The sequence below is a fragment of the Rattus rattus genome, unplaced genomic scaffold, assembly GCF_011064425.1.
Source record: "Rattus rattus isolate New Zealand unplaced genomic scaffold, Rrattus_CSIRO_v1 PGA_scaffold_45, whole genome shotgun sequence".
NCBI classification, from domain to species: Eukaryota; Metazoa; Chordata; class Mammalia; order Rodentia; family Muridae; genus Rattus; species Rattus rattus.
The window spans coordinates 118,256-190,344 of NW_022651162.1; the positions used below are offsets into that span (position 1 = coordinate 118,256).

A 72,089-nucleotide genomic window follows, 5' to 3' on the forward strand; every position below is an offset into this window, starting at 1 on the left:
CCTCTTGTGCAAGTTCAGAAAATCCCTGAACAGGTTGTCTAGAAACCATTTGCTTGCTTGAGGCTTCAGTAGATTCTTCTTGTTTTTGCTCTCCACCAGAATCCTTGTGTTGATCTTCTCCTGATGGTAATTCTGTCTCTAATTTTTGTTGTTCTTCCTTTGTTGATTCTTCTTCTGCATTTAAATCATCATCTGTACTGTCAGAATCGTCATCACCCTCATTTTCTTCCTCTTTTGTTTCAGTATCTGTATCGGGACCATTAATTTCTTCTTCCTGCTCTGCTCCTTCTTCGTTTTCCGAAAGCTCACTATCATCTTCTTCTAAACCTTCAATATCAGAATTAGGATCGGAATTTCCGACTACTACTGATTCTGTTTGTTTTGAACTTTTGCTTCCTGCTTCTTTAGGTTTTTCTTTTGGCTCCTCTACAGGTTTTGATTCAGGTTGTACTTCTTGTTCCTTTATTTGTACTGAAAGCTCCTCCAACTCAATCTCATCTTCCAAATTAATTTTCTTGTCCATCAACAATAACTTACAAGTAGCAGCTATAGGAGCAGCTAAACTACATGTAGCTAAAAGACTAGAAGCTGTTCTGACAAAAGAGGCCACTCAAACTTAAATTTGAGGCCAATATAAATGAAGTCTATTGCTTTAATTCCAAGACATCCAAAATACTCCTAATTGTGAATAAATCTAAAACATTATTTAACACACTCTTAGTTCTTTAACTTCTCAAGTATTAAAAAAATTTATTCCGCTATGTTTCAGATTTTCTCTCATTGCTTTCTCCTACAAATTAAAGAAATAATGCGAAAACTTTTAAGTGAAATTTGTTTTCTTTGTGTGGTCTAAGACTGTACTTGTGAAAGGGACTTTAATGGCTTTATTTCTTTTTCATAAATTGAATCTTATTCTGAAAGAAGATTAAGAGATTGAAGAACCTCCTCTACAATACTAGAAAGCTCTTTTACAGGTTGTCTAGCAGACATTTGTTTATTTGAGGATTCAGTAGAGTTTGGTTGTTCTTGTTCTTCAACAGCAGAATCATCTTTCTTCTCTTCTTTTCCAGTTTGTGATTCTGAATCTTGTTCATCTTTCTCGTTCTGCTTTGTTTCTTCTCCGCTTGAATTTTCACTATCTTCATCATCAACAGAATCATCTGTGTCTTCAGCACCTGTATCTTCTTCATCCTCGTCTTCATCTCCCTCATTCTGATTTGAATCCGAATCATTTCCTAAAATTACATCTCCAGAATTAACACTTGATTCTCCTTTCCCTTTTGATTTTGAATCTCCAGTTACTGATTCTCCTGGCTTTTCCTCTTTTTGATCTTTAGGTTGTGGTTCAGGTTTTACTTCTTGATCTGTTATTTGAATTGAAATCTCCTCTACACTAATTTCGGTTTCTAGTTGAGGTTTCTTATCAAGAAACAATAACTTATAGGTGGCGGCTAAAGGAGCGGCTAAACTACATGTAGCTAAAAGACTAGAAGCTGTTCTGACAAAAGAGGCCACTCAAACTTAAATTTGAAGCCAATATAGATCAAATCTATTTCTTTAATTCCAAGTCATTCAAAATACGTCCAATTGTTGCTAAATCTAAAACATTATTTAACACTCTTGAATCTTTAGGGTCTTTAGTATTCTGAGATTTATTCTCCTCTGTTCCTAATGTGTCTTCCGATTCCTCTGCATCTTCATCATCCTGTACATTTTCAGAATCTTCAGTTATAGAAGTTTCTTCTACTTGTTCTTCGGAGGAATCAATTGTTGGTGTAGTTACTTGATCTGTTTCTTTCTCTTCTAAAGATTCAGAAGATTCTGACATTGATTCTTCAATGGGATCGGAAGAAATGTTATTTTGACTTTCATTTTTTAAATCTTCACTAGAAAGATTTATTTGTTCTTCTGATTCTTGAGATTGATTTAAATCCGTATCAGATCCGCCTCCGGTTCCCGATTCATAATTTCCAGCATCTTTTTCTGAAGAGCTTTGACCCGATGCTCCACCACTTGATCCTTGTACTTTTTTTGATTGTAAAGGTTGAGTTGGAGTTATTTCTGCTTCATAAACAGAAACTTGAATCTCCTCTACATTAACTTCGGTTTTTATTTGAGGTTTTTATTTGAGGTTTTTATTTGAGGTTTTTATTTGAGGTTTTTATTTGAGGTTTTTTACCTAAAGATAACAAAAAACTATAAGTTGCTGTAAACGGGATAGCCAAGCTAGAAAAAGTTAATAAGTTGGTGAACAACTTCATGTCAAGCAAATGTTTCTAGATGCTTGACAGTATATCCTCCAAGCTATCCTTAACAGTTTGATTCGGAATTCGAGAAGTAATTTTTTCTGCAGATTGTTCTGTGGGTTCCAGTTGTGCTTTTTTATTTTCCTCACCACCAGAAGAACTAGGTTGTTGTTCTGTTATTTGAGTACCTTCCCCATCCTCTTCTTCATCGTCATCAGTATCTTCCTCTGTTGTATTTGAACTTGATGGAGGAGAATCTTCTGAAGTGGGTTCTGTTGGAGTTGTAGATTCAGGCTCTTTTGGGGTTGGTGGTAATGTTGGTACACTACCATTCTCTTTTGTATCATCCTGACCTTTACTTTTATCTTCTTCCATTTGCTCTTCACTGGAATCACTAACACCACTGTTCTCTGCACCAGAATTTCCAGATCCCCCACTCCCTAAAGAATTCAAACCAGTAGATCTAGTACTTGATTCTGTAGAGGATGGAAGATTTTTAGATTGAACTTGGGGTTGAGAAGATAATTCTTGTCTTGGCTGTTCTGGAGTTATTGTTATTTCTGAAACATTTACTGAAAGATCTTCAATTTCAATTTCGGTTTCTGAATTAGGTTTCTTATTAAAAACTAATAACTTAAATGTAGCTGCTACTGGAGCAGTCAAGCTCAACATAGCCAATAAACCAGAAATAGATTTAGCAAAAGAAGTCATTTATTTTTTCAAATTTAATTCTTGCATAACAGAACTAACCATTTCCAAATTCACAGCACTACTTAACACTCTAGATTCTTTTTCAGCTTTAGCATCCGAAGATACCTCTGTTTGCTGGCCTAATTCAGTAGATTCTTCTATTACTTCTTTGGTGTCTGTATCTGTTTGTTCCTCGCTTTTACCATTTTCTTCTGGTTGATTATCGGAATTGGAATCTTGACTATCTTCAGAAGTTTGTGATTTTTCTGGAAGAGCTTCTGATTCTTGAGATGTAGAATCGCTTAGATCTTCTTGATTTTTAGGCTCAGAAGATTCATCGCTTACAAAATCATTTCCACTTGAATCTTCTGATCCTGAACCAGATCCACTTCCTAAACCTCCTGCTCCGCCTAAACTTTCCTCTCCAGAATTACCTCCAGATCTTCCTGTTTGCTTTGTAATTGCGCTACCCCCACTTGAAGGAGATTGAGATATTTGTTTTTGTTCTGGTTTGGGCGTAGGAGTTATTTCATTTTCTTGAACTGTTACTGGAAGTTCTGTAACATCAATCTCCCATTCGGTTTCTCTTTTAGGTTTTTCAATAAATAATAGAAATTTGAATGTAGCTACTATCGGAGCAGTCAAACTTGAGATCACTAACAGACTTGAAAAATATTTAGAAAAAGCAGCCACTGGAGTATGAATTTACTTCCGATATAAGATTATTCGGAAACTTGTGTAGGTATTTCTTTCAAAACATCATCAAGTAGACTTGAATTTAAAGAATCCGGTAGTATTCGAGATTGATGATCTTCTGTTTTTCCTGAGGAAGATTCTTTTTCTTCTTGAGATTGATTTCCTTGTTCATTAGTGCTTTCTAATTCAGATGTATCATTAGTTTCTGTACTCATTAAATCTCCATTTTCCTCTCCTTCCTCGACTACTTCACTATCTTCAGAAGAAGGATCCTCTGAATCTACACTGTCCTCGCTGTCTTGAGGGGCAGGTTCTTTAAGAATAGTAGAAGCTAGTTCCTGATGATCGGTAGAGCTTGGAGAATTATATGAGTCACTACTATCTTGACTTCCTAAAGATCCTGGTATTTCTTCCTGACCTTGTTGATTATCTCCTAAACTTTTTCCCTTACTAGAATCTCCTGTGGCTCCCCCAGGCTGAGATGAAGGTTGTTGAGATTTCTCCTCTTCCTGTTGTTTAGAAGGAGTTATGGATTGTTCTTCTATTTGTATTTCAACGTCAGAAACTTCCATACTAATTTCTGGTTCTAATTTCTTAGAATCCAAAACTAACTTAGTAGTAGCCACTATAGGAGCTAATAAACTGGTAGTGGCTAGTATGCTTGTTACAGTTTTTGATAAAGACATATCTAATTTTCCCTTTTACTAAAGAAATTTAAATTCAAAAACAATTAATTTCAAATCTCGCTATTCCAAACTATTTAAGAAATCTAATGTACCGTTTTTTACTAAAGACAATAAATCACTTGTAGGTTCTCTAGGAATAGTTTTTGATGAGTGTTTTTCTCCTAATTCAGAAGAATCTTGCTCTCCTGTTTGAGTTTCTTCTGATTCAGATACTTCAGTAGTTGGTTCTACTTCCTCTTTCTTCTCATCTGTCTTTTCTTCGCTTGCTCCTTCTTCTATATCTTCTGATGGATTAGAAATTTGATCTGTAGTGTCTGAGGGATCATTAGATTTTGGTTCCTCAGGAGCAGGTTCAGGCTCTTTTGGAGGAGTTTTAGATTTTTGAACTTCTTCTACACTATTGTCTTGAGTTAATGTGCCTCCATCCATTCCAGGATTTCCGGTAGAAGAATGATTTCCAACGCTTCCTCCGCCACTTGTGCTAGTTTCTTTATGTTGATTTTTTCCTGAATTACTTTCTGTAGAAACAGGCTTTGAAGGGGGTGTTGGGGTTATTTCTCTTTCTTGAACTGTTACTGGAAGTTCTGCAACATCAATCTCCCACTCGGTTTCTCTTTTAGGTTTCTCAATAAATAATAAGAATTTGAATGTAGCTACTATCGGAGCAGTCAAACTTGAAATAGCTAACAGACTTGAAAAATATTTAGAAAAAGCAGCCACTAGAGTATGAATTTATTCTCAATATAAAGCTATTCTGAAACTATAGTAGCAATAGAAAGCTCATTCAAAACATCTCCAAGTAAATCTGAATTTAGAGAATCGTGTAGTATTCGTGTTTGATGATCTTCTGCTTTAGATTGATTTTCTTGTTCACTAGTGTTTTCTGGTCCAGATGTATCACTAGTTTCATTATCCGATAAATCTTCACTTTTACCGGCTTCTTCATGCTGATCTTCTTCCTCTCTCACTTCACTATCTTCAGAAGAAGAATCCTCAATCTCTTGAGGTTTTTCAGATGTAACTGGAGTGGATTCTTTTGGATCAGGAGATACTGGTTCCTTAGTAATAATAGAGTTATTTGAAACAGAATCTACTTGATTTGTTGTAAGCCCTTTTTCTTCTAAAACATTACTGCTTAAACCTTCTGTTCTTGTTCCCCCAGAAACAATACCAGCTCCTTCTGAAGAAGATGCAGAATTAGATAATTTTTGAGATCTTGATTGTTTCTCTGGTTTTGGTTTTGATGGAATTATGAATTGTTCTTCTATTTGTATTTCAATGTCAGAAATCTCCAGACTAATTTAGTGGTAGCAACTACAGGTACTAACAAACTAGATGTAATAAGTATGTTTGTGAAAAACTTTGAAAAAGACATATGGAATTAATTTATCTACTTGATAGATTCAAGAATCTCGCTTAAATTATTAATAACTTCCTGTTTAGGAATTAGTGAAGCAAAATTTGGTTCCCCTTGTGTTGAGGTTTGCTGCTCTTCTGTAGAAGAAATATCTGTATTTGTTTGCTCTCTCGTTTCTTGTTCTTCTTCTACTTTTTGATCACTCTCTTCTGTCCCATTATCTTCTGTATCTTCCAAAGCTTCGGATGGATTTTTAGGTTCTTGGGTTTGAGAATCATCAGAGGAAGGATCTTCTTGTTTAAGACTTTCTCCATCACTTCCCGAAATATCCTCTTGCTTTTGTGTATCTACATTGCCTTTGCCTGCTTCATCCTCTCCTGAAGAACTGTGACTATTCACAATAGATCCTCCTGTTCCCTGAGTTTGAGAACTTTTTCCTGTACTCTCTGATTTTTGTCCTCCGCTATTTGGTGCTGCAGGAGCTTTAGGAACAATTGGTTTTGATGGAGTGATTTCTATTTCTGATATTTGAACTTCAATGTCAGAAATCTCTACATTAATTTCGGTTTCTGGTTTGGGTTTCTCAACAAATAATAAAAATTTAAATGTGGCTACTATAGGGGCAGTCAAACTAAAAACAGCCAATATATTTGTGAAAACCTTTGCAAAAGGCATTTAATTTATGATTTGAGAAATTTATAACTGCAAACAATAATTAATTTTCTTTTTGCCCGCTTGATTGTTCTTTTAAAAAATCTAAAGCATTTCCCTGAGCTAAAGACAATAAATCCCCTGTAAGTTGTCTAGAAACAGTATTTTCCTTTTGTTGTTTTCCATTCTCTTCACCATCTAAATTTTCTTGTACACCTGCATCCTCTTTTCCTTCTTCTTGCATAGTATCCTTGGTATCTTGTTGTTCTTCTATGTTGGGACTAGACTCTGGTGGAGTTGACGGAGGAGTAGAAGGATTCTCTATAGATTGAGATTGTGGAGGATTTTGTAAGCTATTTTTGGCTTCTAATTCAATATCGGCACTATCTTCTGGCTTTTCTAAATCTTGATCTGTACTACTAGAACCAACATCTTCTTCAGATTTATCACTAGGATTGCTTTGCCCTATGGAATCTAATCCAGAAGAGTCATTACCTAACACTTTAGATCCAATATTTTTTTCAGCTCCTGCCACATTGTTGGTAATTGAAGAAGATTGTGAACCATCTTTTCTTTCCTTGGAAGGTACATCAGGAATTATTGTTTTCTCCCGAATTGTTACTGATATGTCCTCAATTCCTATCTCCAGTTCTGGTTCAGGTTTTTTAGCAAGAATTAATAGCTTAAATGTGGCTGCTATAGGAGCAACAATACTAGCTGCAGCTAATAGACTAGAAAATGATTTGAAAAAAGATGCCACTCAAATGTGTATAGATTAATTGGATGGATTCAGAATTTCTTTAAGAATTTCTTTAAGAATTTCTGAAGCAGAACTAGTTACAAAATCATTAAGGATTAATGACTCTAATTTCTTACCTTCTTTAACTTCTTTGGAAGATTCTTCAGATTCTGTTTCCTCCGTTTCAGACATTTCTATTTGTTTCTGTAATTCATCTGATGAGGAAACATCTTCATTTAAGGATTTAGGCTTACTATCCTCTTCATCCTCATCTTCACTATCTTGCTGTTCTTGTCCTTCCTCTTCTTTAGTATCTTTAGAATCACTAGGATCTTCTGTGGAGGGGGTAGGAGTTGTTGTTTGTTCAGGCTCTTTTGCCGAAGAATCCAAAACTTCTCCATTTGTATCTTGATCGGTGCTTCCTGAAGGATCCGATTCTTCTATATTTCCGATCCCGGTATCTAATCTTTCAACTACGCCCCCACTACCCTGTTGTCCTTTAGAACTAGATCCTGTAGTTCCCGAACTACTTCTGATTTGGTTTGTAACAGGTTTAGATATTTCTTTTTGTTGTAAGGTTGGTCTTATTTCCTCTTCATGCACTAATACTTGAAGATCCTCAAACACTAATTCGGTTTCTTTCTTTGGTTTTTGTTGATCAAGCAACAATAATTTAGCCGTAGCCGCCACTGGAACAATAAGGCTAAGCATAGCTAACAAACTAGAAAAAGATTTAATGAAAACAGCCATTTAAGTATAGATTTATCCCCAATATAGACTACTAAACCCAATTATTACTGCTTTTTATTCACAACACTGTCAACAATTTCACTTAAAGAACTAGTAATAGAGTCTTTTAATATTCAAGAAACTGTAGCAGAAGTGCCTTCTTTATTTAATTCAGAAGAAGGTTCGCCTTGCTCTTCTGCTGTCTCCCCTTCGGGAGAGGGAGAAGTTTGTTCAGTTGTTTCTTCTTGAGTTTGTGTATCGTCCTGCTGAGATTTATCTTCTTCGCCTCCACTATCTTTACTACTGTCATCAGAACTATCTGATTCATCACTTGAATCACTATCCTCTACAGAATCAACTGCTGGTTCAGGAGGAGCAGGTGGTTTTGGATCTGTGGATGAAGAACTTGTTTCTATTTGTAATCCTTCACTGCTTATAGTTTCTTGCCCTTCAGATTTAGTGCCTGTTCCAGAGTTTGATCCAGAATTACCTCCTCCTTTTCCTTTTCCCTGGCTTGATTGAGAACTTTCTTTCTTCTCTTCTGGTTTTGGAGCTTGTGTTGGGGTTATTTCTTGCTCTTGTATTTGAATATCAATTCCAGAAATCTCAAGACTAATTTCTGGAATTGATTTCTGAGAATCTAGCATTAAATTAGCAGTAACTACTATTGGTGCAGTTAAGCTAGAAACAGCTAGTATGTTTGTGAAAGTTTTTGGAAAAGACATTTAACTTCAAATAAAAAACACAAATAGAAAAGGGAATACTACCTAATCTACTTCTTTATTAAAAATAATTGTTTTTTTGCTCTGGTGGTCGCCACATAAGGTATGTGTTTTTCATCTCCTGCTGCTTCATGCAGTAGAGTTTCCCACTCAAGCACAACTACATTATCCCATTCCAATCCTTTAGTTTTATGAATTGTACTTAGAGTTACATAATTGTTTTTATGATTTGTTATTTCCTCTTTTTCAAATTCCGCAAATCCATCCAGATCAAGAATTACTTCATAAGCAGGTTTTTGTGTTGTTTTTATTGTGTTTGCTAATCACTTTGTAAATAAAGCTACTTTTTTCTCGGAACTCCCTTTAAGTGATTTAGAGGAAAATAAGTAAAGAGTTATTCGCTTAATTATTTTCTCCACATCATTCTCTGGAAATTTCTTTAGTTCTATTAATTCCCTAGACAGAAATCTAAGTGCAGCTGCATCATTTTTTGAAAGATGAAATATGTTTATTGCTTCCTCTACATCGCTAATCAAAAGATCAAGCAAAGAAGTCCCCACAGGAACTAAAGCTCAATTTCCCAGGTTATTTTTTCCATCCTCAGAAAGACTTAAATCTGCCCGTTTAATAAGCTGATGCAGTGGAAATGCATTGTCAAAATAGACAATTTTTAGAAAATTTATTATGTGCTCTATTTTTTCATCCTCAAATAAATAGAACTTTGAAACTTTAAAGGGAATATTCAAATTTATTAGTTCCTCTATAGCTGGTTTGGCTTGAGAGGTTTTTCTAAACAAGATTGCTCAGGAACCATAATTTCCTGATTGTTCTATAGCTTTTATGGCTTCGGTTAAATTTTTGCATTCTCTAACTATTCCCTCTTCCTGAGAATAAGAAACAGAGGATTTTGTTTTTATTACTTTAAGAGTGTTTGAATTATCCACTATAGATTTAAAAGATCTATAGTTCACAATCAAATCCACTTCTTCTAATTTTGAATTCTTGAACAATTCTCTTATTTCATCAAATATGTTTTCCTTAGCTCCGGCAAATATATAGATACATTGGTTTGGATCTCCCACAGCAAAAAAACCATATCCATCTGGTTTAAGTAATTGTTTTATAAGTTGTCACTGTACTTCACTTAAATCCTGGCATTCATCCACAAGAACACATTTGTACTTATTTCTCCAGTGTTCTCGTATTTCTGGATACCTTTTTAGAAGTAGATTGCTAAGAATAAGAATGTCATCAAAATCAAGTTTGTTTTTTCCCTTAAGTAATTTGTCATATTCTTCAAATAAAGGTCCATATTTATCTGCAACCATGGGATCAAGTATTTCTTCATTTAAGAAACGACCTGTTTTTCACTTGGATAAATCTCCAAACACTTGTCTAGCATTCTTTTCACTAACCCCCGAAACTCCAATATTCCTAGCCGCATCATTAATAACTCGTATTTGCTCTTTTTCATAAAGAATGTCAAAAGAATAATCCCTTTGATCTCCTTCAATCTTGTCTATATCCCTCCTCAGTATTTCCGCAAATAAAGAGTGAATAGTTCCTATTGCTGTAGGAGTTTTGAAACTGTCATTAAGGGCATCATGCACCCTCTTCTTCATTTCTTCTGCGGCTAAATTTGTATAAGTAATGGCTAATATGTTCTCAGCCTTTATTCCTTGCTTTTCTATAAGAAATAGGATTCGTTCTGTAAGAACTCGAGTTTTCCCTGTACCTGCTGAAGCTTTTACAATTACTGGATTATGTACGGGCGCTTCTATAGCTATTAATTGTTCTTGGTTTTCTTTACTCATTCTCGCAATTTTCTAATATGTACATTCCATTCCCCAAACAAATATTTTTATTCGAATCATAAAAAACTACACTCTGACCGGGAGAAGTTACATACATTTTTTCATGCCCAAGAATACATTTTTCTTGATCCACAAATAATACTTTTGCCCGCACGAAAGAAATTGTATGTCTAGGTTTTATATATATGTATTCTCCTTTCTTAAAAGGCTCATGAATAAAGTGTAAATTTACACAAATAGTTTTTGTCTTGTATAGGAACTTCTCAATATTAGATTTTCCACAAACATAAACAATATTCTTAGTCGCATTCTTTCCACAAACATATTGCTTCTCAGACATTCCAGAAATACCTAAACCCGAACTTTGATGAAGTACATAAAAATTTACTCCTTTGTGCTTCCCTACAATTTTTCCTGTTTCCTTGGATACAAAATTACCTACACGAATTTGAACATACTGACTCATAAATTCTTGATAATCTCGTTTTCCTATAAAGCAAATACCCGTAGAATCTCTCTTATCCCAATTTGGAAGATTATGCATTTTTGCTAGTTCCCTGATTTCTTGTTTATTTTTTATTTCTGCAAGCGGAAATAAAGCATTTTCAAGTTGCTCTTGAGTTAAAGAACTAAGAAAATATGTTTGATCCTTTTCTTTATTCTCACAAACTCCAAGCATACATTTATCTCCTTCTCAAATTATTCTGGCCCAATGTCCTGTGGCTAACTTCATATCCTCTCCAAAATCTAGCTTTATTCTCTTCAATAAAACTCCAAACTTAATTTTTGAATTACATGAAATATCTGGATTTGTGTTTAAGTTTTGTTTAATGTTTGAAATATAGTTTTCAAACACTTCCTCTCAATATTCAGGCACAAAAGAATAGACTCTAAGTGGAATCTCAAGCAAATCACAAATCCTACGAACCATTCTTAAATCTTCTTTGTTAACACATCCCTTTTCTTCTCGTATTTCGGGAAATTCCTCATTTATTTCTGGATCTCAATTTTGCATGTGCACTGCTTGAACTAAATAGCCTTTTTGTTTAAGTAAAGCGGCCACAACTGCAGAATCTACTCCACCCGATAAAGCTACTACTACTTTTTCCATATATTCTTTATTCTTATTTAAATGGAAGGAATAATCAAAATCATACAAACACTAAGAACTACGCTTAAACAATTAGAAGAAGACTATTATTCAGGAAATGCAAGTGAAAGTGATGATTTATACGACTATCACTTAAGAAGCCTTGTAGCTTTAGAAGAACAATATCCAGAATTAAAAACTGAAGACTCTCCCACACAAAGAGTGGGGTTTTATGGGGAAGACAATCTAAATGTACCTCATGAATACCCTATGCTCTCACTAGAGAATGCATTTAATCAAGAAGATCTAAATGATTTCTGAGAAAGATGTGAAAAATCACACTCAGATATTGAATATATTTTGGAACCTAAGATAGACGGAGCCTCTATAAGTCTTATTTATGAAGATGGTTATTTAAATAAAGCCTTAAGTAGAGGAAATGGGGAACACGGGGAAGATTTAACTAGAAAAATATTACACATACCCGAAATCCCAATAAGACTTAAATCTCAAGCAAAAGGGAAGATAACTATAAGAGGAGAGATATACATAAAGAAATCTGATTTTGAACAAGTAAAACAAACTGAAGAAAAGGCTTTTGCAAACCACAGAAATTTTGTGTCCGGTTGTTTAAGGCTTAAGAAGCCTGAGCAACTAAATAAAAAGAGATTAAGACTTAGAGCATACCAGCTCCTTAATCCAGAATCACTTGGAATAACAAGTCAAAAAGAAGTACTTGAAAAACTTAAATCTTGAGGTTTTGAAATACAAGAAGAATTATTTGTGTCCAGAAATAAACAAGAGCTGGAAAACTACATACAAGCTTTTAAAGAAATTAAAACCAATTCAGATATTCCCTATGATGGATTAGTAATAAAGGTAAATAAACTTAATTTGCTTGAAGATATAGGTCATACAAGTAAATTTCCTAAATGAGCCACAGCATATAAATATCCTTCACTTGTTCGAGAAAGCAAACTGCTTGAAATTATTCCTACTGTGGGAAGAACAGGAAAAATTACATATTCTGCTCGAATAGAGTCTGTAGAAATAGATGGAAGTGTAGTTCAGTTTGCGACATTACATAATGCAAACTACATACAAAATTTAGATTTAAGAATAGGAGATTATGTGAGTGTGTACAAATCTGGGGAAATAGTGCCTAGGATTGTGGGCTTCTCTCGGGTTAAACGTGAACCAAATCTAGAAAAATGAAAAGCTTGTGTGAATTGTCCTTCTTGTGGAATAAAGCTTGTGACTTATGACAATCTGGACACACAGTTTTGTACAAATGATGATTGTTTAGAAAAGAAGTATGCACGATTGAATCACTGAGTATCCAGAAATGCAGCAGACATAGAGGGATTATCTTTAAACATAATTAAAAAACTATCAAGCATAGGAATTCTTAACAGCATAAGTGATTTATACAAACTTAAAAATCACAAAGAGAAGATAATAAATTCAGACTTACAAATTAAGGAAAAACTATTCACAAAACTTAGTGAATCTATAGAAAAATCTAAAACTCGTGAATTCAAACATTTGCTTTTTGGTCTTGGAATTAATTTTGTTGGGGAAGAGGCATCCTTTCTAATAACTCAAAAATATCCCACACTAGAAAAACTCAAACAAGCAAGTGTAACAGATTTACAAGGGATAAAAGGTATAGGAAATAAGAGTGCAGAAGCAGTTTGGGAATGATTCCAAAATTTAAATAATTTAGATTTACTTGAAGAGCTTAAATCATTTGGTTTATTTTGCTACACAGCTCCCGAACCTAGAAAAATTGTAGATTGTTTCCTAACTGGAAAAAGAATAGTAATTACAGGAAAATTAAGCAAGTCTCGAGAACAATTTAGTTCAATCCTAAGCAATAAATATGGAGCTATTGTGAATAAAGATATAATAAAAAATACTGACTATTTACTTGCAGGAGAAGAAGCAGGCTCAAAACTACAAAAAGCACACGAGAAGGGAATAAAAATCTTGCAAGAATCAAATCTACTGGAAAAACTAGGCTCAGATTTTTGAGATTAAACTCATAAAATACTAATTTTTGAAATAAAGAATTTGTTCAACATAAGAAATTTACTTAAAGGAGAGGGGCTAAATAAGCAAATAAGAATTAAGGCTTGAGTGAAAACACACCAATGCCATAAGAATATTTCCTTCATAAATATAAATGATGGAAGTACATTTCAGAATTTACAAGTTATTTATAAACAACCACTAGAACAGATAAATATAGGTTCTGCTATAGAAGTTTATGGTTTGTTACAAGAATCAAAAGGAACTCAAACAGTAGAACTATTTGCAGAGGAAATAAAGATTCTAAGTAAAGCCACAACTTTCCCTATTCAAAAACAAGAACATTCTCTTGAATACTTAAGGGAAATAACACACATAAGACATAGAACAAGTATTTTTTCTGCAGTTAATCACATAAGAAGTTCTGCATATTTTGCAATTCATGATTTCTTCAAAAATCAGAAATTCTACTGAATACCTTCTCCAATTCTTACAAGTAACAGTTGTGAGGGAGGCTCAGAAGCTTTTGTTATTGAAAATTCAGAAAAATTTTTCAGGAAAAAAGCCCTACTTACTGTAAGTGGTCAATTCCATGCGGAAGCACTAGCTCTAGGATTAGGAAATGTATATACATTTGGCCCAACATTTAGAGCTGAAAAATCCCATTCTTCAAATCATTTAGCTGAATTTTGAATGATAGAACCGGAAATGTCCTTCTGGCATATGGAGGACAATCTAGTTCTTATGGAAAAATTCCTTAAACATATAGTTTCTCAAATACTTGAAAATTGCAGAGAAGAGCTTGAATTCTTACAATCAAAGCTTGAAAATAATTCAAACCTTATAGAAAAACTTAAGTCTGTAATTCAAGTGAAATTTGAAAGACTTGATTACAAACAAGCTATAGAAATACTTAAACAAGGGGGTTATGAGATTGGGTTTGGAGCAGATTTAAATTCTGAGCAGGAAAAATACTTAATTAGTCAGTTCAAGAAGCCTGTGTTTGTTATTAATTTCCCTGCAGAAATAAAAGCCTTCTATATGAAAGATATAGGGGATAAGGTTGTAAGCTCTGCGGATTTACTTGTAGAGGGAATTGGAGAACTTATAGGGGGATCGGAACGAGAAAGTTCAAAAGAAAAACTACTTAAAAAACTTGAAGAACAACAAATACCTAATGATGAACTGGAATGATATGTGGATTTAAGAGATCAAGGCTATTATTCCTCTGCAGGTTTTGGTCTAGGATTTGAACGTTTAATTTTGTTCCTTACAGGCTTGAAAAATATTAAAGATGTTATCGCATATCCTAGAAGTTACGAAAATTTAAATTATTAGTTTTTCGAGAAATCGAAAATACTTATAATGGCCGCAAAAGTTATTAATACTTTATGAATTTTTCTAAGGTCAAAGCTGCTCTTATGGGTCTAGGTGTAATTTCTACGGGAGTTACAGCATTCTTCTGCATGGATCTGCATGATCCAGAAAGAAACTATAAAAACATTAAATCTTTTATGAAAAAAGGTAATAGATTGAAATCAGATAGCAAATACAAATTTAGTGATGTTCTAAAAAATTCTGAAGGATTAGCTGAAGGGATTAAAGGGACATCATCATAATGAATTCTTTACTAAAAGCTGTTACTTGGGGATTGGGAATAACTTCTGTTTGTAGTTGCGCAGTAGTTGCGCAGTAGTTGCGAGTTTTAAATTTTTTAAACAGGAGAATCCAAAACCTAGATCCGAAAAACAATATGAAAACATAAAAAAATTTTTAGAAAAAAATGGTAAGAGTAGATTAGGAAATCGTTCATTTGAAGAAGTTAAAAAAGAAGTAGAAGGATTAATAACTGGCTGACCACAAACTTCTAGTGGTAGTTAGTTTTTATGAATTCTTTACTTAAAACTTTTATTTGAAGTTTAGGCACAGGAACTGCTTGTACTTGTACAGTGCTTGCTAGTATTGAATTTTCTAAGAAAAATATAGAACAAAAAGATCCACATGAGACAACTAAAAAATTACTAAATAAAAAACCTTCTACAAAACATACTGTTGAAGAAAGAATTAAGTATGTTGAAGGTTTAGGATCAGGAATTAAATCTTCATAATGACTTCTAAAGTTAAATTTGGTTTGATATTTGGTGTAACTGGTCCTGTCGTTGCAACTACATTTCTTATTACAAATAGAAGTAATAATTCTTCTCAAATAGAGCCTACAATTTCTGCAGAACAGAGAAAAAAGGAAGCTGTAGGGAAAATACTGAACACTCAGGATAAATCAAAGATTGAACAAGTAATTAGAAATTCAGAAGGATTGGGTGACGGGATTAACTGAAAACCACTTTCTTAATAAATATGGTTCTAACAACTAAAGTCAAAACTATATTGTTATTGGGGGGATCTATTCCTGTGGCTGCAACAGTTTTAATTGCAAGCAAAAATATTTATTCTCAAGAGAAATCAAATCAAAAAGTAATTGATTCTGAACAAAATATAAAAGCTTTTGTGAAAAAAAAGAATAGTAGCAATAGATACAGCTACGAAGATATAAAGAGGAATTCTAGCGGGCTAAGCAATTTCCAATAAATTTGAACTAAACAGAACAGCTTAAACACTCTTCCACTTCCAAATTTTTAGTTCTTGTATAGTAAAGAGATTTAAGTCCTTTTTTTCAAGCATAAAGATATAGTCTTACAAGATCTCTAGTGGAATTGTTGTTTGTGGCATAAAGAACTGTGGAAATGCCTTGGTCCACATGTTTTTGAATACAAGCTACCAAATCAATAATTTTTGTTTGATCCAATGTATAAGCAGATTTATAGTAAGTCCAATTATCCTTTGTGAGAAATGGCATTGGGAAATAAGTTAAAGAATTTCCATAAAGTCTTGTTTCAAGTAAATCAATCACAGGACACACTGAAGAAGTAGAGTTTTGCAAATAACTAATTGTTTGAGTAGGAGCTACTGCAAGTCTATAAGCATTATATAATCCATGTTTTTGTACATATTGGGATAACTCAAGTCAGTCTTGCTTTGTAGGGAGTTTCATTCCCTCAAACAAAGATTTAATTTGATCTGATTGGGGCAAAAAATCTTGTTCTAAATATTGATTTCAGTATGAGCCTCCTTGAGCATATTCTGATTTATCAAAACCCTTAAACATAATTCCTGTTTCTTTAGCAATTTTTGCAGAAGCAAGCAAAGAATAGTAGTTTATGGCTGCAAAAAGAACATCTGAAAATTCTATAGCTAAGGGATTGTCGTAAGCAATCTTATTCTTAGCCAAGAATCCTGCTAAATTCATAACTCCAAGACCCACAGAATGAAGTTCTTCATTAGCTTTTCTTACCCCAGGAGCATTAGCTATGCTGCTTATATCTGAAACTCTACTCAAAGATCTCATAGCCACTTCTATAGTCTCCTCTAGATCTTTATTTCCTTGAAATAGGGAATTTATATTTAGAGAACCCAAATTACAAGAAACGTCATATTTAATAATGTCTGGTTTATCGTAATTATCTATAAAAGAAGTTTCCTGAATTTGGAAAATCTCTGTGCATAAATTACTCATTTTGATTTTTCCTATTTTCTTAAGCGGATTTACTTTATTTGCGGAATCTATATATATGATGTAGGGATAACCAGATTCAAATTGTGTTCTTGCAATATTGTTAAGCATTTCTCTAGAAGAAATGGTTTTCTTCTTAATTTCTGAATCTTCAGCAAGTTTGTCATACCACTCAGTCATATTCATGTCTGACATATGAATTCCATATTTTTTGTAAACTGTGTGTGGTTCAAACAAGAAATATTGACAGTCTTTAGCACAAAGTTCTATAAATTTGTCTGGAACTATAAGTCCTATAGATAGTGTTTGAATTCTGGATTTCTCGTCTGAATTAATCTTCTTACAATCAAGAAATTCCACAACATCTCAATGAAATATATTTAAGTAAGCTGCTCCAGCCCCTCTTCTTTGGCCAAGTTGATCTGCATAATCAAACACATTCTCAAGAATTTTCAAAATTGGAATTGTTCCTGAAGCTGCGGCAGTAATATTTTTAATCTGAGCTCCTCTTGCTCTCAATTTACTTAAATTTATTGCCACCCCCCCTCCAATTTTGGAAAGTTGCATTGCTGTGGAAATTATGTAATTAATTGAGTTAAGAGAATCATCCACTTCAAGCAAAAAACAAGAAACCAATTCTCCTGCTCGTTTCTTTCCTGAATTACTAAATGTAGGGGTAGCTGGTTGATATCTTTGCTCTATAAGTGCTTTTGCCAAAGATTTTGTGAATTCAAAATCACCCTTTCCAAGAAATAAAGCACAAGCAATAATTCTGTCCTCATATCTCTCTAAGAACTTACTTTTATCATCCGTTTTGAGAGCATAACTGTCATAAAACTTCTTGATTGCCATATAGCTTTGAAACTTAAATCCATAATTCTTTACAAGATTTATGATTTCTACTACTTGTTCTTCTGAATAACCATCTATAAGGCTTTCCAAATAAAAGTTATTACTAATAAGTCACTTTATGTACTCAATTCCTTTAAGTTCTGTTCCAAAATTTTCATCCACATATCTTTCATACTCAAGAATAGCTTCCTTATCCTTTTCTAAATCAAAAAAACCTGAACTAGTTTTGTGAGTTATTAGATTATTTAGCTCTATAGATTTCTTTAGTCTTTCCATTTCCCCATATTTAAGCTAAACAAATATTTTTCTAAATTCTGAAATAGTTTGCTCGTCTCCGGATAATTCGAACTCAAAATAGGGTAATTTTTGCTCAGGATCGTATTTGGCTCTAATTTTTTTAGCTGCTCCACAAAAATTTTCTCCAAAGTTCCTATTTCCACTTGCCGCTATACCTGCCAATTTGGAATGATTTTTTTGCAAAAATAAATCTACATGTTCAGGAATTTGGCCCAATAAATCGGTATATGTAAGAATACAAAAATTAATATCTAAACTATCAAGTCTTGGATCTGAAATATCAAAGCACCTATCCTCAGGTAAATCTAATTTTTTCACAATTCTAAGAATATTAGAAGTCCTAGAAGAATAGACAAGTGAGATCAAAAATACAACAAAAAACCTATAAAAAAATTTTAACAACTTTTTAAACAAAAAGAATTGGGCACTGTTTTATGTTTTTTTGCCTTTTAAATTTATACATTTATTTGATGTAATCAAATAAATGTACTATTAAAAAGCACTAAATCTATGTGCACAAAATACTTCCAAAACACAATAAAATTAGAAAAGAATTTGTATGCTCAAAGAGAAAAAAAGGAGGTTTTTTTCAGCAGTAAATTGAAATAACGTAACTGATAAATATTCAAAGGTTTTTTGAGACCAGAATGTTAGACAGTTTTGGGTGGATGAAGAAATACCTTTAAGTGGAGACAAAATTGTTTGAAATACACAATTAAATCCACAAGAACAAGAAGTTTATAAAAAGATTCTGGCAGGCTTAACCCTACTAGACACACATCAAGGAAACATAGGAATGTCGAACATTGCTATGGCAATAAACAATCCCCATGCAACAGCAGTACTTCAATTTATGGCGATGATGGAACAAATGCATGCAAAAAGTTATTCCTCAATCTTTTCCACACTAACCACAACTAAAGAAATTGAAGAAGTTTTTGCTTGAACAGAGAAGAATCCTTATTTACAAAAGAAGCTTGAAATAATAGCCGAATATTATGAAAACATAGAATGTGAACAAAGTCTATTTATGGCTATGGTTGCTTCAGTGATGCTTGAATCCTTTTTGTTTTATTCTGGTTTCTATTACATGCTCCTGCTATCAGGAAAGGGAATGCTTATAAATAGTGGAGAAATAATTAATTTAATAATTAGAGATGAAGCCATTCATGGTCTATATGTAGGATTGCTTGCTACAGAATTATTCAAGACTTTTGACGAATCCACAAAACAAAAACTTGAGACTCAAACAAGAGAATTGCTTAGGGAACTTATGGAAAATGAAATCAAATATACAGAGGAAATCTATAACCCTATAGGGCTTACTGAGGATGTAAAAAAATTCCTTGAATACAACGCAAATAAAGCTTTACAAAACTTAGGATTTGAATCTGAATACTCAACAACAGATAAAGATATAAATCCTATAGTTTTTAATGGAATTAAAACAACCACAAAAAATCATGATTTCTTCTCCACAAAAGGAAATGGCTACATTAAAACTACAAAGGTTGAAAAAATTACAGATGAAGATTTTGATTTTCTAAATTAGTTTGGATTCCATACTCCCAAATCATAAGGGAGCAGAATTTCTCTAATTTAAAAAAAACTGAATGGTTTTGTGAGAATCTTTACATTTGTTGCTTGTGAAGACAAAAATCTCATCTTAATTGACATCCAAGAAAAAAATATAGAGATACTCATAATAAGAATAAAGCAGGTTGCATGAGAAGCAATCAAGCTCCTTATTCCAAATATAGGGATTTCTTCTCCTGTATCGCTTTTAAATTTAGCACTAGAACTTGGATTGAAATTTGTAAGTATTCCATAAGTGGGAAACGATATATCAGCAAAACTAATGAATATATTTAGAAGAACCCATAAAAAGTAATAAGCATAAAAAAAGGAAAGTAAAGATTTAGTGTTTATAGGGGTTAAATAAGTTGAGGTTGCTTGTTTGGTTAAATAATAGAAAAAGAATAAAAACAATATTTGAGTGACTGTATGATCTCAAATACCAAAAAATAGAGATATTGATGAGAAACCTCCACGATTTTGAGGAAGCAAATAATCTGCAAGATCTATAAAGTAAATCGGAAAAAGAATAACTCAAAAACCTACTCCCGCAAATCAAAGAAGACTTATGGATATCAATGGAAGTACATTGGTATTGAAAATTTTGTGATTTGGTTTAAACAAATAAAATCCAGTAGTTATCAAAGCAAGACAATTGCTTTGAATAGTAAGTTTTGCTGCTGTAGAAATTAAGAATGCAAAACTTCACTCCTTAATTAAAAATCCAATAAGCCCCAATAAAAATACACACCCAGCAATAAACGAACAAATTGCAGCTATTTGAGTTTTTTCAATAAACCTTCCCCGTATAAATAAATACATTTCTATATTTACTGGAATCTATTAAGAAGGTAAAACTAAATAACAGAACAAAATTGCTGAAAGAATTGAAACAATAAATACGCTAAAAATTGCTACTCTAGTTTTATGTCTAGCTATATCTTTATAGTTACGTGAAAAGTATTGATCTATTCTGTACTTCTGAAATAAAGAGGCTAAGCTTTCCTCTTTATTTTGTTCTGATAATTTGTTTTCCTCTGTAGTAACCACAAGAACAAACTGAATGAGCTTTTATATAGTTAGAACAATTTGAGCAAATGCTCAAGGTCGTAACCTTTAAAGCCGAATGAGCGTTTCTCATTCTTTTTCTGGATTTAGAAACTCGCCTAGGTGAAACAGCCATAAATGTATATTCTATTTAATTTTAAATGGTTTTCTTCTTTAAAAAAGGAAGAAATTTAAAAACTGTTGCAACTGATCCTGCACTCAATATTGCTCCCCCTAAACATCACACTAATTTATCAGAGTTTTCAAATAATTTTCCAAAAGGCATGCTTGATAATTTTAAATCGCTTTCATCCTCTGGTTTTTCATCAATTATTTCAAATCTATAAATCTTTTTATCAACCTCTTTATTTTTAAACAAAGATGCTTCTACTTCTATGCTGCTTCCTTGTTTAGATACTGTTCTAAATTGATAATCAGAAATACTTACTTTTTGATTTTTAGCTCCTTTACTAAGAGTAAATTGAGAAGATAATTGATCTTTTTTAAACAAAAAATCATTTAAGGCAACAGGAGCTAAATTGTTTATATTTTCCACAATAATTTTTATGTTGGAAATATCTCTTCATTGTTGTTTGACTCATTCTGAAGCGTGTTTAACTTCAAGATAGTATTCTACTGTGTCATCAAACAGCTTAGGATGTTGTTTTGCTGTGAACTGCACAGAATTCCAGAAATAATCATTTAAGTCATATTGATCATTCATATGTTTTTTGACTTGATCTAAAGTCTCAAATAAAAATTCAGTACTTTCCTTAAGTGGTAATATTTTTTTAAGATTTGTAAATCAAATTTCTTTATCTGAATTTTCAAAACAGTCATAGTATTTCACTTTTGCAATTCCATCTTCATCATTAAATTCCAATTGAATCTTTAACTTATCTCAAGATTCTTTGGGAAAAGGTATTTGTTTGCTTTCTGAATTTAAAAAAAAGAACTTTGAAAGTATGTCTTTGTTTAGGAATTGGGAAGGAAAATAATTCTCTGATCCTATTGTGGAAACAACAACATTTTTTGAAAGAAATCCTGATTTCTAAAGTTCAGATATGTCTGGATAGTAAACAAATCTTGCAGGATCATGCATGAACTCAGCGAGAGAATTATCTTTAAGTTTCAAACTCACTTTGAAATCTGAATAAAAAGCATATTCGCTGATTAATTTTGTTTTTGCTTTGGAATTAAGAATGGAATCAAAATCAAATGTTTCAAGTTTTTGAATTCCGTTCTCTTTGAAAGAAAATTCAAAATTAAATAAAGAAGAAACTTTTAAAAAATTCTCAAAATTTTGAGGAACCTTTGCCAAATTCAGAGAAATATTTAAAGCATTATTTTGCTTTTTAAGAGTAAATAAATTGTCATAGTTTACAAATCACATATGGGACTGATCTGAATGTGATAGTAGGTTTGCACTTTCTCCTTGAACATACGCAAAATCTCCGAGAACATAATAGTAATATTCCTTTATTTTTTGAGAGTAAAGATTGCTATATCTAAAAGCCACATAAGGAGTAGTTCATCTTCTTGTAGATTCATGAGGAAAATCAGAGTGTTCTGAAGCAAAGACTACTCGATTACAAATACCCTCATAACCTTCTTCTAAAGATTCACCAATATAGATTTTGGAAGAATAGTGGAGATTTCTTGAAGATACACATAAATCATCCGAAAAGGAGACATTGTGTCTAAGTATGCTAGACATAAGTCTAGGACTGCTCCTTTTAAGTTTTCCAAATTCAATGTTGTGATATAAATTCTGTGGATTTTTTCCCTTCTTGAAATAAAAAGAATATAGAGGAGTGAAATTTGGATGTTGATAATCGTAACTTAAAAATATCTCTTTCTGAATTGGAGTAAAGGGGGTTGTATTTCTTGCTCTAAGATTTAGTAAATTAGAAAGCAATAAATCATGTTTATTATCAAGTCAATTAATCTGTTGATGTCTACTTATTCCATGATGGATTCAATAAGTTCTATTAAATTCTTGGATATTTAATCTAGATAAATTCTTTAATCAAGAAGCAGACTTTTTATAGGAAGTATTTGAAAATCCTGCTCTTGCATCAAAAATAAATGGTTTATCTTTAAAAGAATATTCATCCAAATATCTGTAATTTACATGATGATTTTTTTGAAAAAAGGCAGAAGTTGCCCTGTAAACATTCAGATTTACAGGGATTCTCAAGATTTTTTTAGTTTCCTTAAATAAATCGGGTTGTTGAGCCTGAATCTCTATATATTTGTTTTGAAGCTCAGTCAAAAGTACGCTCATGATTGAATGAACGACTTATTAATTGCAAATGAACTACAAAAAGGGAATAAAAAATTAATGAAATTTATTTTGAATAGTGTTTATATCAGTACCAGTTAAAAACAACTCCACTATTTCACAAGCTTTAGGAAATGAAGTTTGAATTAGAGAAAATTCTTGTGTGGAAAAATTCTCAAGTACATAATCAGAAATTACATTTGCCTTTTCTCTAGGTCCAATTCCCAACCTAAGTTTGTAAAAATCATTTCCCCCTAACTGAGCCACTATATTCTTGATTCCATTATGCCCTCCATGTCCCGAATCTAAAGAATATCTAAGCTTTCCTTCTGAAATATATAAGTCATCATACACAACTAAAAAATCAGAATTCTTAAGTTTATAAAACGACTTTATCTGATTAAGAGCTTCTCCAGAACTATTCATAAAAGTTTGCGGTTTACAAAAAATAACTCCTTCCCTAATAAAAATAAGTGAATTGTGCTTTGAGGAAAAAGAGAGATCTGAATTGCGAGAAAGAAAGTGATCTATAAATATAAAACCCAGATTGTGCCTAGTTTTGGAATACTTAGTTCCCGGATTTCCCAATCCCACTACTACTTTCATTTATTTGAAACTTATATTCTTCTAAATTTTTAGTTAATTCTACATCCGTTCTAGTTTGAGCCAAATCATAGAATTTATATGCATCCTCTTTATGGTCTAACAAATTTTTTCTTTGCTTGGGAGTTAAATCTTCCAAATTCTCATAAATTCGATCAAGAGTCCCATACTTAAGAACAAGTTCCAAAGCGCCTTTCTTACCTATTCCTGCCACTCCAGGGTAGTTATCTGAAGAATCCCCCTCTATAGCTTTAACCATAGGAATTTGATGTGGAAGCAATCCCTCATTCAGATCCTCAAAATTTTCAAAATTATTCACAGAAGATTTCTTTAAGAAAGTAAATATGACCGAAGTGTAATAAGAAACTAATTGAAGTAAATCACGATCTGTGGTTATTACATCAGTAGTTATTTGTTGATTTTCAAATATTTTTGAAAGTGTGCAAATTGCATCATCCCCCTCAAAGGGTTTTGGTGTAATAATTACATTAAACCCTAGTGATCTAACTTTTTGTCTAATTGCTTCCATTCCGGTTGCAAGCAATTCTGGCATTGATTCTCGATTTGCTTTGTAATCAGGAAACTTTTCCTTTCTAAAAGTATCCCTTGTACTGTCTAAAACAAAAACTGCATAACCATAATTTTGATCTTTCAAACAATTCTTAAGTTTTTTCTCCAAAGAGGATAAAAAAACCCCTAAATTTGATTCTTTACCGTTTTTGAAAATGGCATGAAAGATTCTGTATAGAACAGAATTTCCGTCCACAATTATCGCTTTATTATTTGTCATTTTTAGAATTTGGAGAAATTATTTTTACATTTAAGATTTTGAAAAAATTTCCTTTTTTCTCTATTGACACTATTGCAGGTAATTTAGCTTCTGCATATTCATGAACTGTTTGTAAATCTTCACCGAAATAAGCTATATTCGGAGTACTAAAAAAATTATCTGAAAGTTTAATTCAGAGAAATGGCGTATCCCTGAATGTTTTACTAAATCTTGATCCAGACAAAAAACCTATATATTTTTTAATTGTTGATTGGGGATGATTGAAAAAAGAAGAAATTGGACATATGTGAGGAAATTTCTTAAAAAAAGACGGGTGTATTCGATCTTTATTTAAATCTACTCCAAGTAAAGCTTTTCTATAAGCTCTATACTGATTTTTTATTGATTCTGATTGTTCTACGGGATTAAGCACAAGATCAAAAAGAGGGGATTTGTGTTCGTCCACATACATAACAGATGAATAAATTGCCGGAAGATTTTTCTCTCAAAAATATTCAGATTCTCCCTCTTTAAAGAGTTTGTTAAAAAATCCCACACGAATCAACAGAAGAACATCAGATTCTGATATTCCTGATTTAAAAAAACTTCTTATTGCTTCAAGTGTGTCATTTATAGTCAAATCCACTTGAGGATACTTCTCTCCAAAAGTAGAAGATAGTCCAGAGATTTTTTGAATTGGAAAATAAAATTTATTTTCCTTTATTACAAATTCTGAAAATTCAGAAATCCCATACACAGGACAAGAGAAAGTAAATCCTGCTTCTTGAATTTCTGAGAGGTATTCTTCTGAGGAAGAAGAAAGCAACAATTCTGAATAAAAAAATTCCGGATAGTAAGTTTTTAAATATATGAGTCTGTAAGAAATTACTGCATATGCAAGAGCATGAGATTTATTGAAGCTGTATTTTGCAAATTTAGAAATATAGTTTCAAATTTGTGTGAGTTGCTCAGTTTCAAATTTATTTGCACCTTGTTTAAAAAATAATCTCTTGCAATCATCCTCTTTTTCTGAAATCTCACGCCTAAATATGTCTGCTTCCCCAAAAGAACAACCAGTTACAAAAACCACAAGCTTCATAAATTGTTCTTGATAAACAAGTAAACCATACGTATCGTGCAAAAATTTAAAAAACAAATCATCCTTATTAATAACTTCAACAGAAAATCTCCTTGCAAGCAATATGGGTATCTGATCTGAAGCTCCAGGTCTGTGAATTGATGAAAGCAAAGCCAAATCAAGTAAAGAATTGGGTTTAAATTTCTGAATTAAATCTCTTATTTTGGAATTCTCAAATTGAAATATGAATGCATTTTTCCCAGAAGTTATAGTTTCATAAATCTTAGGATCATTCTCATCTATTTCCTCTCAAATAATATTCTTACCCGTTTTTTTTGCGATTGAGTCCTTTATTTTTGTAAGTGAATTCAAGTAATTAAGAGCTAAAAAATCAAATTTAACAAGATTGAATTTCTTTAAATCTTGGTACGTTCATTGAGAAACTGGAAATGTTGGATTTTGAATAAGAGGAATAAAGTTTGGTAGCGGGGATGAAGAAATGATTATTCCTGCTGCATGAATAGAAGAAGTTTTAGGAGTATGAATCACTCTAAGAACTCCTTCATGCACTTTAGGATATCTCTCGAAGAATTTATTTATGTCTTGATGTAATTTTGATTTATCTGATAAATCTATATTTGTGTTTGGTAAATTTCTTATGCAATATTCAACTTCTTCCTCTTTTATTTCAAATGATTTAGAAACATCCCTAATAGAATTCCTTAACTTAAAAGTTTGAAATGTAGAAATAAGGCAAGTATTATCCTTTCCATACTTTTCCTGCAAATAAAACAGTAGTTCTTCTCTCCTATTGTTTGCTACGTCTATATCTATATCTGGAATAGTCAACCGTTCTGGATTCAAAAACCTTTCAAAATAAAGTCCATACTTAATTGGATCAATTTCTGTAATTTTTAAAAAATAAGCAAGTAAGGAACCACACACAGACCCTCTTCCTGGACCTATACAAATTCCCTTGGATTTGGCTCAATCAACCGCGTCATACACAATCAAAAAATATTCACAAAAAGATTTCTCCACAATCACTTGTAATTCCATATCCAATCTTTGTTTATATGACTTTTTTTGATCCTCAGAATCAAATTTGTAAGCCTCAAAATTTGAATAAACAATTTTCTTAAGTTGAATTTCTGGATCCTTAAAAAATAAAAATTTAGAAGAATCATCCAATATTTCATATTCCTCACAAGAGGAAAGTATTTTGTAAATATTTTTTATTAAAGGAGAATTCCGATCTCTCTTAGTGTCATTCCATAAATAATCATCCTCAAAAGCAGCATTCAAAAATAGTTCTTCTTTTATTGGAGAATTATTTTTGATAGATCTAAGCAAACAAAACCATTCAAAATCATTTTTATTTAAAAATTTATTCTCACGTATAAATACTCCATTCTCTACTTTCTTATTTGCCACATACCTATCCTTGTGCTCAAGAAAACACTCCTCTCCATCTATATGAATAAGAATTATTCCCTCAAGATTTTTTAAATTTATTTCTGAGCCAGAAGCAATTTGAAGCAAATTTGTGTAACCAATTTTATTTTTAGCAAGAAGCAAAAGATTTGTGAAATTATGAGTTGTGCTTAAACCAAATACTGGGGTTATAGCTAATTGCTTTGCTCTTGAATAAAACTCAGGTCAAGAATGGGCAGATTTAAAGTCTGAAATTACTACATGTGTGTGTCTATTTTGTTCCGCAAACTGAACTATATCTTTTACAGATAAAGTGGATTTGAGAAAAGAATAATGGGAGAGATTAAATAGTGTGGGATGAAGCAACTCTGCTTTTTACTTTTTGACTTGAGGAAAGAATATAACTTCTTTTATAGATGAAACTTGTGCAAAAAGCATAACAAGCCTATCAATACCTATGCCAATTCCCCCTGTAGGAGGAAGACCATATTGTAAAGCAAATAAAAAATCTTCATCAACCCCAAAAGCTTCTTTATTTCCTTCTTTTCTCTCTTCTTGTTGTTTTTCAAATCTATTTCTCTGATCATCAGGATCATTTAATTCTGCAAATCCATTTGAAAACTCCATTCCCCCTATATAAAGTTCATACCTTAAAGTAAAGTTATGATTTTCTGGATCCTCTTTTGCAAGTGGAGAAACATCCTTATGAAAACCATACACAAAAGTAGGTTCTTTTAGGGAATCAGAAATAAGTTCATCAAATAATTTTTGAAATATGTGTCCTACAGTTTTTTCAAATGGCTGCAAATCAATTTCATAATCTGCTGCAATTTTTAAAGCTTGTTCCAAACTCACATTTTCCGCATAAAAATCAACACCCACCCTTTTACTTACAAGTTCAGCCATAGAAACTCGATTAAAAGGAACAGCGAATTGAACTTGAGTATCATCGATCATTACTTCTTGAATTGCAAGAGACAAAGACAATCTCTTGAATATATTCTCAGTTAAATCCATGGTTTCTGAGAGATTTAAATTAGCTGTATAAATCTCTATTGAAGTGAATTCAGGGTTGTGAGTGCTATCTATTCCCTCATTTCTAAACACTTTTCCAATCTCAAATACTTTAGAAAATCCCGCTATAGCCGCTTTTTTAAGTGGAATTTCTGTAGCTATTCTCAGAAAAAAATCTTGCTTAAGAGCTTCATATCGAGTTACAAATGGAATTGCATTAGCTCCTCCATATGTATTTTCAAGAATTGGAGTTTCAATCTCTATGTAACCTAAATCATTTAAATAATGTCTAAGTTCAAAAATTAATTGAGATCTAAGCTTAATTACAGAAAAGAAATCCTTATCTACTAAAGCTCTAGCCACTCTATTTCTAACCTTAAGTTCATCATCTTTAATCCCATAATATTGATCCGGAAAAGGATTTATGCATTTGGAAACTATTTGTATATTTGTTACTCTAAGAGTTAATTGTCCAAATTTAGTCTTAAAGAAAGAACCATTTACAAAAACTACATCCCCTATATCTAGATATTGGTTGTAGTAATCTAGAAGATCTTTAGAACTATTGTTTCCCACATATATTTGCAAATCATTTCAACCATCTCTTATTGTCGCAAATGATTGTCGAAGTGAAATCACACGACCCATAACTGAGGCTTCCAGAGTTTTTAATTCATCCTCTGATTTTGAAGAATATGCTAAACAATCCTTAATTGTTCCTGTGCACTGAACATGGTCTACTCTAAAAGGGTCTTTGCCCAAGTTTCTAAGCTCTTCTAGCTTTTTTCTTCTCTCTAATTCCTGATCTGTCATTAAAAAATTCCCTTAGGAACAAAAGATGTTTCAGTTTGTTTCATCTCCTCATTTATCTTCTTAAATACATCATTCACAGCCGATATTATCAAATCTTGAATAGTTTCCTTATCTCCTAATATTTTTTCACTAATTTCGCAAGACACAATCTCAAAATTTCCATTTGCTACTACTGTAATAAGATCTCCGCCCACAGTTACAGTAAATTCTTTAGTTTTAAGAATTTTCATTTGAGCATCAAATGCGGCCTTCTTTTTTTGAAAATCCGCTAAAGCTTTTTGCAACAATCTGGTATCCATATCTTGTCTCTTATAAATAAAACAAATTTTATTCTTGTTTTGCTTCTAAAAATTCTCAAGCCTCTTCAAATCTATCTATTTCCTCTGATTCTGCAAATATAGAACTATCTACGGGTGTTCCTGATTTAGCAATGTTTTTATATTTAATAAATTGTTCTTTTGTAAGGGCAAATCATTCATACTCGCCTATAAAGGCGTTTTTTAGAGCTTGTTTTATTTTCGGATCCTTACTTGAAAAATTAAATCTTGTTGCTGAAAATTTATCATCAAAAAAGACTACAACCGTTTTATCTGTGGTTATTAACACTTTTTGATTATCTTTATTCGGTCGAAAAACAGCTTTTTCAAACAAAGCAATTAATTCAGAATATTCCTCTGATTGTGATTTAGTAAGAGAAATATAGTATTGAGAATAATTATCTAATGACAAAGATTCATTCCTATATTCAGTTTTCAAACCATAAATAATCTTCTTCTCCTCAAGTGAACTAAATATATATTCTTTCTCAATTTGTTGAGATATGGATTTCGGTAATTCATCAACCTTAGGGAGGACTATTTCTTCTTGTGAATTAATCTCCTCTGATTTAGAATCCAATTCCTTTAATTCCTCTTCTGACTCTGATTCAACTTCAATCTGGGTTTCTGTAATTTGTTCAGAAATTAAAGATTTTTTCGATTTTCTTGTTTTTGGGGTTTTTTTGGCAGGCTTAACAACTTCCTCAATCAATTCTTCCTGCTTATCATCTTGTTTAATTTCCTCCTGTTTAGATTCTGTTTTTACTGATTGTGGCTGTGATTCTGAAAAATTCGAAACACTTTCGGGATCTGATTTGTAAGTTTGTTTAATTGGTAAAGATTTTGTTGGAACATCAGAAATTCGTTCAATTAAATGAAATAGAGTTATTTGTGCTCAAACAAGAGGTTTTTGTTTATTAGAAAAACGATTTAAACAAGCCTTTTCTAAAACATCTAAACAAGATAAAAAATCAATTCCCCTATTCATAAAAGGAGCTATTTCTGAATCTATAAGTTTTGAAAGTATGTTGGTATTTAAAGTTTGCTCAAACAAATACAAATCCACAAAACAATCCATCATTTCTGTAAAAAAGTGAAATAAATTTTTTTCTAACGCAGCAAATCTGGTCAGGGCTTCATTTGCAGAAGACAAATCCTTATTTAAAACAAACGAAATAAATTCAAGAACATCTTTCTTATTTGCTAATGCAAAAACCCTTTCCAAATCTGAATTTTGAATTAATCCATCGCTTTTTAAAAATGCCTGTTCAAGTAAAGTAAGACACTCTCTTGCAGATCCATTTGAAAGTAAAGCTAAAGAAGATTTAGCATCATCTGTAATTGCTCTTCCTTCTTCTGAAACCACTCGATCTAGAAGAGTATGCAAATCAGAATTAGATAATTTTGAAAAATTACATTTTTGACATCTAGAAATGATGGTTGGGGGTATTCTTTGAATATTTGTTGTTACAAAAATAAAAAATATATTTTCAGAATGAGGTTCCTCAATTGTCTTAAGCAAAGCATTCCAAGCTGCATGACTTAAATTATGAGCTTCATCCACTATATAAACCTTATTCTTAAGGTTTGTTGCCATATAACGGGAGTGTCTTATAAGCTCCCTCATATGATCTACTCCACTATTAGAAGCCGCATCAATTTCATACATATCTGGACTATTTTTGTCCACAGAAATACAGTACTCACAAGAATTACATACATCTCCTAATTCTTTAAATTTATCGCAGTTCCAAGCTTTTGCTAATATTCGTGCAAGAGAAGTTTTTCCAAGCCCATTTGAACCATAAAAAATAAAAGCTTGAATAAGTTTTTCTTGTTTAAAAATTTGCAAAATAAGATTTATTGTTGTTTGTTGGCCTACTATTTCAGAAAAACTCTTAGGCCTATATTTGTTGTAAAGATTTAATTGTTTATTTGTGTTTTCCAAAGCCTATAAAGATTTTCCTAAATAAAGGAATCCTTCTCTGATAATAAGTGGATCTATAGAAATCATTCTTTTCTTGCTCTCGTCATACTCTAGCACAACTGAACATAATTGGACTGGTCCTGGTTGAACTTCAAGAGCACATCTATATGTAGGATCAAAAAATCGTTTCACTATTGGATCTCTAAGTCCGCCAATAATCCCTGTAGATGGACCCGTCATGCCTACATCACAAATAAAAGCAGTATGTTCTTCTGTAATACAAGCATCATTAGTAGGAACATGTGTATGTGTTCCCAATATTGCATCTACTTGACCATTAAAAGCTCATAAAAAACCATATTTCTCAGAAGTAGTTTCCGCATGTAAATCTACTATATGTATGTCTGGTTTTTGTATTGAATGCAATAAATTTCTCATAGCTGTAAATGCATTTGTTTGCATACCCTTAAAGTTCACACTACTTCCAATTATGTTTGTCACTCTGATTCGTAAATTATTAAATATAAATTCTCTACTCCCTTTTCCGTGAGAAAAAAAAGGAAAAGATTCTGAAATATTTAAAGGTCTTACTATATTTTCCTTTTCATCCAAAACAGTAAGAACTTCTTGTTTTGCTCAAGTATGGTTTCCCATAGTCATAAAATCCACTCCATAGGAAAAGATTTGGGAATATATCTTCGGAGTTAAACCCTTTCCATGAGCGGAATTTTCCACATTTGCAATAACCAAATCTATGGAATGTTTTTGCTTTATGGAAGCTAGATTTGTCTCCAGAATCTTACGTCCTGAAGAACCAAATATATCTCCTATAAATAATATTTTCATTCCTAAAGCTTAATCTTTATCGTTTTTAGGGAGAATGGCTTCTATTTTTGAATCCGCTCTTGAAAATTTAGTAAATCTCTTTTTATCTTTTATGTCCAATTCTACAAACCTTACATAATCTCCATTCTTAGCTCCATTTAAATTTTTTCTGTGAACGAAATGAGAAGATTTCTTGTATTCCTTCTCGTGTTTTTTAATAGTTATGTATCCATTCCCTGTAACTGGATCAATCTCAAGATATCCTTCTCCAGTTACATTTGTTTCTGGATAATCAAGATAATCGATAAAGTACTTTTCAAATTTATTTTTACCTACAGAAGCATCTCTAATAAGTTCCTCTAATTCTGAGCAAAACTCTTTTCTACTTATAAAAAATTCTGAATATTTATTTGCCCTTATATCTTGACAAGTTTTATGTAGCAAAATTTGCAAGAGTATAGGACGAGTCTCGTTTTTTAAAACTTTAAGAATTGATTTTTTTATATCTGCGGATGTAACTTCTGTCATATATCATGCAAAGTTTTAAATCACTTTACACAGAAATAACCGGTCTAGGAAGAACAGCTTTTATAACTGCATCCTTAAAAGCAAGATTTTCTTTTTTAGGATGTGTTATTTCTAATTCTTGAAATTTCACATAATCTCCACACTTAGCTCCATTTAAATTTTTTCTATGAACGAAATGGGAGGGATTTTTATATTCTCTGAAATTTCTTTTAACAGTTATAAATCCATGTCCGGTCATACAATTTATTTCTAGATAACCTTCCCCAGTTACATCTGTTTCTGGATAATCAAGATAGTCGATAAAGTATTTTGTATATCTATTTCTTCCTACCCAGCTTTTAGATACAAGAAAAGACAACTGATCTTGAAAATCCTTTTGGCTTATATATCTAGATGGATATATCTTTTGCATACTTCTAAAAACTTTAAACATAAGTATGCTGGAAGTCATGGGTTTATCATCCCCCATAAGAGTTTCCATAATGGCGTTCCGTAAGTCCTCAAGTAACTTAAGGTCTTTGGAATTATTTATTGTCACCTCCGTCTACCGTAGAGTCCACAACTTCCGCCTCTTTAATATCTTCTCCCTCGGATTTAGAATCTCCTTTAGCATTCATATATTGAGCCATTTGTTGACTTAACTTTTTAATAGCATCCATTTTGGATTTAAGTTCATCAATTTTTTCCTCTTTTATCAAGGTTTTGAATTCTTCAACTGTAGACTCAGCATCTTTTCTCTGTTCTGCAGTCATTTCTTTGTTTTCTGCCAATTGTTTTTCAATCATTGAAATCCAAGAACTTGCTTCATTTTTAACCTCTATAGCTTCTTTTGCTTTCTGGTCCTTCTCTGAATTTTCCTCTGATTCCTTAATAATTCTTTGGATTTCCTCATCTGTTAGACCAGAAGATTGGTTAATTGTTATGGAATTTACCTTACCTGTACCTTTATCCTCTGCTTTAACTTTCAAGATACCATTTGCATCTATGGAGAAAGTAACCTGAATTTGAGGAACACCTCGTGGAGCAGGAGCAATTCCATCCAATTGGAACACACCTAAAGTTTTATTTTGATTGGCCATCGGTCGTTCCCCTTGAACCACGTGAATATCCACAGAAGGTTGATTATCTGCAGCTGTAGAAAAAATTTGAGTTTTTTCTACAGGAACAGTTGTATTTCTTTTGATTAAAGGTGTTGCAATCCCGCCTTGTGTTTCAATACTTAGAGTTAAAGGGGTAACATCAAGAAGCAATATATCTTTTATATCTCCAGCAAGAATAGCCCCTTGAACAGAAGCTCCAAGAGCAACTACCTCATCAGGGTTAATAGAAAGATTAGGATTTTTTCCTGAAAGCCTTTTCACAAGCTCTTGTACTGCAGGCATTTTTGTGGACCCACCAACAAGAAGTACTTGATCAATATCTGAAGCAGATAATTTTGATTCTTTAAGAGCATCCAAGAAAGGTTTTTCTGTTCTCGCCAGAAGTTCTTTTGTTAGAGATTCAAACTGTATTCTCGTAACAGTTTTATCCACATTTAAAGGCTGTCCATTTACCATGGATAAGAAAGGAAGAAGAATTTGTGTTTGACTTACAGAAGAAAGTTCAATCTTTGCTTTTTCAGCAGCATCCTTAATTCTTTGTAAGGCAAGAGAATCCCTAGTTAAGTCAATACCATGTTCATCCTTAATCTCCTTAAGCAATCAATCCATAAGAGCTTGATCTCAATCATCACCACCCAAATGATTATCTCCTGAAGTAGCTAAAACCTCAAAAGTACCATCAGACATATCAAGAACAGATACATCAAAAGTACCTCCACCTAAGTCATAAACAAGAATTTTTTGCTCCTTATCTGAATTATTAATACCGTAAGCTAAGGCAGCAGCAGTAGGCTCATTTACAATTCGTACAACCTCAAGACCAGCAATTGTTCCAGCATTTTTTGTTGCTTGTCTTTCTGAATCATTGAAGTAAGCAGGAACGGTAATAACAGCTTTTTGTACAGTTTGACCCAGCTTATCTTCTGCATATTTCTTAATATGTTTAAGAATGTAGGCAGAAATTTCTTCAGGAGTAAACTCTTTTCCTCTTGCACTAACCTTTTTACCTGTACCAATAAGTCTCTTAATAGAAACAATAGTGTCTTTATTTGTCACCATTTGTCTCTTAGCACTATCACCTACAACTATTTCATCTCCTTTAAAAGCTACTACAGAAGGAATTGTCCTTTTTCCGTCATTAGTTTCAAGAATTTTTGGACTTCCATTTTCTACAACTGCTACACAAGAGTTAGTTGTACCTAAATCAATACCAATTATTATTTCCTTTGCCATATGTAATTTAAAAAGTTAAAAATTTACTTAGAAAATTATAACACAATTTTAGCAACAAAAATTTATACTGCTAAGAATGAATTCTCAGAAAACTTTAGAAACAATTAGAAAACGAGTAAGTTCCGACTATGAAGACTATTCAATAATAAAGTATTTGAAGATATTGCAACCAACTTGAACCAAAGTATTTGCAATGAAAATGATAAGAACTAAAAATGTTCTTATAAATTCAGAAAAAACAAACATAGATTACAAATTAAAAGCGGGTGACCTTATAGAGCTATATGGGTCCAAAACAATTCCAAAAGAACAAGATCTAAATCTTAAAAAACTAAAACCACTAAATATCTTGTTTGAGAATGAACATTTAATTGTTGTAGATAAAGAAGAAAAAATCTCTGTTCAAACAGACGAGAAAAATCACTTTAACAACATGAATAATCGATTACTTAATCATTTGAATTGAGTACCTTCAGAAGATTCTTGGAAACCTGTATTTGTACACAGACTGGATTACAACACAACGGGATTACTTATAGGGGCAAAAACATACAAAGCTTTTTTAGAAATCACAAAAGCATTAAAAAATCAACAAATTCACAAATACTATAAAGCTCTAGTTCATGGTTTAGTGTCATTTAAACAAATAACCTTAAATCTAAATCTACTTAAACAAGATAACAAAACCAAAGTTGTTCCCAAAGGAACAATTGGATCTAAAGAATCAATCACCGAAATTGTCTTGCTTAAGCATAATTTTCAAACCAAATCCAGTCTTTTAGAACTGAAACTTATTACTGGTCGAACACATCAAATTAGAGCTCACTTACAACACATAAAACACCCTATAAAAGGGGATCAAAAATATGGAACTGAAAAAGATAAAAAAACTTTTCCCTACCCAGCTCTTGTGGCTTACAAAATTATGTTTGATACAAATATAGAAGGAGAAAGCCTTAAAAGTCTAAAAGGAAAAACTATAGAAAAGCAGAATTTCTGATTTCAAAATCTAAACTAAGAAACCAGAGAGTTTAATTTGTCATACAACTTTAACAATCAATCTTTACTTCTAATTCCGAACATCTTTTCATAATGTTCAACAGTAAAGGCCACATGTAATGGTCTTGCTCCTATATCCTTGTTTTCAATAATTTGATGCATAAGCGATTCCTCAAATTTCTCCTCGGCAAAATCCTTCTCAAATCTAGAAACTCCTTTTAGCATTCTTTCCAAACTAAATATGGACAATTTTGCCATTCATCAAAAAATTAATAATGGAGCAATAACAGGAAATATTCCTAAACAAGATATGTAATGAAAAGGTCTTACGGAGATCAAATAGGAGATTATGAATAATCATCCACAACAACCCAATATTGCTACAAAAGAAGTAAAGGTAAATAAATAACAAATAAGAGAAATTAATGATTGTGGATTGGTAGCTGATCTGAGATCACTAATCAAATATCCCTCTCAAAACAATCTCAGAAATACTTGCCTGTTTAAAAAGAAAAAGAATCTTCTAAAAAAATCAGATTCCACTCCATAGTTCGGTTTGTAGTAGATTATGTTTATTCATCACCAAAATAAAAAAAATCAAGAAAGCAAGAAAATTAACCAACTCAAACTAACTCCCCTTTTAAAAAGTTTGTCAAACGATTTTTTCTCTAAATTTTTTTCCCCAGAAGAAACAAATTTCATCTCTCTTACTTATTTGTATTTTTGCAAAATGGGGCGATTAATGGGATTCGAACCCATGCATACCTGGACCACAATCAGGGGTGTTAACCACTTCACCATAATCGCCATAAAAAGAGCATATACTGTTTTGGTGAATCAACAATATAGCTATTCAAAATTTTATAGTTTGTAATATAATTCAGATTTGTTTAAATTATGGCAAAGGTTGTTTTAATTGGTTCTGGAGCTGTAGGAACTTCATTTCTTTACTCAGCTATAAACCAAGGATTAGCTTCAGAATACGGGATTATTGATGTTTCTGAAAACAGCCGAGACGGTAATGTTATGGATCTTGAAGATGCTATTGCATCAGTTCCTAGAGAATTTAAAGTTTATTCAACAGACTACTCTGAACTTAAAGATGTTGATTACATCATGATTGCTGCCGGTAGACCTCAAAAACCCGGAGAAACAAGATTACAAATGATTCAAGATAATGTTCAAATAATTAAAGATATTGCTGCAAAAATTAAGGATTCTGGATTCAAAGGGATCACCTTTATTTGTGCTAATCCGGTTGATATCCTTACTTACGCATACATTAAAGCTACAGGTTTCTGCAAGTGTAGAGTTATTGGTTCAGGGACAGTTCTTGATACAGCAAGATTAAAACTTGCAATTGCAAAAGATTTAAATGTTGCTGTTTCCAGCGTAGATAATGCTTATGTAATTGGAGAACATGGTGATTCTTCAGTAACTGTTTACTCTGCTATTTCTGTGGCGAATAAAAATCTTGTTCAGTCTAACTCTAAATTTACTCCGGATAACTATCAAGAAACTCTAGAAAAAGTTGTTGCTAGAAAAGCTTATGAAATCATTAACAGAAAACGAGCTACTTTCTATGGGATCGGTGCAGCTATGGCAAGACTTCTTTCTGCCGTAATGCACGATACAAAAGAAATTCTTGTATGTGGGGCTTTTCTAGAAGGAGAATATGGTCTAAATGATGTAGTTATTGGTGTTCCTTGTGTTCTGGGTAAAGAAGGTATTGAGAAAGTGGTAGAAATTGAATTAAATAATTTAGAAAAAGAAAAACTTGCTAAATCCTACAAAATAATTTCCGATCTTAATAAAGAAGCTTGCTAATTTTTTCTTACTAGTTTTTATTTGACCATCTGATTATTTTTTTAAATATTCTTTTTTGACATATTTTTATTTTCAAAAAATAGAGTTGAGTATTGTTGTTTATATTTCTAGATTAAAGCAGTTTATTTAAGCATTTTTAGTTTGTGATGATAAAGGATATATAAACATTAATTATCGAGGCAATATAGAATCAAATTAAGGTTAAAAAAATAATGAATATAGAAAACTAAAACCTTTTATTAATTCCCAAGATTAATTCCTCATCATATTTGTCAAAGTTTTGTTCTTCTATTAATTCTTCCTCTTCAATTAAAGCTTCTTCTTTTTTCCACATATATTTCGTTTTGAAAAGTTCAAGCTTATTTGAAGAAAGGAAATATATAAAAGAACCGAAGTAGTGAACCCAAATCAAACTAATAAACATATATATAGCAGCAAATATCAATGGTTCATTGGCAGAAAATAAAGACAATATAAATAGCATAAACATAACATTTCTTGTATTTGCAAGCACATTCAAAGACATATCTTTAGAAATTCTTTCAAACCATTCCATACTTTTGTTTTTTTCTATGTTGAAATAGAAAATATGGTACATAATTGAAGCCACGAAAAACATAAATATTCCCAGTAGTACGCTTGAATAAACAGGAATTCTAAAAATCAAAAATAAGGAAGTTAGAATCAAAAAGGAAATCAAGGAATTCCCTCAAAGAATAAATAAATTTTTAAATTTAAACCTTATAAATACATAAACAGAAATTAATAAAAATGCAAAAAATAGAGACGCAAACAACTTGTATAGAGTAGTCTTTTCGCTAAATATATTTGTCTCAAGAACATAAGAATTATTTAAAGAAGAAAAATCAAAATTACCAGAAACCAAATAACCCTTATTGTTTGTTTGAGAGAAAAGAGGAAAATATGGGGCTATTATGCTTGTTGATATATCTGAAGGAGAAGAAACTAGATAGTTATTTTTAAGGAAAGAAAAAGATTGAAAACCTACAGAACTAATCAAAATAATTCCAATCAAAAGCACAAGTGTAAATGCTGCTGAAATTTTCATAGTTTGTTTCACAGAACAAGAACTGGCATATTTACATAAGAATGAATCCGGATAATTTTTAGAAGATTTATAAAAATTAATTAATTGCAAGAAATTCTGCTTCACATATTGCAAAGAAGAATAACAACACACTAAAGGAATAATTAAGAAAAATCAAAAAATACAAAGAGAAAGAATTATTCCAAATTCTCTCAAGTGAATTGGAGCAAAAAAAGCAATTAGAGTTGAAAGAATAAATAATGGCAAAGATAAATCTGCAGCAAAAACAATTCCTCTCTTGAAAGTGACAAATGTATTGTCCTTATCTAGAAACTCTATTGTGAATATTTTTTTTAAAAAACTCAATATGTAATTGGACATGAATAGGGCATAAAAAATTCCCAAAAAAATGGCAGCAATTCCAATCATTGATAATTTAGCTCCCAAGAAAAAGAAAGTTCCTAAAACATTTAAAGTTCCACAAACAATTCCTGCAGCAAAAATTCCTCCAGGCCCCTTAAATGATTTAATTAGGTATGCAAAAACCGAAATTAAAAAAATAAGTCCTATCAAAGAAGGAATTTCAAAATTTTTGTGTATTCCAAAATCATTATCTTTTGAATAATGCAAAACATAAAAAGCTTCTAAAGGATTTGTAGAGGAAGAGTATGTAGAGGAAGGAGCAATTGGTGTTTGTGTATTTGAAGAACTATTATCTTTTGAATGAGTTTTTAAAGAAAAAAATTTAACACTGTGATTTTTAAGGTTTTTGAATAAATCTCCAAACCCTTTGTGATTTAAAGGATCATGAGAAACTAGCTTTATCTTGTTTTGATTCTTTTTTTCATCATTATCACTATTCGATATAGGCTCAATCTGCTTTACTTCTATTTTCTTTTCCGATTCTTCCTCTTTATCTATTGTTTCCTTAACTAATCCCGAATCAAAAACCTTTTTTCAATTTCCACTTGCTCCTGCAGTGATTTTAGTGACTAAGAAATCATTAAATAGGGTCAAATCTTTGTTAGATTTTGAAAATTTATTGTAAATCTTGTTTACTGATTCCGAAGTTACAAAATAGGAATTAGAAGTTACATGACTTACTACCTGATTTCAATCATTATTGGATGTATTTCCAGCATGAATGTATTCTGTTATATATTCTTGAACAAACTTCTTCTCTGATTCAGTTAAATTTTCGCTATTTGCAAGTACTGCATTGTATTTAGCTTGTTGGTCTGTAGATCTATTTGAGGTATTTCCAATAATTGAAGAAATAGTGGTATTTGAATGGGTTTCTGTTTTTCCAAAAACATAAGCTTGAATTATGTAATTGAGTTTGAAAACAAGAACATCCTTGTCTACTCAAACCAACCAATCTTTACTTATTTCATTATTTGTTTCATCTTTATATTTTGATTCATCAGTATTTGTAAGTAATTGAATTTCATCCTTAGATATTGCTTTATTGAAAATATTGAAAGAAATGTGTTCTGGAGTATCTTTAGTAGCTGTTTCATAAGCCATTCCTCCCAAATCTATATTCTTTCAATCTACTAATGTATGTAATTTTGGGGTTGTGGAATCGCTTTTCTTATTTCCTGATTCATCAAATTCATGTCCATATCTATCTATAGAAAGTTGATTAAGCCTTACTTGTTCAAATCAAAGCCTATTTACATTTTTCTCGGAATTTGTAGTTCTTACATGCAAAAACAATTCCGCAGAATTTTGATTAGAAGATTTTTCGACCAGATCTATTTGTATATCCTTGGATTTTCCTCCATAAAAACCTGATAATCTATTTTTGGCCTCTATAAGTGCTTTTTTTGTTTCTTTCGAATCAGTTAAAGAAAATTTATGATTACTGTTTCCAAACGAACACTGTTGATCTGATTCTTTACAATCAAGTTGAATTCTGGCTAAATAATTATGCTCTTCTGTAGAAGCAAGACTTAAATTGTTTCAAGCAGAATAGGATGATGCTGCAGATACACTCGTAACTGGAATTGAAGCTAAATAAGGATTTTTAACGCTTAAAAAACCTAACTTTCTAAAACTAAGCATCCAAAATTCAGAGGATTAAAATAAGCTAGATTTATCTTCCTCTATATTCTTTATATATTTATATTTATGAATGGTACAAAAATCAAAATCGGTTTACCGATTTTAATTGGAACAATAGGAGTTTACTATAACATTCCTGAGAATTATGTCCAAAGTTCCAATGGAGAATACATAAGCAATGCAAAATTATTTGAAATACTAAAAACTTCTAATGAATTTAAAGAATCAAGAAAATGATATGAAGAAAAAATAAATAAGACGATTTATACATCAAATACAACAGTAGAAGACAGTATAGGACAAGAAAGAATTAAGACCATAGAAGATTACAGCATCAGAATATCTTCTGATTGTGGTTCTGGAACTGCTTGATTTTTGGATTATGAAATACCTGAAAATGGAAGTTATCCAACTAAGTGATTCATAGCCACAAATGCACACGTAATTAATCAATATAGATTTAAAGATAACCCTTACAAACAACAACTGCCTATAGATAGTTTTTGATTTAATTTTGGGGGTTATTGCCGTGGAGAGGATGGAAATCCTTATACAAATATTTATTTAACCAAGGAAATTGGAGAAGAATCAAAGGCATTAAACATAAATAGAGATCATGCTTTTTATGGAAAAAATTTTTTGAAATGGTATGGAGATCAAAATAACTCCATAATGCAAATAAAACTGGATGATACAAAACTATTCTATGTTCCTATTAATTTCTTAGGAACTAGATGAGAATGAACTAGTTTCTTACAAGGAAGAAGAAAAGATTACTACAAAGATTTTGCTGTTCTAGAAGTGAACTTTCCCACTCAAGATGCAGCAAAAGTTATTACAAATAATTTTTTCGAAAAACAAAAAAATAATACATCTAAAGATCTAAATCTTCTTGATTTTTCATTATTAAGAAACAAAACGGGAAATGAATTAATTGAGGATCAAGATCACTATTTTGTGGCAGGATACCCCGGAGATTCAGGAAAACCATTATCAATATTTAGTAACTATTCTTCTACTACAAAAAGGGCAAGCAAAATTGCTAAGTGAAGTTACAAAGAATTTGCAATCAAAAATAAACATGGTGATTATTTAATTGGCCTTGCGGATGCAGGAAAAATTGATGAAATTGCAAAAAATACAGTTACCAACTGAAATAAAAGAAAAATTGTGGAATGAGGTTACAACTACGTAATTGATAACGTAAAGTTAGGTTCCGGTTCTTCTGGATCATTGGTAACAAACTCTAAAGGGGATGTTTTAGGTTTATACAGAATGCATACTGCTGCTGATGGAGGAATAGGCTATGTAGAGCCATTAAGATCTGATGGTCTTATAGAAAATGGGAAAATTGTTCTTCCTAGATATGACTTAATAAAAGGAACTATGGGTCAAATTGGTTCATACAAAGAACAATTGGATAAATACTTTCCAAATATAAAAACACACCTGAGAAACAAGTGAACTGTTTCGAAATAGAAATTCTTAAAAAAATAATTTGTGAGACTATTTTCCTTTCTCAAACCCTCACACTTAATTCTTAATCGAATTAAAGGAATAATCGAACAAGTAGAAGAATTAGCACCAACATTTAGAAATTACACAGATGAAGAATTACACAATAAAACTCAATCTTTCCTAAAAAGAATCAAGCTTGGCGAAAGTATAGATGATTTGCTTCCAGAGGCTCTAGCTACAGTAAGGGAAGCGTGTTATAGGGTTCATGGTATGTTTGCCTACAAAACCCAACTCACAAGTGCCCTTGTCATATATGGAGGTAATTTTGCTGAAATGAAAACTGGTGAGGGAAAAACCCTAACAGTTGCTTTAGCTGCTTACATAGGATCTCTTGAGCAAAAAGGAGTTCACGTAATTACGGTAAATGATTACTTAGTAAAGAGAGATGCAGAATTTTGTAGGAAGATTCTTAATTTCTTGGGAATTACTGTTGGTTTCATAACTTCAAACCTAAATAAAGAACTTAAGAAAAAGATGTATGCATGTCACGTAACTTACACCACAAACTCAGAACTTGCATTCGATTATTTAAGAGACAACATGGTTTATAGAAAAGAAGACATTGTTATTCCTGATTTACATTTTGCAATCATAGATGAAGGAGATTCAGTGCTTATTGATGAAGCTAGAACTCCACTAATCATTTCGGGATCTTCTGAACAGGGAGTTGAAAGTTATATTGATGTAGATCAAGCAATAAAAACGCTTGAACCAAATGATTATCACATAGATGATGAAAGCAAGAGTATCAACTTAAAAAGTACAGGAATACTAAAGATTGAAAAAATGTTTGGATTGAAAAAACTCTATGTGTTTGAAAATTCAGATCTTATTCACAAAATACAAAATGCACTTGTAGCTAATTTTGTATTCAAAGAAGGAAAAGAATACATTGTTAGAGGAGACGAAATAATTATCGTTGACCACTATACGGGTAGATTGCTTTATGGGCAAACTTACAATGCCGGTTTACACCAAGCAATTCAAGCCAAAGAATATATAAAAATCAAACCAGAAAACAAAATTGTTGCAAACATAACTTATCAATCATTTTTCAGACTTTATAAAAAAATTGCAGCACTTTCAGGTACAGCAGTTTCCGAAGCACAAGAATTTTCAGAAACCTACAACATGATTGTTGTTCCCGTACCAACAAATAAACCCATAATCAGAAAAGATTTGCCCGACATTATTTTTGGAACTAAGGAAGCAAAAATTAAAGGAATAGTAGATGAAATAAAAAGACACTACATCACTGGACAACCAGTTCTAGTAGGTACAACTTCTGTTACAGAATCAGAAATTATTTATGAAAAATTGATAGAAAATAGAATTCCTTGTCAAATTCTTAATGCGAAAAATCACGATAAAGAAGGCCGAATTATTTCCCAAGCAGGTAGAAAATATTCAGTAACCATAGCCACAAATATTGCTGGTAGGGGGGTAGATATAAAGATAAATGACGAAGTTAAAAAACTTGGGGGATTATTTGTTTTAGGAACTGAGAGAAATGAATCAAGAAGAATTGATAACCAACTTAGAGGTAGATCAGGAAGACAAGGAGATCCGGGTAAATCAATATTTTTTATTTCCTTAGAGGACGAAATATTCAAAAGATTTGGTGGAGATAGATTCGATAAATTAGCTCAAAAAGTTAAAGATGAATACTTTGACAGTAGATTTATCTCAAATACACTAACAAACATTCAAAAGAAGATTCAATCCATAAACTTTGATGCTAGAAAAAACTTGATTGAATACAGTGAAATTCTTTCCAAACAACAACAACTAATTTACAAACAAAGATATTTCCTACTGAATCAAGAAAATCACCAAGACATACTGATAAAGGTTTCTCAAAAAATTGTTTCTGCATTAATTCAAGAATTTGTAGAAAAAAATGAACTAGGTAGATTAGACATAAAGAGATTGATAAAAGTTTTGAATGATGAATACTTCTTCTTTCCTTTATTCGAAACCCTAGATTTCAAAAACAAAAGCATTTCAGAAATAGAAGACTTAATTCAGCAAATATTCAAACAAGCCTTAACTCTGAAGAAAGAAAAAATCAATGATGAAGCTATGTACAAACACTTTTTGAAAACTACATTCCTTAAAGGAATAGATTCTGTATGACAAGACCATTTAGATTTTGTGGCAAAGCTTAGAAACAACATCAACTTCCACTCTCTTGAACAAAAATCTCCCCTAAATGTATTCATAGAAAAGATTGGAGAGTCTTTCGAAGAAGCTCTATCCAATTGTGGAAAGATGATTGTAAAAAAGGTTCTAAATATAGCTAACTGCCCTATAGGAGAAGAATGCTACGAATTTCTTGAAAATTTAAGAAGGAAAATAGAAATTTCTCAATTAGAGAAAGAAATAAAACCTAAAAAAATTATTTCAAAACCCAAAACAGTTGAAAAACCTAAATTAAAGGTAACAAAAGAGAAACCAAATCCATTTAAAGAAATTGAAGAAATTATCCAAAACTCTAGAGATATTCGTTCATTTAGGTAAAAAAATTCAAAAAACTATATTTTTTTTATTTTTTATTAGAGTTTTTACATTTTTAAAGCCAAAAAATAGTAAGTACAATTTTCCATACACAAACATAATCAACAATGTATTCCCACTTAGATTGAAAAACTTTGATTAAAAAAGTAAAAGTTAATAACGATAAATTGGCTAAAGAAGAACTACTTAAAAGATATTTAGATGCTGGTTGTAAATGAGCTTGAAAACAACTTAATAAGACTATTTATTCTGATTTGATAAAGCCAGATCAAGGGGAAGTAATAAGCATAGTCTATCAAGCCTTTGAAAAGACTATTAAACATATTGATATTTCAAAAGATAAAAATGTTCTATCTTTTAAGAATTTCTTTTTTATGATGATCAGATATCAAATATTTACTGATCTGAAGAATGTTCTTAATTACAAAGTTGTTTCTGGTTTTGAAAAAGAAAAAAAGAATTTAGTAAATGACATGAAAAAGCATGAAGATAACACATTGCATAACTTGGATGCGAAATACAAATTAGAAAAACTAATAGAGTTTTTAAAGTCTAAGAACAAGGAATATGCTCAAATTATTGAAATGAGAAGAGATGGTTTCAGTAACGAAGAAATTCAAGAACAATTGGGAATTAGCTGAATTAGTCTTAAGGGAAAACTGCAATATATTAAAAAACTATCTCTACTTCGGTTTGGTAGTTCTGACGGTATTTCTTAATCTTGCTAATCAAATTATTTCCAGAGTTAAAACCATACACACATACAAATAAAACACTAGCAATTAATCCAAGATACTTATAAAAGAATCTTCAAAGAAATATTGTGCTTTCATAAATAGCATCCAAATCATTACTATTACTGCTTCCTGCAGAAGCTTCTCATCCCGCAAGTAAGTCTTTAATAACAAGTTGCAAGGAACCTTCTGCACTAGGAAGAGGCACAAAATTATTGGCTGTAGTTGCTACATTTATGATGTGATAAGTTGTTGAAATCATGTTGCTATCTGGTTGAAAAAGTCTAAATATGCATACAAATAAAAAATACAGTCATAAGTTATTAATCAAATATCAAACAACTACTTTTATTGTGGAAAACTGTCATAGAGCATGCACATAAGCTCGTTGAAAAGTATTTTCTTTAAGGTATTTCTGAATAATTTCATCATGAGTAGAATGGCTAAGGCCAAAATATTTACGAACGTTGTTAGTAATTTTAGAAACAAAATAATGAACTGTTCTTACATAACTAATTGCAAAAATAAATAGAGCCACAATCATATCCACCACCAATCCCACAATCACAAATCAATAAGTCTTAGGAACTTCAAGTTTTGTGATCTTGTCTCAGTTTTGAATTGTTAAATAAATAAATGAAGGCCAAGTTATTAAGAATTGACCTATAAATCAGCAAAAAGAAGTTACAGCCACAACAGCTCCAGCTTCTTTAAAAGAAATGCCTTTTTTATTTAGTCATCAAATAATGTAAGGTTCCGAACCAAGAGAAAAAGGAGTTACTGATTGAATAAGAAAAGAAATCATGGAAAATCTCGCTCATTCAAATTTGTTTACCTTCTTAATTTTGTTCCCCAATTTCTCTTTAATAACCATGGTCCTAACTACCATTTCACAAACAATAAAAGTAAAAAAACCAAAAGTGACTGTGGCAAAGAAATAACTATTTGAAGAAACTGAGGATAGTTTTGAGAAAAAAGTTACAAGACTTAAGTTCAGCAAAAATTTAAAAGCAATAAAAATAATTAAACTAAAGACTCCAAATCACAGGAAAATCAGTCTTTTTTTCTTCTTACTAAAAAAGCTTTCTCCTCCTTTGGACACAGGATCTTCTGGTCCTATAGCGGTGATTGTTCTTAAAGTATTTGATTGTTCCAAAGAATCGGAATAAACATCCATTTGTTGCATAATTAAATAAATATTATTTTGTTTTTTCAAATAGCTATAGATGGTCCGAGCGGAGTAGGCAAAAGTACATTAGCTAAGGCACTATCACAATCTACAGGATATATATATGTAAATACAGGACTTATATTTAGGGGATTGGCTTGATATTTTCTTAAATATAAAGAATTAAGCATAGAAGAGGGACTCACAAATATAGCTAAACATAAGAATTTAATTTTTTACAGGAATTCTTGAAGCTTTAACGGAAAAACAATTCCCGAAGATTCTTTAAAAGAAAAAGAAATACCAGAATTTGCCTCAAAATTAGCAAAAGATCCACTCATAAGAAATTATGTTTTGCACATAGAAAGACAAGAAGCTAATCAAACAAACATAATTATGGAAGGTAGGGATATAGGAACAGTAGTATTTCCTGGAGCTATCTTAAAAATATTTCTTACAGCAAGTCACGAAGTAAGAACACAAAGAAGATATTTAGAGCTTAAAAGCAAAGATTTGTTAGGAAACAGAAGTGTTGAAGACATTTCAAATGAAATTAGAGAAAGAGATAAACGAGATTATGAAAGAGAATTTTGCCCCCTAAGAAAAGCTGAAGACGCTATAGAAATTTCTACGGACAATAAAAGTACAGAAACTCTTGTAGAAGAGATTAAAGCTTTGCTTGAAGCTAAGATTTCTGATTTTCAGAAGAAATAGCCTCTTTGGATACTTGTTCTGTAGTTATTTCTTTAGGAAGGATAGGATTTTTTCATAATTCTTCTGCACTAATATCTGTAATTATGATTTCCACATTTGTCTTATGTTTTTTAGCTTCATAAACAGTTTGAATTAAATTTTTAGCAAGTGCATCTTTCAGTTCTTTCTCGTTATAACCTGGTTTTACTCGTGATTTAATCTCTCTCTGAATCATCCCGTGTAGTTGTTTAGAAAATTGCAAATCAGCCACAAAGAAACTTCCCGCATTCGCTATAGGAGAGATTGCATGAACTTCTCCTTTTTTGCTGTCCAGAAATATATGTAAAAGGACAATTCCTTTCTCTCCTAAATTAGCTCTCTCTTTGGAGATAGCCTCGCCCGACTGTGTAGTTTCATCTCCGTCTATATAAACCACAGAAGCATCAATTTTCTCCTCAGAAACATAAACTTCTCCATTTAGCAAATGAACCACATCTCCATTTTTCACTATAAAAATTTTTGATGGATCATGACCTATTTCCACACAGTTTCTAGCTAAAGCTTTAAGCATTTTGCTTTCTCCATGAACAGGAACTATGTACTTAGGTCTAAGCATAGATATAAACAATTGTTGCTCTAATTTTGTGGCATGACCAGAAGAATGAATTCTCAATCCTGGAGAGTTCAAATGTATAGCACAACCAGATTTGTGTAGTCTATTTATAAGAGATTCAACAGCATAAGTGTTTCCGGGAATCACATTTGAAGAAAAAATTATGCTATCTGAAGATTTAAGCTTGATTGTTGGGTGTTTTCCTTTCGAAATGTTGCTCAAAGCAGAAGTATCTTCCCCTTGAGAACCTGTACAAATAATAAGAATTTCATTATCTGGATAAGAAGCAGCATCTTTAGCATTAATTAAATATTTTTCATCAAATTTCAAATAACCAACACTTTGAGATGCTGTAACGTTTGCATCAATAGCATGACCCAAAATAACAATTTTTTTCTTAAGATTTATTGCAATCTTGAAAACTTCCTCTATTCTCCCTATGTTTGAAGCAAAAAAGGTGATGATTATTCGCCCTTCAGCAGAAGAAATAATGTTGTGTAGTTCATTTATGATTCCTTTTTCACTTTCATTAAATCCAGGTTGTTCCGCATTTGTGGACTCACAAAGCACTAAATCAACACCTCTATTGGATATTTGACTAACTTTATGTAAATCAAATTTGTCATTTTTACTTGCAAAATCAAATCTAAAATCTCCTGAAAATACAACCACACCATTTGGAGAAGTTACACAAATACCAAAACAATCAGGAATTGAATGATTAACTCTATAGAAATCGATAACAAAATTGTTTGTTACAAATACTGAATCAGGAGAATAAAGAACTATATTTTGGGATGGCAAAGAATTTTCTGAAATTTTTCTCTTAATCAATTCAGCAGCCATAATAGGACTGTAAATAACTGGGAAATTAATTTCCCGAAGAACATGAACTATACCGCCAATATGATCCTCATGACCGTGAGTTATAAGTAAAGCTTTAATTTTGTGTTGATTCTGCTTTAGATAGCTAACAGAAGGAATAACTCCACTAAGACCCGGAAAATGTTTTTTATTTACAAATTTAACTCCTACATCTATAACCAGAATTTCATCATCATGCTCTATACAATAAGTATTCTTACCAACTTCTTCTATTCCTCCAAGCGCATAACATTTAGTAGGTATAGTGCATTTTGTATTAGCAAGAGAATTTAACTTTGTAGCTAAAGTTTTTGAATTACTCTCTTCTAATCCTCCTATTTCAAGTCCCTTACCCCTTATAGAACTAGTATCTTGATTCATTAAACCTACTGGGTTGCAGCTCCAATTCCAAACACTTCTTTATATTTTCCATTCTTGGATGGTTTTTTAAGTTTTCTAAGTGATTGTGAGATCTTCTTCTTAACTCAAGCTTCAAGTTTCTTTTTCTCTCTTGCTCATTCTTCTGGTGTAAATGATTTAGCATTTTTTATCATGTTTTCAGCCACAGCACTTACAGTTTTATTTTTTATAACTAAAGGCCCTTCGGGTTTAAGTAATTTTTCATTAACAATTTGATCCACACTATGTGGACTGGAATAATCTTGAAGTCCATAATGCATACAAATAATCAAGTGCTCATCTTCCTCAAGAGTAGATGTAAGAAAATCCTGTAGAACTTGAGACCTATGTGCTTTTTCAGCTACTTCTTCGGGACTTAATGAATCTGTATCCTCAACAAAATCTGCAAAATTAGAAGTCTCATCTCTAGCTATAGGCTTGTCTATAGAAACTAAATCTATATTTAATTTTTTTATATCACTTACCTTTTGAACAGTCAATTGTGGATTGTATTTTTGCATTTCAGCTGTAAGTTGTTCAATTGTTGGTTCCTGCCCGTACTGCAAAATCAAATCTTTTTCTGCTTTTACAAATTTATTTATTACCTCAACCATGTGAACAGGAATTCGAATAATTCTTGATTGATCTGCTATAGATCTAGTAATTGACTGTCTAATTCACCAAGTAGCATAAGTAGAAAATTTATTTCCAAATTTGTAATCAAATTTTGAAATAGCTTTCATAAGACCGAAGATTCCCTCCTGAATAAGATCTCCAAGATTAAATCCTCTATTTAAATATTTCTTAGCAATAGAGATTACAAGTCTTAGATTTGATGTTGTAAGTTGTTTAACAGCAAAAGATTTTGTTTCAGGATTATCCATAAGTTTTGCCAATTTTCTCTCTTCTTCTGCGGTCAGCATTTTTGAAAAACAAAGTGTGGAGAGAAATGATCTAGAGGAATCTCCTTTATCTCTAGAAGAAGAAGTGATTGATTTTCAATCATCATTATTCATACCATCTTGATATTCAAAATGAGCGGCTTGTTCTTCCGGAGTAAGAGTTTCAATACTGATTTTTTTTAAAGAAAGTTTCTGAGCGATTTCTTCTCATTTATCGTCAGGAATTGGCATGTAATCTTCAAGTAGCAAGATTACAGATTCTTTTGAAACTTTAAACTTACCTTTTTTTACGTTGTAAGCTTGTTGTACAAGTGGTTCTATAAGTTTTGAAACAGCAGATTTGGAATCAAACTTAACTTTCTTAAGATTTGCTTCCAAAACAAAACCCCTGTAATCACCCGTTTGTTTTTCAAACAGTTGTTGAGTTTCTTCCATTTCAGCTTTGATCTCCATAAGTTTGGAGAACAAAGCTGTATAGTTTTCGCCCTTCTTAACTCTCTTCTGTTTTGGGACTGCAGAACTAGAGCGTGACTTGGCTGACTCCTTGGTCTTTTTTACTTTTTTGACAGGCAAATTTAACTTAAGTAAGCAATGATATTACTTTCTTTATTTAACAAAAATTGCATACTTTCTTAATTTTATTAAATCCTTAAAATTTTATTGTTCTTTAAAAGGAATAAATAAGTCAAGAACTTCATGTTTGTTGCTTGCAATATTTGTATTTGACATAAGTTCCTCCCCTAATTTAGGATCTATGGGAGAAGAAGAATATAAGGTGTATATCACATCTTCTTCAGAAACCATATCATTTATTTTTTTATGAACAAAAATTCCTGCTTGGAAATCAATCAAATCTGTTTCTTGCATTCTTCCGGCTCCTAATTTTCTACTTATTTCTCCAACCTGTTCATTATTGATAACTGAAAAATATCCTGATTTCTTAGCTAACACAGGCATTTCATATTTAGGAGAGAAATAATTTCTTGATTTGTATAGTTCAAGATCAACACCCTGTCCCTCAAATCAAGCTTCACAAGCTTTAAGAGCAGCACCACTATTAATAATTTCTCTAAATTTAATCTCGGCTTCTTGGTTATTTTTACAAATTCCAGTAACCACAAAAATTTCCGTAGCCATACACAACATCAATTCCTCTAAATCTGGAGATGTGGGTTCTCCTGATAAAAATTTTTGAGCTTCTAAAACTTCTATAGCATTACCAACAGCTCTGCCCAAAGGCTGTTGCATGGAAGTTATGGAAATATGCAATTTCATTCCTGCTAATTTTGCAATAGAGGACATGATTTGTGATAGTTCTTTTGCAAACTCCAAAGTCTTACAAAAAGCACCGCTACCATACTTAACATCCAAAAATAGAAAATCTTGCATAAATGCCATCTTCTTTGACATTATTGAAGAAGCAATCAAAGGCTTCGAAGATACAGTGGATGTTACATCTCTAAGTGCATAAAGTTTCTTATCCACAGGAGCTATATCTGATGTTTGAGAAATGATGAACATACCGCTTTTTTCTACAAGCTTTAAAGCTTCTTCAAAGCTCAAATCTGTTTTCAATCCCACAGATTCAAGTTTGTCAATAGTTCCCCCTGTGAACCCCAGGCCTCTACCAGATAATTTTGTTACACATAAACCGGCAGAGACAATAATTGGAAGCAAAATCAAAGAAGTTTTATCTCCGATTCCCCCGCTAGAATGTTTATCAACAAATATTTTTCCTTTTTTATATTTCTCAGGAATTGAATAAGTCTTGCCTGAATGAGCTAAATCAAATGTAAGTCAAGTTGTTTCTTGATCTGACAATCCGTTTATGGCTACTGCCATAAGAAAAGCAGATATTTGATAATCGGGCAATTCTTGTCCTGCTACCAAAGAAACAAATTGAGAAATCTCCTCTTTCTCCAGAGGTAAATTAAGCCTCTTTTTATCAATGAAAGATAAGATATCGAAATTATCTAAAGACACAACAACCTCATATTCTTATGTGTACAAGAATTCCTCAAAAACAACAAATCAAATTACAGAGACTCAAGAACAACTTCAACCATAGATGTCATAGCTTTTTCTCTTGCTTCGGGACTCAAATTCTCGCTAGGTCTAGCCAAAGAATCCGAAACAGTTATTAAACAAGCAGCTTTTTTATTTGATTTCTTAGCATTCGTGAATAAAGCGAAAGATTCCATTTCAACTGAAATAGCATTCATTTTTGCAGACATTTCTTTTCAATCATGTGCTCCATAAAATACATTTGAAGAATGCACTCTACCAGGAACTAATTTCACGCCCAATTTAGATGCTGAATCAAGTAGTTTTTTATTTATCTCTTCTGAACCTTGAATTTCAATATCATGTGTAGCTCTTACTTGTCAAGAGAATTCATCAGAATCAGCAATAGATGTTTCTACTAACACAATATCATTCACATTCAAATCAAGAGAGTATGCTCCGGTAGAACCAACCCTAATAATTGTGTCAACATCATAAAAATTAAACAATTCAAAGGAATAAATACCCATAGACCCAAATCCCATACCAGAAGCACCAATAGTTACTTCTTTTCCTTTATACATTCCAGTATAGAAATATATGTTTCTAACCGAACTTACAAGTTTTGGATTTTCAAGATATTTTTCCGCAAAGAACTTAGCCCTTAATGGATCCCCGGGAAGAAGAACTGTCTTAGCGATTTCTCCTTTTTTGGCTGAAATGTGAGGTGTCATGATCTCTTAATTTTGAGAAAAGAGGACTAAAAATTTTATACAAAAACAATTATCAATTTTCAATAAATTTTTAATTCTTTAAATCATCAAGTCTTCAAAAATAAAATTTAATTTTAGACAAATAATGTTTTTAATGAATGTGTATAGCTTTATTAAATGTGAACAGAAATTTTTGCATAATTTAATCTATCAATATAAAGAACAGGAGAATAACAAAGTAGAATTAAAAACTAAGTGGGGCTATAGCTCAATCGGTTGGAGCGTACCTCTTATAAGGGTAAGGTTATGGGTTCGAGTCCCGTTAGCCCCACCACTTTAAGTACACAGTGAATGATCAACAAATATATGATTGTCTAATTATTGGAGCAGGACCTGCGGGTTTGAGTGCAGCTTTATATGCTTCAAGAGCTTGCCTCAATATTGCAATAATAGAAAAAGAATATGCAGGAGGAAAACTAAATAAAACTGTTTCTATTGATAACTATCCAGGTTATTTGAATGAAGATGGATATCAATTAGGACAACAAATGTTGTCGCAAATAAAAAGCATGAATGTCCCTGAATTTAGAGGCGATGTCATAAAACTTGAACAAATAAATGGAATATGAAACATACATACAAACAATAAAAAAATTTATCACTCAAAAACAATTCTTATAGCTTCAGGAATGAAGGAAAGAGTTTTAGATATCCCCAACATAAGGGAATACTACGGGAAAGGAGTATCTTACTGTGCTATTTGTGATGGAAATTTATACAAAAATAAAGAAGTGATAGTAGTAGGTGGAGGAAATTCTGCCGTGGAAGAAGCGGTATATTTATCCAACCTGTGTTCAAAAGTTAAAGTTGTGCATAGAAGAACAAAATGAAGAGCAGAAGAAGTTACTTTAAGGAAAATGTTAAAAATTTCAAATATAGAGGTGAATATCCCCTATTTTCCTGTAGAAGTAACTGTGAAAGAAGGTAAAGTAATTGGTCTTACTATTGAACATTCAGAAACAGGGGAAAAAAAATTAATTGAAGGAGAATGTGTATTCTTCTATGTTGGTCTTGTTCCAGAAAATTATTTTCTAAATAATTTGGAAATTGAATTGAGCGATTCTGGATTTATAAAAGTTAATGAACACATGCAAACCTCAATTCCAACAATATTTGCTGCGGGAGATATAATTCATAAACATCTTCGACAAGTAGTTACTGCCACAAATGACGGGTGTATAGCGGCTTTATCAATAAAAAACTACTTAGATTCATTATCCGAATAAATGAGTGTTCTTGTAATTAACTTTGGTTCTCAATATTCAAAACTCATAGTAAAGCAAATACGGGCTCAGGGGGTGTTTGCTAGTCTTATAGATTGAGATAACGAGAATTTATTGGAAGAGACTAAAAATTTCAAAGCAATTGTTATTTCTGGAAGTCCTAAATCTGTATCTGAAGGAGAAGACGAACAATTAATAAAAAATATTATTGCTTTAGAAAAACCTATTTTGGGTATTTGTTATGGGATGCAAATCATTCACAAAACACTAGGAGGAGAAATGGAATATGGAAAAACTTCAGAATTTGGAACTAAAGAAATAAATGTTGTTTATGGACATCCTATTGTGGAGGGAATACCCGATTTATTTACAGCTTGAATGTCACATCATGATTCTGTGGCTAAATTGGCTCCTGATTTTGTAGCTGTAGCCAAAACTTCAAAAACTTTTTCAATTACAGTAAATGATAAAAAAAATATCTACACTACTTTATTCCATCCAGAAGTAGAGCATTCCAATTATGGATCTAAACTTATAGAAAATTTCCTATTTTTAATTTGTAAGCTTGAAAAAAACTGGAAATTATCAGATATAGCTAAAGAGAAAATTGAAGATATAGATAGTAAATACGAACATGGAGGAGTTCTGCTAGCTCTGTCTGGGGGCGTTGATTCTTCTGTTGTAGCTAAATTACTTCAGAGCACACAACTACATATGGATTTGTTATTTATAGATACAGGTCTTTTAAGGATGAATCAAACAAGTTTAATAATTGATTACTTTAAAAGTGAATTTGGAGATAAGTTACATGTATTGGATGAAAAAACAAGATTTCTTAATGCTTTAAAAGGAGTTACAAATTCTGAAGAAAAAAGAAAAATTGTAGGACGTGTATTCTCAGAAATATTTAATGAATTTCTACAATCTCATCCAGAAGTTCACTTTTTAGCTCAGGGAACTATTCAATCAGACATTATTGAATCGGGCAAAGAAAATAAAACTCACAAAATCAAAACACATCATAACACTATTGCTGAAATGCAAAAGTTCACTCTTATAGAGCCTCTGTCAGATTTATTTAAAGATGAAGTTAGAGAATTGGGAACACTACTTGGATTACCTGAATTTATAGTTCGATCACAACCATTTCCTGGCCCTGGTTATGCAATCAGAATAGAAGGCGAAGTTACTGCAGAGAAAATTGAATTACTTCAAAAAGTAGACAATGTATTAATCAGTATGCTTCAAGAAGTGAATCTTTATAACGAAACTTCTCAAGCCTTTGCTGTATTACTAAATAGTAAGTCTATAGGAGTTACTGGAGATAGACAAAAACAAGGTAATGTGGTAGCTATAAGATCTGTGAAAACCACAAATTTCATGACTGCAGAAATTTCTAATCTTCCTTTAGAAGTTCTAGTAAAGATAAGTACAGAAATCGTAAACCAAGTAGAAGGAATAGCTCGAGTAGTTTATGACTTGACAACAAAACCTCCTGCAACAATAGAGTGAGAATAGTTTTTTAAACTATCACACTATGAACATTTGATTTAGCCCTAACTTCTACTGTGCTTCTTACCAATTCAGAATTTTTCTGAGCAGATTCAATATCTTTAGCTCCCAAATAACCAAAAGCACTTCTTAAGGATCACTCTATAGAAGTCATAACATCCTTAACAGGCCCTTTATATTTAACCAAACTTTCTACTCCTTCGGGAACCCATTTACAACTATCAACTCCATGTTTGTTATATCTTGCTGCAGAACCGGCAGCCATAGCTCCTAAACTACCCATACCTCTATATCTTTTATATTTTTCTCCATCCTTTTCTACAATTTCTCCCGGGCATTCATCACAACCAGAAATCATAAAACCTAACATTACTGCATCCGCTCCACAAGCAATAGCTTTCATAATTTCATCCGTAGATCTCATTCCTCCATCTGCAATAGTAATCACTCCAACCTCTTTATTAAAGTCAGCAACTTCCGATATAGAAGAAACTTGTCCTCTACCTATCCCCGTAACCTTTCTAGTAGTACAAATAGAACCTGGTCCAATCCCAACCTTTACAGCTTTGGTTCCTCTATCTACTAAAAATTTAGCTCCTTCTCTAGTAACCACATTCCCAGCAACTAAAAATACCTGTGGATAAGTTTTGGAAATAAAAGAAACAAGATCTCCCACATTTTTTGAGTGACCATGAGAACTATCTACAACTATTACATTAGCTCCTGCTTCTACAAAACTTTTTATTTCCTCTTTTGTATTAGAAACACTTACAGATACTGCTATAGGCTTGCTTGATCCGAATTCTTCAAATAATTTTGAAATGTTTTCTATATTCTCTTGAGTAGTAAAATTTTTGTGTAGAGGGGCACAACCACCAGCAATAATCATAGCCCTAGCCATTTCATAGCTAGTAATTGTGTCCATTGCCGCAGCAAATATTGGTAAAGATAAAGTCAGATTTCCTCCTAACTTAAGAGAAAGATCTACATCTGAAGGAACTATAGAAGATTCTGCAGGCTTAATAAGAATGTCCCCAAAAGTAAGGGATCATTCCATTCGTTTTATTTTTTCCTCAAATGAACCCATCTTTAAACTTTAAACAATTCTTAAATTTTCTGAACAATAAATTAAATTTTTTTGTTTTGGTTTTTGGTCTGTAAAGGAAATTAATGCATTTGAAACTCCTAACTGTCCCACAAACATAAGTGACATTAGAACTGTCTTGCCAATGAAATTACTTTTATCGGATATTCCTGCAGACAATCCTGTAGTTCCAAATGCTGAAGTTGCTTCAAACATAACATCAGAAAGAGTTGTAGCTTCTTTAGTATCCGTTGTAACCATAAGAACTAAAGCGGAAATAATCATAAGTATTGTAGAAACTATGAATACATTACAAGATTCAACCACAATCTTTTGATCAATAGTTCTTGAATAAACAGATAAATGTTCTCTCCCTATAAATGTGTATCACATTCTTGCAAAAATAATAAAAATTGTGATTGTTCTAATTCCTCCTCCTGTAGAAGCGGGAGATGCCCCTATTGACATAAACACAGATAACAATCACTTAGTAGGTTCAGTAAGATGATTAGTGTCTATGGAAGTAAATCCTGAAGATCGTGTAGAAAAAGTTAAATAAATTAAATTTCAAATCTTATTTAAAGCCTCGTTAGATCCTCAACCGTAATTAGAAGCTGTTATTCCATGACAACTTCCATTTCCACACTTAAATAAAGAATGATCAAATTTAATAGAAATAACTGTTTCAAAAAGAAGAGCTAAAACTATTCCTATCAAAGCTATTCATAAATATGTGCTTAAGGCAATCTTGGAAAATAAGCTAAGGTTTGCTTGTAAATTCTGTTTTTTATTCTTTCGGTAAATATAGAAATCATAAAAGACTGGATAACCAATACCACCTATTATTGATTCAACTAATAATACGACTGACAAAAAATTATTTGCATCAGTTCTAAACGGAATAATTGAATGCTTTCCAATTATGTCGAAACCAGCATTATTTGCTGCGGAAACTGAATGGAATAATCCAGCTCAAAAGCTTTTTAAAATATCTCCTTTGAATCCAGGAGAAGAGGTTGAAGAGGTACCATTTTCTGTAAGTGGAGTTGCAAAAAAGAAAAAGATAGTTAGAAGAATACAACCTATAATTTCCGTAATAAGTAAAAAGAAAATTCCTGTCTTAACCACAGGCAAAGATTCAACCCTCTTATAACTTCCCCTTTCCATATGTAAAAATCTCCTTTGCTCCACACTGTAAGAACCCTTCTTAATTCAAGTTCAAAGGAAAATCAGAATTGTTAAAAATCCCATTCCCCCAGTCTGAATAAGGACAAGAATTACAAGTTGGCCAAAAAAATTAAATGTTTCTGAAGTGGGTTTAATTGTTAATCCTGTGTTTGTAAAAGCTGAAACAGCTGTAAAAAGACAATCGAATAAACCTAATTTATCTGAGGAACTTTGTGAAAAAGGAGTTCAAAGCAAAAATGCTCCTGCAATAATGATCAGAGCATATATTCGAAGAATCTTCTGATACTGTGTAGCTCCAAGCAGACGCTTTCATCATGATTTTTTAGAAATAAATTGCGATTGTTCAACTAGCCCCATAAATAAATATATTTTGCATAAAAATAAGGTTTAACATTATTGATACGGTAAAAGGAATAAAGGTATCTTGGGTATTTTCAATTCAAAAGACGAAAAACCATCTCAGGAATATTGTTTGATTGGTTTAAATAGATTTAACTACGAAATAGGTTTAATCCTTTTAAAAGAAGGACATAAGGTTACTGTTATAGACATAGATCCTAAAAAAATAAATAATCTAGGAGAACAATTTACAGAATCAGTTGTTTGTGACTGTACAAACTTGAATGACCTTTCAGATTTAGGTATTCAACATTTTGATTATGTAATTCTCGGGATCACAGATATGGAAACTTCTGTGGTTACTGCAGCAAATCTAAAGGAATTAGATGTTAAGAAGATAATGTGCAAAGCAAAAGATGAGAAACATAGGCGTATTCTTAAATTTTTAGGTATAGATGTGTGTTTTATTCCCGAAGAAGAAGTAGCTGTTAAAGTAGCTTATAAAGCTATGCATGATCTAAACGTGGATACATTCTCTTTTGATGAATCAAACAAAGACGCCCTAATTATCAATATACCCGCTTTAAATTCAAATATTTGAAATAAAAAAATTAGTGAATTAGAAGGACTTAAACCTATGGCAGCAATAATGATCAGTATTAAAAAGAAAAATGGTAAAGTGATTATGCCTGTAGGTGGAGAGAATGTAATTGACGAAGGGGATATAGTATGTATTCTTTGCCACAAAAACAATCTTAAAAATGTTAAACAATTGTTTTCTGCCTCTTAATTTACACTCCTGGAAGAAGAATAAGAACTATAGAATCTATTTGTTTGGATCAATTTATGATCCATATTTTTCTTCTTCAAAGAATCTGCCAGAGAAGGTTTTGAAAGACTGTTATTTTCATTAAATAAGTCATATCTAAATGGAGAAGTAAATAACATTATTTTTCCCACATATCTATCCTGACCAGAAATAACATTATTTCACTCTGTAGATCCTTCATACATACCTATCATTACTTTCTCATTTCCCTCGTGTTTCTTTGTAAGAGCAATCATTCCTCTAGCATCTTTGAAATTTAGATTCGGAACATTAAGGTTATGGGAAATATCCAAATATTTATTTCCTCCTAATTCAAAATCTTCAGTCAATTTAATATCCCCCCGAAAGTAAAAATCCCCAAACATTGCGTTATTTAAACTTTCCGCATAGAAATAAGAATGATTTATATGCATTTCCTTTCATCTAGCAATCGCTTTAGGCTCTGATTCCAAAAATTGAACTAAATTCATATCATTAAGTTGTTTTTGCTTTCTTGTATTATCTATAGCATTCTTTTCTATATCTAAAGTTGCTCCTGTAGATTTAAATCCAGAAAACATAATTGTTTTTTCACTGGATTTCTGCTTAGTAGACTTGTTTTGAATTCTAAATTTAACTACCAAAACTCCACTGAGATCATTTGGATAAAAAACTAAATCAATTATTTCATATTTTGAAGATTTTGAAGGTGTAGTATTTTGTGACTGAGAATACTTGTCATAAAGATCAAGATCAAAATATTGTTCTAAAGTTGTTTTGTTGGAAATTTCTGAAGGAAACTTTTTCTGAATTTCAGAATCTTTATCTGCTTTTTGATCTGCTTTAATAAACAAATTATCCATAGTAATTGAATCAGTTTCTTGAGAAGTCAATCTACTTCAACCACCCATAAAAACAGAGTCAGTCTTGCCGGCAACCAAATTCATATGTGTGTTTAAAACTTTAGGAATTCTGGTTTCCTTTGAATAAAGTTTTTGTAAATAAGACATAAAAGGATGTCTTATGTCGCTAGCTTTAAGTTTGAGTTTTAAAACTGCAAAATCTGTTGCAATTTTTCTATCTCCAATTTTTTCTGTCCATATTGGTATTTGAGAATGAATATCCAATAATTGCTTTTGTATATAACTATTGGAATGAAAATTAAGATTTAATAACCTTTTATTTATTGATAAATCTATACCTGCATAAACTACTGAGACATTTTTCTTATCTACTTCAAAATAATGAGGTTTTTTAATGCCATAATCCATATGCTTAAATGCTTCATTTGTAGTATCTAATCTATACAAGTAATCTTGAGTAATCTTACTATTTTGGTTTTTTTCATCCGCCAATGGAAATGGATGAGAGAAATAGAATTTTTTACTTCCATTTGTATCTCCTTTACTTTCAAGCGTTACTTCGTTTGTTGCATCATTTACTTCAGATCCTCAATTGTTAATTTGTGAAAATAATTTCTTCACAAAGGAAAATGAAGTTCCCACAAGAAAAATGATGTCTTCTCCTGAAAATAAATATCTAGGAGTATAAGAAAGTCGTTCTGGATCATCTTTATCTACATGATCAGGATACAGCACATTTAAAAGAAATGCATTTGAATATATTCCTTGATCTGCATTGCTAGAATCTCCTCAATAAAGATTAAATGAACCATTTAAAAGGTAATCTCTTATTCGGATAGAGTCATCTTCAATGGAAGTTTTATAAATTACTTTTGAATTTCCAAAACGAGTAAATAATCGTTCATTGTCATAAAAATTATGGTCTAATTCCCCTTCTGAAAGGGGGGAAGACATAAAGTAAACTGAAGGTAAAGCTAACGAAGAAAATAAAAATAGAGGTAAGAGACCCTTACTAAACATCAAATATGTTTACCAGGTCAAATTATATTGCTTTATTTACAGAACCAAACATTGTAAGCTTATCTTTAATCACTTGACATATAGCTGTATAACCAGGTTTTAATAATTTTCTTGGATCAAACCCTTTAGATTCCCTATTTACATCTCCTCCTGCTTCAATATACCCTCTAGTTGCCGCAGCAAAAGCAAGTTGAAGTTCTGTGTTCACATTAATTTTGGCAATACCTAAAGAAATAGCCTTTCTTATTTGTTCTTCATCAATGCCTGTTCCTCCATGCAATACAAGAGGTTTCTTTACAGCCTCAGAGATCTCTTTTAGTAAATCAAAATTAAGACCTTTTCAATTTGCTGGATACGGACCATGCATGTTCCCAATTCCTGCTGCAAGCATAGATAAATCTAAAGAGGACATTCTTACACATTCACCCACATCAGCATTTTCTCCTGCTCCAACAATCCCATCTTCCTCTCCTCCAATAGTTCCAACTTCTAATTCCACTGAAATGCCTCTTGAAGTAGCTAATTCAACAATTTCCTTTGATTTCTCAAAATTCTCTTCAATAGGAAAATGGGAACCATCAAACATAACTGAACTAAAACCAGCCTCTATAGCTTTTTTGCAACCTTCATAACTTCCATGATCAAGATGAAGAATTATTGGAACTGAAATGTTTAAATCAACAATCATTGCTTTCACAAGATCAGCAACTGTTTTAAAACCTCCCATGTATTTAATAGCTCCTTCAGAAGCACCAATAATTACAGGAGATTTAAGCTCTTGAGCTGTAGTTAGAATTGCTTTTGTTCACTCAAGATTATTTGTATTGATTTGAGCTACTGCATAACCGTATTTATAAGCTTCCTGAAGAATATTTTTTGCACTTACTAAAGCCATAAATTTATTTTTTAATTTTATTTGGAAAATTTAGCAACTTCAACCGAAGCTAATTTTATCATTCTTTCATGCAATTTATACCCTTTTGAAAAAATACTTAAAATTTTGTTATCCAAAGATTCATCATCAACTTCTTTTATAGAAGTGGCTTCCATAATGTTTGAATCAAATTCTTGGTTTAATTCCGGACTAATAGTTGTGATTCCGAAATCCTCAAGTAAATCACTGAACTTAGTCAAAAACATTTTGAACCCCAATAAATAATTAGAAACTTGAGGATCAGTTATTGAAAGAATTACACTCTCAAATTGAGAAATAACTTCGGCCAATGAAGCTAATGGTTTCTCATTTAAGTATTTCTTCAAATCCTCAAACTCCTTCTTATATTTTTCTGAAATTTCTTTTTCCTTTTTGAGAATTATCTCACTCGCTTCTTTAGATTTCTTCTCTACAAATTCAAGTAGCTTCTTTTCTGACTCCTTTTCTAGTAAAGCTATTTTCAATTCCAGTTTTGCAATTTCCTCTTTCAACAACTGCTCTTGAGAAGGTTGCTCAACCTCCTTTTCTTCTTGCTCTACTTCGGTAGATTTAGTATCTTTTTCTTCCTCTAAAAACATCTAAACTCTAACTATTTTATATGCGATACAAAAAATAACTAATTTTCATTTTGCAAAATCTTTTTAGCATTTTTAATTCAATCGCTTGATTCTTTTGTTGTGACTTCACTCAAAGATTTAAGTACTTCTTCTTGAGCCTTACTTATAGTTGGAATTCCTGTAAATTTAATTTCCACAATCAAACTACCAGAATAATTGGAACTAACAATTCCAGGGCCTACTTTAAATTTATCTCCGGAATTAGTTCCTGCAGGAATCTTTAAAACCTTAATTCCATCAAAAGAAGGAAATTCTACCGTTCCCCCAAAAATAGCAGTAAATGGGTTTACATATGCTTTTGTGTAAATGTCATAATCCTTTCTCTTGAATATAGAAGAAGGTCTTACATGAACTTTAATAGAGATTTTTAAATCCATAATTTCTCCTCTTTCTCAAAAAGAAATTGCTTGTTGATCTTTTATTCCTGCGTCAATTTTTACGTATACGGTTTTCTCTTTGGCAACTGTCCCTGCACCTTTACATGTTCTACATTTTTTTATGATTGATTTACCCTTACCCCCACAACGACTACATGTTCTTTGAGTTCTAATAACCCCAAGAATACTTTGTCTTACAACAGATTCTCTACCGGTCCCTTTACAACCAGAACACACATTAACATTTCTTTCATCCCCAGACAAAGCCCCTGTTCCAGCACAATCTGGACATTTAGCTGCTGTTTTAAAAGAATATTTATATTTAGTACCTCTTACAGAATCTAAAAAAGAAATCTCAATTTCATCCGTGTAAACACTGTGTCTTTCAGTTTGTCCTCCTGATCCACTTGAAAAAAAATCTGAAAATCCTCCAAAACCATTAAACATTTCAAATATATCCTCTGCTCCAGTTCCTCCAAAACCTCCGGGCCCTTCTTCATAACTTCCAAATTGATCATATCTACTTCTCTTTTGTTCGTCCCCCAACACTTCATAAGCCTCATTTATAGCTTTAAATCTCTCTTCCGAACCTGGTTCTTTATTTACGTCTGGATGGTATTGTTTTGCTAATTTTCTAAACGCTTTTTTAATGTCTGAAGAACTCGCGTTTCTCGAAACACCTAGAATTTCGTAGTAATCCTTTTTAGGCATCTACAAAGTAGATTACTTATTTTTTAATAGTTCTTCTGTCAAAGATCTTGCAAGGGGTTGATAGTGAGAAAATTGCATTGTATAAATACCTCTTCCCTGAGTAAATGATCTAAGAGAAGTTGCATAACCAAACATTTCCTTAAGGGGAATTTTGGCTTTAATAATTTGAGCATTTTCCACTTGTTCTGTACCTTCAATTTCGCCCCTTCTTGAAGTAACGTCACCCATAATTGAGCCAAAATATTGTAAAGGAACTGTTATTTCTACATTCATAATTGGTTCAAGAAGAATAGATTGACATGCTTTACTTGCTTCCTTAATAGAAAGAGAAGCTGCGATTCTAAAAGCCATCTCGTTTGAGTCCACATCGTGATAAGACCCATCAAATAAAGTAGCTTTTATGTCAATAATTGGATATCCAGCAAATGGTCCAGACTTCATAGCATCAATAAGACCTTGTTTTATGGATTTAATATATTCCTTAGGAATTTTTCCACCCACAATCTTGTCAACAAACTCGAAACCTTTGTCTGGATTTGGTTCAAAACGAATTCAAACATGACCATAGTTACCTCTACCACCACTTTGCTTAATGTATTTACCTTCCACTTCTGCCATCTTAGTAAATGTTTCCCTGAAGGCCACTTGAGGTTGTCCAATATTTACTTGAAGATTAAATTCTCTTTTCATACGATCAATAAGAATTTCAAGATGAAGTTCCCCCATACCTGAAATAATGGTTTGCCCTGTTTCCGTATTTGTGGAAATTTTGAAAGTTGGATCTTCCTCAGATAATCTTGCAAGAACCATAGACATTTTTTCTTGGTCAACTTTAGTTTTCGGTTCAATAGCCAAGGAAATAACTGGTTCTGCAAAATTCATAGATTCGAGAATTACAGAATTGCCCTTAACCGTTAGTGTATCTCCTGTTCTTGTATTTTTAAGACCAACAATTGCACAAATTTCTCCGGCTTGAATACTTTCTATTTCTGTTCTATGATTTGAATGCATTTGAACAAGACGACCTGCTTTTTCGGGAGCATCCTGTGTAGTATTGTAAATTGCGCTTCCTTTTTTAAGAACACCAGAGTAAACCCTTATAAATGTCAATCTACCCACAAATGGATCTGTAGCAATTTTAAAAGCCATACCAACAAACTCTCCATCAACAGTGTTTTTTACCGCTATTTGATTTCCTGATTTGTCAAAAGCTGGTGTAGTTTCTAAATCTGCAGGACTTGGTAAATAATCAATAATGGCATCAAGCAAAAATTTAACCCCTTTATTTTTGAAAGAAGATCCACAAAGAACAGGAAACAATTTGGTTTGAATGGTTCCTTTTCTAATACATCTTTTGATTTCCTCTACAGTTACTTCCTCTCCACCCAAATATTTCTCCATAACTTCTTCATCAAAAACTACTGCTTCGTCTATAAGTTCTTGATGTAAAGAATCAACTGTTTCTTTTAAATCTGCTGGAACTTCAATCTCTTTATAGTTTTCTTCTTGATTTCCATCAAATTCATAAGCTTTTTTGGTAACGATATCTACTATTCCTCTAAATTCACTTTCCTTACCAATATTTAATTGAAGTAGAACAGATTTAACTTTAAGTTTGTCCTTAAGAGATTGAACAGATTTAAAAAAATCCGCACCAATCTTATCCATCTTGTTACAAAAGATAATTCTAGGAACAGCATATTTAGTTGCTTGTCTTCAAACTGTTTCTGTTTGTGGTTCCACTCCCATTTGAGAGTCAAGAACAGCCACAGCTCCATCCAAAACTCTAAGAGATCTTTCTACTTCTACTGTAAAGTCCACATGTCCTGGAGTATCAATTAAGTTAAGTTGATGTTCTTTCCAACTAACAGAAGTTGCAGCCGCTGTAATGGTAATTCCCTTCTCTTTCTCTTGTTCCATCCAGTCCATGGTTGCTGCTCCATCATGAACTTCACCAATTTTGTAAGTTTTTCCTGTATGAAAAAGAATTCTTTCGCTTGTAGTAGTTTTTCCGGCATCAATATGGGCCATGATACCGAAGTTTCTAATGAAACGAAGATCTTTAGAGGATGACATATAAAAAAACTATTAGAACCTGAAATAAGCAAATGCTTTATTGCTTTCAGCTGTTTTTATTGTTTCATTCCTTTTCTTAATTGAAAGTCCTGAATTATTGTAAGCATCTATTATTTCTCCCGCAAGAGCTTCCACTATTGTTCTTTCTTGTCTTTTTCTACTAAATGTAATTAATCATCTAAGAGATAATGTTTCTTTTCTTTCTGGGGAAGCTTCCACAGGAACTTGATAATTTGCTCCACCAATTTTTCTTGTTTTAAGTTCTATATTAGGAGCAATATTTTTAAGAGCAGTTAAAAACACTTCCAGAGGATTTTTAGCCAGTTTCTTTTCAACTAATTCAAGGGCTGAATAGAAAATTCTTTGAGCCAGAAACTTCTTACCATCCCACATAATCATGTTGATGGCCTTTGTAACAACCTTTGAGTTGTAAACAGGATCTGCCGGTAATATTCTTAACTTTAAACCTCTATCCTTACGCATGACTACGATTTAGGTTTTTTAGCTCCATATTTAGATCTTCTTTGATTTCTTTCAACCCCAGCAGTATCAAGTTTCCCTCTTACTATATGATATTTAACCCCCGGCAAATCTTTTACTCTACCTCCCCTAAGTAAAACAACATGGTGTTCTTGTAAGTTGTGTCCTTCCCCAGGAATATAAGCGAGAACTTCATAATTATTTGAAAGTCTAACCTTTGCATACTTTCTAAGAGCTGAGTTAGGTTTTTTAGGAGTCATTGTCCCAACCCTGATACAAACTCCCCTTTTAAATGGAGAAGGTTTAATTGTTGTTTTTTTGTTGATTGAATTTCAGGATCTTAAGAGAGCCTGTGATTGAGATTTCTTATTCTTTTTTACTCGTTTATTCCTGATAAGTTGTGATATTGTAGGCATGCTTTTAACTACAGTATATTCTGACTATATTATGCTATTTAAGTCACAAAAAATTATAAATTGTTTAAACATAGTTCATTCTATTTAGAAACTTATTTATTAAAAAAACCATACAAGTTATTTTCCTGTATATATTTATAAACTTTAGGATTAAGAGAAGAAGCAGTTTTTATATTTCTAACTTCACTGGATGAAACATCTCATAAATCATTGTCCATAAATATTGTTTTCAAATTTCTTGTTTTTTTAAATTTTACTTTTCTTTTGAATACCACTAAATTTACAAGTTCACATATTTGCTCATAATCTTGCCAAGTATCTATTGTCAGTCAATTATCTTCACCAATTATGAAAAATAATTCATCCTGTTTATATAACTCTCTAAAGTATCGTATTGTTTCTATGCTTTCAATTGCTTCTTTTCTATCCAGCTCATATTCAGAAATAGAACATTTATCAAAAAGAACAAGATTAAGCATATTTAACCTATGCTCTGAACTGCAATATATATCTGATGCTTTATCTACAGATCTATAACAAGGTATGAAAATTAGCGAATCGAGATTAAGTTTCTCTATGGAGTATTTAGCAACGAATTCGTGTCCTTTATGTACAGGATTAAATGAACCTCCAAATAACCCTATTCTCATTTAAAAGTTATAAGTTTTGAATTTTGCCTATATTGTCTTCCTTGTTTAGCAAAATTTTCTCCATTTAATTTCACACAATCCGCACAAAAAGTATTTTCAATTTGCAGTAAATATTCTCCAACACCATAAACATCTACTGGAGCTCCTTGTTCTTCAAACATCATTATTTTTTCTGGAGTAAATCCGGAAGATACACATATTTTTACGTGTTGTCCCCCCTCTTTATCTAATGCTTCTCGAAGTCTCTTTATTTGATTAACTGTGACTCCATACTCATTTTCTTCGCTACCAAACATACAATCTCTCATTCCTGCAGAAGTATCAACTCTAACTCCAAACAATTGCTTTCCAAAAGCTTTAAGAACACTTATTGAATCTTTAATCACATCATTATGAAAATCCACCAAAGCTATAAGTTCTTCTTCAGGAAATAAAACAGAATAATGTTTCATGACAGACACTAAATCTCCTTTAAAGTTCTGAATTACTGCATGAGGTATAGACCCATAAATTTTGCATTCCTTGTTAGGGGACTGAGCTTTTGAAGAAAAGGATCTTATCCCCCCAACAAACATAGCTTTACCGTCTCTAACTTGATTGCAATAGTGATCTGATCTATCAGACATGCAAACAATCTCTTTAGTTCCTGCAGCTTTTATACACTTATAAGAATTAGTGGCTATAGAAGTAGCTCTAGCTAGTATTCCATCAATTATCCCTTCATAAATCCCAAAATCTTGATATTTTCCTTCTATTTCTAAAACCACTTCCTTATCTTTAACTACAGTGCCTTCGGGGAGATAACGAACTATAGATTTAGAAAACGAAAGTTTAGTTTTAAGTAAATCTAGAACTTCTCTTATTCCAGCCACAACAGCCAATTCTTTTTTTTGAAAGAACTGAAGAACTATTGTGTGATCCGGGTTAAATTTTTCTACTATGTCTCTAGCTCTAAAGAAATATTCAGAAATACAACTACTATCCATTTCTCCAAACCTTAAACACTATTTTTTTGTGGGAGAAATAAAAACACTACTCCTATCTCAAGGGTGCATTCTTCAATCAGGTCTAGGTTCTTTGATATATAAAGCAAATAAGAAAAACATCAACACAAACACACTAATTGCTGTTAATGAATAACTTGGTCCTGTGGATTTAACATCACGAAGTGCAGATTCAAACAAAGAATAAAAAGCAAATAGTATGTAACCTATACCTCACAGATATGAATAAAAGATTGTGATTCTTTTGGCATTGTTGTTTTCTGGATATTCATGTGGAATGTAAAGAATCACTGTTTGAATACCCATGGAAAAAAAAGCAAATAAAAATACACAAATGAAGATCACTACTGTAGCTGCTGTTGTGGCTTCAGTGCATAATTTAGCAACCAAAGCAATTATCACTCAGAAGAAAACTCCTAAAAATGTACAAAAAGCCACAAAAGGCTTTCTTTGATATCTAGTTTTGTTTCATTTACCTAATGAAAATCCAAATAAACAACCCGAATAAAAACAAATTGTGTACAGAGATTTTCAATCAGCTCAAGATTCTGTAGATTTAACTACTCCTTCATTAATTTTTTCAATAACTTTCGGAGCAACGTTGGATACCATAACTGATGCCACAAGCAAAAAGCTATATCATAAAATTCAAAATCAACAAGATTGTTCCTTAATAATTCCTGAATATGTATTTTGTGGTAAATGTGCTTGATCCAATTCATCCTGTTGACTATCAGTAGTCTTAAAGTTCTTTCCAAACATTCAATAATAAATAAAGGGCAAATAAGACATAGCTGAAAAAATAAGTGCATATCCTTTTCAATTACTTGAAACATTATTAATGATTGAAGGAAACAGAAACATGATGTTCACAGCTAAAGCTCCAACTACATAAGCAAATGAAGTAAATATGGATAAGACACCCTTCTGCTGCAAGTTAAAGAACCTAGAGAGAATTGGTTGTATAAATATGATCAACATGGTCCCCCCACAAGCCATAATCATTCGACCTGCTATGAATAAACCTAAATTGGGAGCGAATATAAGCGGAAAAGATACTGTATTTAAAAATAAAGCTATAACCACTGCATATTTATGACTTAACTTAGTCATAAATCAAGCCACAGATATTGTTGCTATACCCCTAGCAAACAATAAGGAATAGTTTACGGATTCAAGAACTGTAGATTTACCATTGTTTCCTCCTGAAATAACCCCAAAGTCATTCCCCCATCCTTTCTCAAGTTTGGACATGATAAGCCAGTTCATACAAAAAGTCATGTAACCAAAAAACAGCAAAGCTCACATGAACAAACCATGCCAGAATTTTTGCTTTTCTGTAGCTACTTCTAAAAACGTTGGGCCTTGAGGCTTGATCTTTAAAAACACTTGAAATATTTCTAAATATAAAGGCTTTTCTTAAACATGTTATGTTTTAAACGACAAACAAACAAAAATATAAATACATGCTTAATAAAATAAAAAACAATTTGTGAAGATTGAAGAAAAGTAAGTTGTTTTGTTTAAAGCAAAATCTTTAAAGGTCGAAATTTTAAGAAAGAATCTCGGAAATACGGAAAAGATCCGTCAAATAAAATCTTGAGAATTTGTTTTATTTGTAATTGGTTGTCATCTTAAACAAATTATTGAATTACTTATAGCAACTTTTTATGGACCTCATACTATAGGTTCTTTTTTAAAAATATATCCCCTAAATACAGATCTTTTTTGAGCACTAGTTTGTAAGGTTTTTATAGGATTCATAACTATTGGTTACTTTTTTATTAAGTACAAAGATAGGGTAATAATTCGAAATACAGCTATATATTGATTGTTCTCTGTAGGGAATGGACTAGCCTCAAATTATGCAAGATTCGGAATTATTCCTATTGAGGTTGCGGGCCTAATAACAATCATTATTTATTTCTTATTGTTTTTATACGCATTTGCTTGAGATGGTCACAATTGAGATTGTTTGATGATGCTCTTCTATGAGAAATTAGAAATAGATGAAACTACTGGTCGAATTTATAAAACTCCATGAACCAAATTCTCTAGAAAAAGAATTGAACAATTATTTATGTGATCAATTGTTATTGTTGTATCCGCTATTGTTATTTGTCAATCTCTACTTTATTTAATTCATTTAATCATCAACATAATTACCCGAACAGAAAGAAGTTCTATGCAAATTTCTCAAGAGACAAGAAATCAAACCAGAATTAATGAATTAGCTAAAGAAAATTTAATTGCAATGCTTATGAGTGCATTAATTATTGCCCCTGTGACTGAAGAATTAGTATTTAGAAAATGCTTAATGCAATTGGGCGGAAAACACGAAATGATAGGAATTGCACTTAGTGCATTTGCATTCGGTTTAATTCATTTAAATAGAGAACCAATAATAAAAATGATTCCTTATTCATTATATGGATGTACTTTTGCGATCATGATGTGAGCTACCAAAAACATGTGGCCTGGGGTTTTATGTCACTTTCTATTCAATTTGTTAGCAACAATAAATATTATGCTATTCAAATAGATAGAAGTAAAAGTCGTTAAGCTAATAGAAGTCTTCTTATGAGAACCTGTAAATAAACTAAGAATTTAATTAACTCTTAAATTGAATTTTTAAAGTATCAAGAACTACAGCACCACCATGCAGTTTTATAAGTTTTACACCCTCACAAGATCTACCAAATAAACTGATATCGGCAACACTCATTCTCATCAGTCTTCTTTTTGAAACAAGAATGAAAGCATCTTCTTCTTCCTTAACTAGATAACCTCTAACAACCAAACCTGTCTTTTCTGTAACTTTTTGAGTTCTAACACCAACCTTTTTACCCTTAGATATTGCTGTAAATGCATCCGCCTTACTTACCTTACCTTTTCCTTTATCACAAATTGTTCAAACAAGATTTTCTCCATTTACATTTGAAGAGATGGACACTACCCTTATAACCTCTTTAACCAACATTCCATAAGAACCCATAGCTGTTCTTGAAGAAGGCTTGAATTCTGAAGCATTAATTCTGCAAAGATTTCCCATTGAAGAAAACAAAAAGATATCTGCAGGTTTACTTTCATCCAATACTGTAAAACCTGCTACTTTGTCTCCCTCATTAAGACTTATAGCAATAACTCCACTACTTCCTGAACTAGAAAACTCATTAGCTAAAGTTTTCTTAACTAGTCCTTGTTGTGTGGCAAAAACAATACTGTATGTTGATGAACTAAATACATCCTTATCTATAATTGCAGTCTGAGCAAAATAAGTATCTCCTTCTCCCAAATCAAATACCTTTTTAATATCAATTGCTTGAACATCATACTTACCTTGAAATTTAATAAGGCTAACATCCTGTTTGTAAAGTTTTCCACTTTCTGTAACAGCAACAAAAACAGCGTTTTGTTCTTCTCCTACAGCAATACTTGTAGCATCAGAGAAATGACTAGGAATAATCATATCTCCTGCTCTACCTCTAGGTTTTTGAGAGATATCTTCAGCAGAAGTTTTTACCAAATTATCTCCGGCTACAAGAAAAACTGATTTCATAAAAATACTTATATAAATTTAAACGCTATTCAAATTACTTAGCAACTAAATTTTCAAATTGCCCTATATTTTCGAAAAAAGATATATATTTAGTGAACATTTTTATTCAATATAGGAAAATATAAGAGTTTATTCTGATACTTAAATTGTTAAGTCCTGACTTTCATCCATTCCATCTTCCAACTCTTCGTTGTTATTGGAGTCATCATCCGATAATTTTGGGCTTTTAGAATAGTAAACAATCTTGTCCTTATCATCTAATTTCATAAGAATTACACCTTGAGCATAACGACCTGTTTCCCTAACTTTTCCTTCCACAGTAAATTTACTTACTTTATTCCCTTTAGTCATCAACAAGATTGAATCATCTTTATTAACCACTGTACA

General features: G+C 31.9%; 3 protein-coding genes and 1 non-coding gene across 4 annotated transcripts; 2 read left to right on the top strand and 2 right to left on the bottom strand.

The window, feature by feature from the left end:
* Positions 1 to 15,091: 15,091 nt before the first annotated feature.
* LOC116889653 (chaperone protein DnaK-like) lies at positions 15,092 to 34,715 on the bottom strand. Its single transcript, XM_032890557.1, is given in 4 exon segments — positions 15,092 to 15,186; positions 17,820 to 17,945; positions 27,414 to 28,241; positions 32,921 to 34,715. Coding segments are annotated over 4 exon segments (2,844 nt in total).
* A 1,896-nt stretch (positions 34,716 to 36,611) lies between these two features.
* On the top strand, positions 36,612 to 37,541 carry LOC116889654 (L-lactate dehydrogenase-like). Its single transcript, XM_032890559.1, has one exon. It carries the CDS (start codon positions 36,612 to 36,614, stop codon positions 37,539 to 37,541), a length of 930 nt encoding a protein of 309 aa, XP_032746450.1.
* Positions 37,542 to 47,359: 9,818 nt separating this feature from the next.
* Positions 47,360 to 50,517, bottom strand: LOC116889655 (ribonuclease J-like). Its single transcript, XM_032890560.1, has 2 exons — positions 50,346 to 50,517; positions 47,360 to 48,555 (listed from the first exon to the last, which is right to left on the bottom strand). The coding sequence occupies exons 1-2, from the start codon at positions 50,515 to 50,517 to the stop codon at positions 47,360 to 47,362; spliced, it is 1,368 nt and encodes a 455-aa protein (XP_032746451.1).
* A 2,521-nt stretch (positions 50,518 to 53,038) lies between these two features.
* Positions 53,039 to 53,112, top strand: Trnai-uau. The gene has a single exon. It is a non-coding gene; the product is annotated as a tRNA-Ile (tRNA).
* The last annotated feature ends 18,977 nt before the right edge of the window (positions 53,113 to 72,089 follow it).

Bases quoted from the DNA above. Each gene is read 5' to 3' on its own strand.
- LOC116889654 (XM_032890559.1), top strand. From the start codon at position 36,612: ATGGCAAAGGTTGTTTTAATTGGTTCTGGAGCTGTAGGAACTTCATTT.
- LOC116889655 (XM_032890560.1), bottom strand. From the start codon at position 50,517: ATGGAGATCAAAGCTGAAATGGAAGAAACTCAACAACTGTTTGAAAAA. The intron at 48,556-50,345 runs GTAAGTTTAAAG...TTGTATTTTCAG, and splicing joins AGCTTACAACGTAAAAAAAG to GAGATTTTAGATTTGATTTT.